Source organism: Aegilops tauschii, chromosome 6, assembly GCF_002575655.3.
Source record: "Aegilops tauschii subsp. strangulata cultivar AL8/78 chromosome 6, Aet v6.0, whole genome shotgun sequence".
In the NCBI taxonomy this organism is placed as follows: domain Eukaryota; kingdom Viridiplantae; phylum Streptophyta; class Magnoliopsida; order Poales; family Poaceae; genus Aegilops; species Aegilops tauschii.
The window spans coordinates 485,272,604-485,333,551 of NC_053040.3; the positions used below are offsets into that span (position 1 = coordinate 485,272,604).

The 60,948-nt window shown below is 47.4% G+C and overlaps 4 protein-coding genes and 1 long non-coding RNA gene across 5 annotated transcripts in view; 2 read left to right on the top strand and 3 right to left on the bottom strand.

The window, feature by feature from the left end:
- LOC141025449 (uncharacterized) overlaps positions 1 to 3,208 on the bottom strand; it is a 3,784-nt gene extending 576 nt beyond the window's left edge. The window contains exons 1-2 of the long non-coding RNA XR_012186912.1: positions 2,502 to 3,208; positions 1,229 to 1,309 (exon numbers count right to left, since the gene is read on the bottom strand). This is a non-coding gene — a long non-coding RNA (uncharacterized lncRNA). The remainder of the gene's footprint in view (positions 1 to 1,228; positions 1,310 to 2,501) is intronic.
- A 13,597-nt stretch (positions 3,209 to 16,805) lies between these two features.
- LOC109733949 (uncharacterized) lies at positions 16,806 to 20,415 on the bottom strand. Its single transcript, XM_020293164.4, has 4 exons — positions 20,095 to 20,415; positions 18,207 to 18,324; positions 17,400 to 18,111; positions 16,806 to 17,267 (listed from the first exon to the last, which is right to left on the bottom strand). Exons 1-4 carry the CDS (start codon positions 20,146 to 20,148, stop codon positions 16,988 to 16,990), a joined length of 1,164 nt encoding a protein of 387 aa, XP_020148753.1. The 5' UTR covers positions 20,149 to 20,415; the 3' UTR covers positions 16,806 to 16,987.
- A 9,744-nt stretch (positions 20,416 to 30,159) lies between these two features.
- On the bottom strand, positions 30,160 to 34,511 carry LOC109733948 (pentatricopeptide repeat-containing protein At2g27610). Its single transcript, XM_020293163.4, has 4 exons — positions 31,593 to 34,511; positions 31,214 to 31,306; positions 30,580 to 31,018; positions 30,160 to 30,493 (listed from the first exon to the last, which is right to left on the bottom strand). The coding sequence occupies exon 1, from the start codon at positions 34,379 to 34,381 to the stop codon at positions 31,760 to 31,762; it is 2,622 nt and encodes an 873-aa protein (XP_020148752.1). The 5' UTR covers positions 34,382 to 34,511; the 3' UTR covers positions 30,160 to 30,493; positions 30,580 to 31,018; positions 31,214 to 31,306; positions 31,593 to 31,759.
- A 30-nt stretch (positions 34,512 to 34,541) lies between these two features.
- LOC109733947 (thioredoxin-like 3-2, chloroplastic) lies at positions 34,542 to 36,901 on the top strand. Its single transcript, XM_020293162.4, has 5 exons — positions 34,542 to 34,902; positions 35,629 to 35,703; positions 35,795 to 35,861; positions 36,345 to 36,362; positions 36,446 to 36,901. Exons 1-5 carry the CDS (start codon positions 34,577 to 34,579, stop codon positions 36,542 to 36,544), a joined length of 585 nt encoding a protein of 194 aa, XP_020148751.1. The 5' UTR covers positions 34,542 to 34,576; the 3' UTR covers positions 36,545 to 36,901.
- A 17,706-nt stretch (positions 36,902 to 54,607) lies between these two features.
- LOC109758198 (pumilio homolog 1) lies at positions 54,608 to 60,631 on the top strand. The gene is made up of 11 exons (XM_020317050.4): positions 54,608 to 54,916; positions 55,369 to 56,075; positions 56,272 to 57,202; positions 57,315 to 57,873; positions 57,954 to 58,095; positions 58,207 to 58,314; positions 58,404 to 58,622; positions 58,709 to 58,819; positions 59,258 to 59,452; positions 59,784 to 59,958; positions 60,120 to 60,631. Exons 2-11 carry the CDS (start codon positions 55,446 to 55,448, stop codon positions 60,158 to 60,160), a joined length of 3,111 nt encoding a protein of 1,036 aa, XP_020172639.1. The 5' UTR covers positions 54,608 to 54,916; positions 55,369 to 55,445; the 3' UTR covers positions 60,161 to 60,631.
- Positions 60,632 to 60,948: the final 317 nt, after the last annotated feature.

Genomic DNA, 60,948 nt, shown 5'->3' on the forward strand with positions numbered 1-60,948 from the left:
CAGAGATCCTTCCTCGACTCCCTGCGAGAAAGCAATCTCGGAGCCACATATCTCAAGTATCCATTTGTAGTTATGTTAGATCAGGATACAAGTCTGAACGTTCGTTACCGTGGACACGGCTATTAATAGATAATCTTCCCTGCAGGGGTGCACCACATTTCCCAACACGCTTGATTACTCTGGCCGGACACACTTTTCTGGGTCAATGCCCGGCCTCGGAAGATCAACACGTCGCAGCCCTACCTAGGCTCAACAGAGAGGTCCCCGATGGTCTACATCCTAAGCACTCCGGGGTCTGGGCCCATCGCCCGTTGCACTCCGGATCGTTGCGCGCAGGGCGATCCAGGCCACCTCCACTGGGGCGCCGCCCAGGCCATGCCGTAATGCTGAGCTGGACGTCTGACAAAGCTTCGGCTTGTACTGCGACGTCGAGACCCATAACTATTCTCGCATGGTGGTTAGTGCGTAAAGGCCAGAGGCCAACTCAGAACAAATACCCAAACCATAGTGTATTATTAGCTTGCGGAGACGAGCAGAGACTCATGATCGATGTGACCCCGTCGCCCCGTCTCGTGGACTTACGACAAGGGCCTAGAATGCCCGGCCGTGCCACGTAATTATCTTGCGGGTGCTCTCCGGGCCCGCCCGACTTTCACAAAGTTCTCAACTAAAGTCAAGGTAACCGTGTGTCCAAACATCAAGGGGAAAACCCGAGGAATCACCCTCCGTGGATTCCACTCGATGTAATCGTCAAGGTGAACGTAAGAGGAACCACCCTCGAGGTTCACACTTGAGGGGTTGCACGACAAAGTCGTATCGGGAGTGATAAAGGAGAAATCACCCTCGATGACCACGACCGAATAGCTACACTGTAGAGTCATCACCAGGAGTGCGTTACGAGGTATCACCCTCGGCACTCGATAGTAGCTCTGCAGAGTCGAGCAACAAAGGGGGGTGTGATGTGATGTGAGGTGTCGGGCTCTGATCGTCGATCACGTTGCTCGAGTCGTCGATGATGAAGCAGGGGCAACAAGGACAAGGTGGGGGTCACTGATGGATCACTAACCAACCTATACTAAGCAGTTTAGAATAAGCAGGTAAGGTACAACAGCAGGTACAAAAACAAGCTATGCATCAGAATAGGAGCAATCAATTACAGTAGCAAAATCTAATGCAAGCATGAGAGAATGGAATGAGCGATATCAGGATGATCAAAGGGGGGGCTTGCCTGGAAGCTCCGCTGAAAGGGAAGAAGAGTCGTCGGTGACGTAGTCGATCACAGTGGCAGCATCAGCAGCGGTCTCGGGGTCTACCGGAGAGAAGGGGGAGAAACAATAAATACAAAGCACATAGATGCATGACATAACAATAAGCGGTGCTAGAGGTGTTCTAACGCAGTGCTACAAGATACTAGCGAAGGGGAAAAACATCCGGGAAAGTTTTCCCGAGGTTACGCATTTTCGGACAGACGAACCGGAGGGGAAAAGTTTGATGTTCGCTATGCTAGGGACATGTGGCAGACGAACGGACTGCATATTCGGATTCGTCTCGTCGTTCTGAGCAACTTTCATGTATAAAACTTTTTCATCCGGATTATTTTCTATTAATTTTCAAAGATTTTCACATTATTCTGGAATTATTTTAATTCAAAAATAATGAGTAAATGCTAGGTGCACCCAGATCTGTGTACACATAAGTGTACCAGAGGGTGGCATGTGGGCCCGGGGGTTCGGTTGACTGTTGACCAGGTCAATGCTTGACCAGTCAACAGGGTCAGTGGACCCACATGTAAGTGTAACATGTGTTAAAATTATTTAGTTAAATTTACAGAGTGGGGGGCCACATGTAATAGACTCAAAGTGGGGTGGTTAGTACTACTAAAGAGGGATTAGTCCCTAATTGATTTTGGGCCGGCCGTGAGGCTCTGCACACACACGCACACATAGCACACGCCACACTCGGCCAAGGGCCAAGGCCATGGCCAACTGCAAGCAGCAACGCAGTGGCAAGATGCAGGAGAGCAGAGAGCAACGGCAGCGCATAGCAGCAACAACAATAGCAAGCCGAGCAGCTCCAGCGGCACACAACAGCAGGCGCGACAGTAGCAGAACGCAGCAACAGCAGCTGAGCGGCGGCGGCAGTCACGGGCGCGCGACCAGGCACGGGCTCGCAGGGGCGGGGCGCGCTGGAGGACGCGGCCGACACAGTCGGGGCCCCAGCAGCCGCAGGCGCGAGCGGGGCGACCGGGGGCGCACGGCCAAGGAACGGACAAGGCGCGCGGCTGTAGGCGAGCAGCTCGCGGCGCGCGCGGCACAAGGGCGCGGGCGGAACACGGGCGACGAGCGGGACGGCAGCAGGAGGGCGCAGACGGGCGCAGGTGACCAGGGTGACCGAGAGCTCGATCGAAGCTCGAGCGGCGCGGGACGGCGAGGCTACGACAGGAGCTAACCTACGGGGCACGGGAAGAAACAAGGGGACGTCAAGGAGGATCCGAGGCTCACAGCGCAGCTCGGGGAGGGCTCGACGAGGCCGGGGACGGTCGGTGACGAGCGGATCGATGCGGTGGATGACGGCGGCCGAAGTTGAAGAAGAAGCTCGATCCCGACGGCACGGTCGAGTCCGGCTGGATCCAATGGACGAAGGTGAAGAAGCGAACGACGGCGGAGTTTCTCGACACGACCGCAGGGCACCGGGGCGATGATGGTCGCGACAATGGTGGCGGCGTTCGCGGTCACCGCACGAGTTTAGGAGCTCGTTTTTTAGCAGATGAGGGGGGGCACGGTGAGGGAATGAGAGGGGATCGATCGAGAGCAGGCTAGGGTTTTCGGTGGACGCATTTATAGGCGGCCAGGGAGCGTCGATGGTCGCCACGCACGCCATGGCCGTGGATGTGTGCCACCACCCGCTGTCTCTTGTACAGAGGAGGGGGGGTGTCAGGTGGAGGGGGGCTGGGCCGTAGGTCATCTACTTCCTCTTTCTCTTTTCTCTTTTCTTTACATTTCTACCACTGTTTTCTATTTAGTTGCTATAGCAAATGAATTTAGTTGAGCTTGAAATTTGGCACGAAATTCAAGCGCAATACCTTGGAGCGGCACATAAAGTTTTGAGTCATTTGGAATTATTTGTTTATTTTGAAATGGTTACATTTGTTGGAGTTCGACCACTTTATATTTTACTAGATATTAATCGGGGAGCCAAATGATGTTGGATTCAACATGACAAATGATCAGGAGAAATTATACTAAAATTCGAACATTTTAGTTTTACAGTTTGAAGAAATAATAATTCAACTTGTTATTTGAATTTTGAATTGACTCCGATTATCATCAAGTGGCAAATTGGCTTAGTAAAATACGATGACATGGCACAGTAGGGTGAGGTTACTGTCGCTTAATTATCCGGGCATTACAAATCTCCTCCACTACAAGAAATCTCGTCCTGAGATTTTAGGAGGTAGAAGGAAAGAAAAGCGAGGTATCCATCACGAAGACGATCCTCGCGTTCCCAAGTGGCTTCATCTTCAGAAGGATTTGACCATTGAACTTTAAGCAATTTGATAGCCCTCTGACGGTTGTGACGTTCAACTTGATTGAGAACGCGGACCGAACAGATACTTCATACTTCGATGTAGCATTTTCAATTCCCACAAAAGGAGAAGCGTTTCACGTATTCAAGGAATAAATACGTGCTTCGGCATTACGAACAAGAAGAGCATCATAGCTTTACTATCTCACTCGAAGGATGTAGTAGATGGACGGGTTTAGTGGCGCAAATGCTAGAAGCGGTATTTTTTTTCAATCCCATGCCTAGAATGAGGTCAATATTAGATGACTTCAAAACAATGGGGGAAACATGGAATTCCAGCCCTTCAATTTCAACAGGGACGTTGAGACTAACCATGGTGGTTTGACATTGGCCCGTAAAATGCAGCTTCGAATTCCGGCTAAGTGATGGCGGTTCCAACAGGTAAGGAACGCATGTGGCTATCCCACCATTGAGCAGTGGGACCTTTCAGGTAATAAGCCGCGAAGGTGACATAGTTGGCAGGGGCTACATCAGCAGACTCCAACTCAAAAGTGATGTCATGGAGATAGTCATCAGCATCAAGGGGATGAGCTGAGCTGCGATAGATGACAGGGTTGAGACGTGCAAAGTCATGCAATGTCACATGGCTGGTTGCTGATTCATAATGGGACGCGGAAAACTGAGCCATGACTCCTTCCATGAATTGGCGATTCAGCTCAACTGCTGTATCATTCCGGCCATGAATTCGGGTAATGGTGGATTATCGCCACCAAGGTCACGACTAGCGGGTCTAACCATCCTGTTTAAATGCAACGGGGGGTACTTTAGCCAAGGTGGAGCAAGTGTATGGAGTCATTCATGATGTAATCAGAACAATGAGAAAAGGCACAATATGTACAAAGCAGTAGTCATTGAAGACATACAGATACATATACGGAGCCAATTTCACGTTGTTGGTTTGAGTTCGGACAAGAGAAACAACCTAGACATACTAGGCGGCACGCATGCACGCGATGGAGGGATGCAACAACGGGATATAGCGAAGGCTACATCAACGTCGGAGAAAAACTGCATGCAGCAAGGGATTTGCAAGTGACGACACAGGGTGCCCTCGATAAGAGGATCTTGTGGTCAGTGAATATTGTGAAGCAAAACTTGACCCTCAATTTGAGAAAGGGGTAATACAAATCTCCGGGTGGATGTGATCACGAGAACCTAGTGTTAGATTTAGCAAAATCATTTAACCCGAAAGGAAGAGAGATCAGAGTCCCAGAGTATAGACGAGGAATAAAAGATCCTAATACCACCCAATGGCGACGTGGGCCCGTAAGTCACACAGCCATGTTAGTAAATCAGTTTTTCAAAGACTAGACTCAAACTTAGACCAAGGAGTTGGAAGGGGGGTTCCTACAGGCAGTCAGCTCTGAAACCAACTTGTGGCGCCCCCGATTCGACCGTATATGTATCTGTATGTCTTCATGACTACTGCTTTGTACATATTGTGCCTTTGCTCATTGTTCTAATTACATCATGAATGACTCCATACATTCGAAATATTTTGTGAATCAGTGCCGAAGAGCTCAAAACAAAATAAATCCCCAAATGCAAGAACCCTAACCCCAACCCTAACTAAACAGAGGAGAGGGGGAACTTACAAAGTACTCAGTTTCCATGAAATCGTCGCCCATGCTGATGATGTCGCCACTATCTCTTTGCCATCCCTTCATGACGGCATGGTCACAGGCAACGAGTACGGTGGTGGCAGTTTAGTATTAAAGGAGAGTGAGCGAGCGAGTGAGGAGAGAGAGAGAGAGAGAGAGCTCGTTTTGACCCGGTCGAAACGCACGGCTGGCGTGTGGTGCCAAACTGGAGCGGGGGTTATTTCCGAAAAATGTGACGGTGGTAGGAACCAGATCCCTACCAGGGCGTGGTCTCAGGTTGTAGGGGTGGAAGGAGAGATGGCGTGGAGGAAGGCGTGGTCGCCGGTGCTGGGGCGCCGTTTTTGCGTGCGCGCGCGCGCGCGCGCGCGCGCGAGAGAGAGAGAGAGAGAGAGAGAGAGAGAGAGAGAGAGAGAGAGAGAGAGAGGGGGGGAGAGGGAGAGAGAGAGAGCGGCGGCTAGGGTTAGGTCTCCCGGCTCCCTAAGGAAGCCGAGCAAATATGATTGCTTCTTGCTTAATCCCGAAACGGGTCCTTACACGAGTTTATATAATCCTCCTAATAAGATAATTGGGCTAAGCCCCTAATAACGATAAGATAAACTGGGCCACAACTAACTGGGCTAAGCCCCTAATATGCCGGTCATAACATCTCTCCCTGCCTACACAAACAGCTCGTCCTCGAGCTGGAAGGGGGCAGATCAACGGTCGCCAAACACCTCCGCGTCAACTGGGGCGGGCTGGTCGCCGAGCCCGGCAGCGGCTGGGTCCTCATCAATGTAGCCTACAACCTCCAGGTAGAAGAGTTTGGGCGGACGTGGCCTGGTACGTAGGGCTCGTCGAAGTTGAAGCACAACCCTTGGCGGCGAAGCTCGAGTTGCTCAGCCGGGGTGAGCTGGCGGAACGGGCGTGCCGTAGCCGCGGCGAGGGGCACCACGGAAGCCTGGGCAGGCCGACCCTATGCGGGAACTTCCGGCCAGGGGGGCGGCCCAGCGGCCCGGGGCAGTGGCGCCTGCTGGATGGCCACCGCGTGACGCTCGAACGCGCGGGCGTAGTACATGGCCGTCTGGAGGTCCCGTGGCCCGCGCATCTCCACGTCCACGCGAATGTGGTCCGGTGGGCCACCGACGAAGAGATCAGCCCGCTGACGAGCCGAAATGCCGGGGGCATGGCACGCCAGTGCCTGGAAGCGGTCGGCGAAGTCTTGCATCGAGGTGAGGAACGGAAGACGCCCAAGCTCCGCCAGACGGCTCCCGCGTATAGGCGGACCGAAGCGCAAGAGGCGCAATTCGCGGAAGCGCTCCCATGGTGGCATGCCGCCCTCATCCTGTTCGAGGGCGTAGTACCATGTCTGCGCGGCTCCTCAGAGATGATACGAGGTGATCCAGGTGCGGTCGGACGTGAGCGTGCGCTGTCCCCTAGAAAATTGGTCGCATTGGTTGAGCCAATTCAGGGGGTCGACGGTGCCGTCGTAGGTCGCGAACTCCAGCTTGGATAATCTCGGCGGCGTTTGGATGTGGACGACGGGCGGGTGCGCCTCGTCAGCACGGTGCAGCAGGGATGACGGGGCCGAGTAGGCGGGCATCAGGGTGCCGCCCTGGAACAGGGGCCCGTCGACGCTAGCGAAGGGCTCGGTGTAGTCCGAGGACCCGCCAAACTGCATGGCCGGGTGGGTCGCCGGTGGAGGCAGCACGTGCGGCCCGACTGAGGCCGTCGTGTAGACCGGCGCAAGGGACCCAGCGAGCCAGGCCGGTAACGGAGACGACGACGGGGGAAACCGGACCTGGTGGATGGGCACCCCCGTGTTGGGTAACGTAGCAATAATTCAAAATTTTCCTATGTGTCACCAAGATCAATCTAGGAGATGCTAGCAATGAGAGAGAGGGAGTGCATCTTCATACCCTTGAAGATCGCTAAGCGGAAGCGTTACAAGAACGCGGTTGATGGAGTCGTACTCGCGGCGATTCAAATCGCGGAAGATCCGATCTAGCGCCGAACGGACGGCGCCTCCGCGTTCAACACACGTATAGACCGGGGACGTCTCCTCCTTCTTGATCCAGCAAGGGGAGAGGAGAAGTTGAGGGAGAACTCCAGCAGCACGACGACATGGTGGCAATGGAGCTCGTGGTTCTCCGGCAGAGCTTCGCTAAGCACTACGGAGGAGGAGGAGTTGTATGAGGAGGGAGGGCTGCGCCAGGGAAGAGGTGCGGCTGCCCTCCCACCCCTCCACTATATATAGGGGCAAGGGGAGAGGGGGAGGCGTCCTAGGGTTTCCCCTAGGGGGCGGCGGCCAAGCAGATTGGATCTCCCTAGGGAAAATCCTAGGGAGACTTGCCCCCCAAGCCAAGCAGGTGGAGGCTTGCCTACCAAGCCAGGTGGAGGCGCCCCACCTCCCCAAGTTACGTGGGAAAGGGTGTGGGGGGCGCACCACCCCTTAGTGGGCTGGTTTGCCCCTTTCCCTTTGGCCCATGAGACCCTCCAACACTTGTCGGGGCTCCCGAAACACCTTTCGGTCATGCTGGCCATAGCTTGGTACCCCCGGAACAATTCCGGACTCCAATACCCTTCGTCCAATATACCGATCTTCACCTCTGGACCATTCCGGAGCTCCTCGTCATGTCTGGGATCTCATCCGGGACTCCGAACAACCTTCGGTAACCACATACTATTTCCCATAACAACTCTAGCGTCACCGAACCTTAAGTGTGTAGACCCTACGGGTTCGGGAACCATGCAGACATGACCGAGACACCTCTCCGGCCAATAACCAATAGCGGGATCTGGATACCCATATTGGCTCCCACATGTTCCACGATGATCTCATCGGATGACCACGATGTCGGGGATTCAATCAATCTCGTATTCAATTCCCTTTGTCTATCGGTATGTTACTTGCCCGAGATTCGATCGTCGGTATCCCTATACCTTGTTCAATCTCGTTACCGGCAAGTCTCTTTACTCATTCCGTAACGCATGATCCCGTGGCTAACTCATTAGTCACATTGAGCTCATTATGATGATGCATTACCGAGTGGGCCCAGAGATACCTCTCCGTCATACGGAGTGACAAATCCCAGTCTCGATTCGTGCCAACCCAACAGACACTTTCGGAGATACCTGTAGTGCACCTTTATAGCCACCCAGTTACGTTGTGACGTTTGGTACACCCAAAGCATTCCTACGGTACCGGGAGTTGCACAATCTCATGGTCTAAGGAAACGATACTTGACATTAGAAAATCTCTTAGCAAACGAACTACACGATCTTGTGCTATGCTTAGGATTGGGTCTTGTCCATCACATAATTCTCCTAATGATGTGATCCCGTTATCAATGACATCCAATGTCCATGGTCAGGAAACCATAACCATCTATTGATCAACGAGCTAGTCAACTAGAGGCTTACTAGGGACATGTTGTGGTCTTTGTATTCACACATGTATTACGGTTTCCAGTTAATACAATTATAGCATGAACAATAGACAATTATCATGAACAAGGAAATACAATAATAACCATTTTATTATTGCCTCTAGGGCATATTTCCAACAGTCTCCCACTTGCACTAGAGTCAATAATCTAGTTCACATCACTATGTGATTGTAATGAATCCAACACCCATGGGGTTTGTTCATATCTCGCTTGTGAGAGAGGTTATTAGTCAACGGGTCTGAACCTTTCAGATCCGTTTGTGCTTTACAAATCTCTATGTCATCTTATAGATGCAGCTACCACGCCCTACTTGGAGCTATTCCAAATAACTGCTCTACTATACGAATCCAGTTTACTACTCAGAGTCATCCGGATTAGTGTCAAAGTTTGCATCGACGTAACCCTTTACGACGAACTCTTTTGCCACCTCCATAATCGAGAAAATTCCTTAGTCCACTAGTTACTAAGGATAAGTTTGACCGCTTTCATGTGATCCATTCCTGGATCACTCTTGTACCCCTTGACTGACTCATGGCAAGGCACACTTCAGGTGCGGCACACAGCATAGCATACTGTAGAGCCTACGTCTAAAGCATAGGGGACGACCTTCGTCCTTTCTCTCCCTTCTGCCGTGGTCATGTTTTGAGTCTTACTCAATACTCACACCTTGTAACACAGCCAAGAACTCCTTCTTTGCTGATCTATTTTGAACTCCTTCAAAATCTTGTCACGGTATGTATTCATTTGAAAGTACTATTAAGCGTTTTTGATCTATCCTTATAGATCTTGATGCTCAATGTTCAAGTAGCTTAATCCAGGTTTTCCATTGAAAAACACTTTTCAAATAACCCTGTATGCTTTCCAGAAATTCTACATCATTTCTGATCAACAATATGTTAACAACATATACTCATCAAAAATTCTATAGTGCTCCCACTCACTTCTTTGGAAATACAAGTTTCTCATAAACTTTGTATAAACCCAAACTCTTTGATCATCTCATCAAAGCGTACATTCCAACTCCGAGATGCTTACTCCAATCCTTAGAAGGATTGCTGGAGCTTTGCATACTTGTTAGCATCTTTCAGGATTGACAAAACCTTCTGGTTGTATCACATACAACCTTTCCTCAAGAAAATCGTCGAGGAAACAATGTTTTGACATCCTATCTGCAAGATTTCATAAATAATGCAGTAACTGCTAATATAATTCCAACAGACTCTTAGCATCACTACGAGTGAGAAAGTCTCATCGCAGTCAACTCCTTGAACTTGCCGGAAAACATCTTAACGACAAGTCGAGCTTTCTTAATGGTGACACTTGCCATCATTGTCCGTCTTCCTTTTAGAATCCATCTGCACCCAACAGCCTTACGACCATCAAGTAGTTCTTCCAAAGTCTATAATTTGTTTTTTATACATGGATCCTCTCTCGGATTTTATGGCCTCGAGCCATTCGTCGGAATCTGGGCCCACCATCGTTTCTCCATAGCTCGTAGGTTCATTGTTGTCTAGCAACATGACTTCCAAGACAGGATTACGTACCACTCTGAAGTAGTACGCATCCTTGTCGTCCTACGAGGTTTGGTAGTGACTTGATCCGAAGTTTCATGATCACTATCATAAGCTTCCACTTCAATTGGTGTAGGTGCCACAGGAACAACTTCTTGTGCCCTGCTACACACTAGTTGAAGTGACGGTTCAATAACCTCATCAAGTCTCCACCATCCTCCCACTCAATTCTTTCGAGAGAAACTTTTCCTCGAGAAAGGACCCGTTTCTAGAAACAATCACTTTTGCTTCCAAATCTGAAATAGGAGGTATACCCAACTGTTTTGGGTATTCTATGAAGATGCATTTATCCGCTTTGGGTTCGAGCTTACCAGCCTGAAACTTTTCCACATAAGCGTCGCAGCCCCAAACTTTTAAGAAACGACAGCTTAGGTTTCTCTAACCATAGTTCATACGGTGTCGTCTCAACGGAATTGTGTGGTGCCCTATTTAAAGTGAATGTGGTTGTCTCTAATGCCTAACCCATAAACGATAGTGGTAATTCGACAAGAGACATCATGGTATGCACCAGATCCAATAGGGTGCAGTTATGATGTTCGGACACACCATCACACTATGGTGTTCCAGGCGGTATTAGTTGTGAAACAATTTCCACAATGTCTTAATTGTGTGCCAAACTCGTAACTCAGATATCTCTATGATCATATCATAGACATTTTATCCTCTTGTCACGACGATCTTCAACTTCACTCTGAAATTACTTGAACCTTTCAATAATTCATACTTGTGTTTCATCAAGTAAATATTCTTAGCATCTACTCAAATCATCTGTGAAGTAAGAACATAACGATATCCACTGCGTGCCTCAGCACTCATTGGACTGCACACATCAAATGTATTACTTCCAACAAGTTGCTCTCTTGTTTCATCTTACTGAAAACGAGGCCTTTCAGTCATCTTGCCCATGTGGTATGATTTGCATGTCTCAAGTGATTCAAAATCAAGCGATTCCAAACGATCCATCTGTATGGAGTTTCTTCATGCATATCTACCAATAGACATGGTTCGCATGTCTCAATCTTTTCAAAAATGAGTGAGTCCAAAGATCCATCAACATGGAGCTTCTTCATGCGTTTTATACCAATATGACTCAAATGGCAGTGCCACAAGTATGTGGTACTATCATTACTATTTTATATCTTTTGGCATGAACATGTGTATCACTACGATCGAGATTCAATAAACCATTCATTTTAGGTGCAAGACCATTGAAGGTATTATTCAAATAAACAGAGTAACCATTATTCTCCTTAAATGAATAACCGTATTGCGATAAACATAATCCAATCATGTCTATGCTCAACGCAAACACCAAATAACAATTATTTAGGTTTAACACCAATCTCGATGGTAGAGGGAGCATGCAATGCTTCATCACATCAACCTTGGAAACACTTCCAACACATATCGTCATCTCACCTTTAGCTAGTCTCCGTTTATTCCGTAGCCTTTTATTTCGAGTTACCAACACTTAGCAACCGAACCGGTGTCTAATACCCTGGTGCTACTAGGAGTACTAGTAAAGTACACATTAATATAATGTATATCCAATATACTTTTGTCGACCTTGCCTACCTTCTCATCTACCAAGTATCTAGGGTAGTTCTGCTTCAGTGACCGTTCCCCTCCTTACAGAAGCACTTAGTCTCAGGTTTGGGTTCAACCTTGGGTTTCTTCACTAGAGCAGCAACTGATTTGCCGTTTCATGAAGTATCCCTTCTTTCCCTTGCCCTTCTTGAAACTAGTGGTTTTACTAACCATCAACAATTGATGCTCCTACTTGATTTCTACTTTCGCGGTGTCAAACATCGCGAGTTGCTCAAGGATCATCATGTCTATCCCTGATATGTTATAGTTCATCACGAAGCTCTAATAGCTTGGTGGCAGTGACTATGGAGAAATATCACTATCTCATCTGGAAGATTAACTCCCACTCGATTCAAGCGATTGTAGTACTCAGACAATCTGAGCACATGCTCAACGATTGAGCTTTTCTCCCTTAGTTTGCAGGCTTAAGAAACTTGTCAGAGGTCTCATACCTCTTGACGTGGGCACTAGTCTGAAATCCCAATTTCAGTCTTTGGAACATCTCATATGTTCTGCGACGTTTCAAAAACGTCTTTGGTGCCACAATTTTAAACCGTTAGCATTACGCACTGAACTATCACGTAGTCATCAAAACGTGTATGTCAGGTTTCGCAACATCTACAGACAACGCTCGAGGTTCATCACACCGAGCAGTGCATTAAGGACATAAGCCTTCTGCGCAGCAATGAGGATAATCCTCAGTTTATGGACCCAGTCCGCATAATTTCTACTATCAACTTTCAACTAAATTTTCTCTAGGAACATATCTTAATAGAACTAAAGCGTAAGCTACGACATAATTTGCAAAGACCTTTTGACTATGTTCATGATAATTAAGTTCATCTGATTATTTAATGAACTCCCACTCAGATAGACATCCCTCTAGTCATCTAAGTGATACATGATCCGAGTCAACTAGGCCGTGTCCGATCATCACGTGAGACGGACTAGTCATCATCGGTGAACATCTCCATGTTGATCGTATCTACTATACGACTCATGTTCGACCTTTCGGTCTCTTGTGTTCCGAGGCCATGTCTGTACATGCTAGGCTCGTCAAGTCAACCTAAGTGTTTCGCATGTGTAAATCTGGCTTACACCCGTTGTATGCGTACGTTAGAATCTATCACACCCGATCATCACGTGGTGCTTCGAAACAACGAACCTTCGCAACGATGCACAGTTAGGGGGAACGCATCTCTTGAAATTTTAGTGAGGGATCATCTTATTTATGCTACCGTCGTTCTAAGCAAATAAGATGTAAACATGACAAACATCACATGCAGATCATAAAGTGACATGATATGGCCAATATCATCTCGCGCCTTTTGATCTCCATCTTCGAGGCGCGGCATGATCACCTTCGTCACCGGCATGACACCATGATCTCCATCATCGTGTCTTCATGAAGTTGTCTCGCCAACTATTACTGTACTACTATGGCTAACGGTTAGCAATAAAGTAAAGTAATTACATGGCGTTTTTCATTGACACGCAGGTCATACAATAAATTAAGACAACTCCTATGGCTCCTGCCGGTTGTCATCCTCATTGACATGCAAGTCGTGATTCCTATTACAAGAACATGATCAATCTCATACATCACATATATATAATTCATCACATCCTTTTGGCCGTATCACATCACATAGCATACCCTGCAAAAACAAGTTAGACGTCCTCTAATTGTTGTTGCATGTTTTACGTGGCTGCTATGGGTTTCTAGCAAGAACGTTTCTTACCTACGCAAAAACCACAACGGTGATATTCCAATTTCTATTTACCCTTCATAAGGACCCTCTTCATCGAATCCGATCCGACTAAAGTGGGAGAGACAGACACCCGCTAGCCACCTTATGCATCAAGTGCATGTCAGTCGGTGGAACCTGTCTCACGTAAGAGTACGTGTAAGGTCGGTCCGGGCCGCTTCATCCCACAATGCCGCCGAATCAAGATAAGACTAGTAACGGCAAGCAAATTGAACAAATCATCGCCCACAACTACTTTGTGTTCTACTCGTGCATAGAATCTACGCATAGACCTAGCTCATGATGCCACTGTTGGATAACGTAGCAATAATTCAAAATTTTCCTACGTGTCACCAAGATCAATCTAGGAGATGCTAGCAACGAGAGAGAGGGAGTGCATCTTCATACCCTTAAAGATCGCTAAGCGGAAGCGTTACAAGAACGCGGTTGATGGAGTCGTACTCGCGGCGATTCAAATCGCGGAAGATCCGATCTAGCGCCGAACGGACGGCGCCTCCGCGTTCAACACACGTACAGACCCGGGGACGTCTCCTCCTTCTTGATCCAGCAAGGGGAGAGGAGAAGTTGAGGGAGAACTCCAGCAGCACGACGGCGTGGTGGCAATGGAGCTCGTGGTTCTCCGGTCGAGCTTCGCTAAGCACTACGGAGGAGGAGGAGGAGGTGTTGTATGAGGAGGGAGGGCTGCGCTAGGGAAGAGGTGCGGCTGCCCTCCCACCCCTCCACTATATATAGGGGCAAGGGGAGAGGGGGAGGCGCCCTAGGGTTTCCCCTAGGGGGCGGCGGCCAAGCAGATTGGATCTCCCTAGGGAAAATCCTAGGGAGACTTGCCCCCCCAAGCCAAGCAGGTGGAGGCACCCCACCTCCCCAAGTTACAAGGGAAAGGGTGTGGGGGGCGCACCACCCCTTAGTGGGCTGGTTTGCCCCTTCCCCTTTGGCCCATGAGGCCCTCCAACACTTGCCGGGGCTCCCGAAACACCTTTCGGTCATGCTGGCCATAGCCTGGTACCCCCGGAACAATTCCGGACTCCAATACCCTTCGTCCAATATACCGATCTTCACCTCCGGACCATTCTGGAGCTCCTCGTCATGTCCGGGATCTCATCCGGGACTCCGAACAACCTTCGGTAACCACATACTATTTCCCATAACAACTCTAGCGTCACCGAACCTTAAGTGTGTAGACCCTACGGGTTCGGGAACCATGCAGACATGACCGAGACACCTCTCCGGCCAATAACCAATAGCGGGATCTGGATACCATATTGGCTCCCACATGTTCCACGATGATCTCATCGGATGAACCACGATGTCGGGGATTCAATCAATCCCGTATTCAATTCCCTTTGTCTATCGGTATGTTACTTGCCCGAGATTCGATCGTCGGTATCCCTATACCTTGTTCAATCCCGTTACCGGCAAGTCTCTTTACTCGTTCCGTAACGCATGATCCCGTGGCTAACTCATTAGTCACATTGAGCTCATTATGATGATGCATTACCGAGTGGGCCCAGAGATACCTCTCCGTCATACGGAGTGACAAATCCCAGTCTCGATTCGTGCCAACCCAACAGACACTTTCGGAGATACCTGTAGTGCACCTTTATAGCCACCCAGTTACATTGTGACGTTTGGTACACCCAAAGCATTCCTACGGTATCCGGGAGTTGCACAATCTCATGGTCTAAGGAAACGATACTTGACATTAGAAAAGCTCTTAGCAAACGAACTACACGATCTTGTGCTATGCTTAGGATTGGGTCTTGTTCATCACATCATTCTCCTAATGATGTGATCCCGTTATCAATGACATCCAATGTCCATGGTCAGGAAACCATAACCATCTATTGATCAACGAGCTAGTCAACTAGAGGCTTACTAGGGACATGTTGTAGTCTATGTATTCACACATGTATTACGGTTTCCAGTTAATACAATTATAGCATGAACAATAGACAATTATCATGAACAAGGAAATACAATAATAACCATTTTATTATTGCCTCTAGGGCATATTTCCAACACCCCGGGCCCGTCATCGGGATGCCCAGGGCCGCGATCGCCGGTGGTGGCGGCTGCAGCTGTTGCCCTGCTGCACGGTGGAGGCGCCGGGGTTCGTCGCTGGTGGCGGCTGCCACGGCAGCTGCCCATGGCAGCGGCGACGGGGGTCGCCGAGGACGGCGGCTGCTGCGGCGGTTGCGAAGGGCACAGGCGGCTGCAGCCCATAGGATCTCGTGAGGAACATGTAGATGCTCGTGACCGCCTGGGTGAGATCCCGGATGGCAGCGTCATCTCCTCCGGGGTGAAGACGATGGGGACGGGCGCGGCGGAGGTGACCGGCACCGGCAAGAGCGGGGCGTTAGTCGTGGTGGCCATCGGGGCGATTGTCGCGGTCGGCGGCGGAAGGGTCGGGGTGGGCGGCGACGAGGACATGATCGCACTGAAGCTATCTGATACCGAATTGGTAGGAACCGGATCCCTATCAGGGTGTGGTCTTAGGTTGTAGGGGTGGAAGGAGGGATGGCGTGGAGGAAGGCGTGGTCGCCGGCGCAGGGGCGCCGTCGTTGCGTGCGAGAGAGAGAGAGAGAGAGAGAGAGAGAGAGCGCGCAGCGGTGGCTAGGGTTAGGTCTCTCGACTCCCTAAGAAAGCCGAGCAAATATGATTGCTTCTTGCTTAATCCCAAAACGGGTCCTTGCACGAGTTTATATAATCCTCCTAATAAGATAATTGGGCTAAGCCCCTAATAACGATAAGATAAACTGGGCCACAACTAACTGGGCTAAACCCCTAATATGCCGGTCATAACAGATGGGGTTTTCCGCAAAAGAGCGGCAGCACTAGGGTGCTCTACCGTCGAGGGGACCGTAAGAGTACCGTAGAGTGTTGTGTATTCTCATGTATAAGGATCGTATTGGAGCGTTTCTCGACTTATGGACCAAATCGTTGTGCGCCAGAGACTTGGAGGACCAGACGTGTAATTTCCTCGTCCAACTGCATCTAGTTTCCAGACCTGCAGCTCCGGCCGAGTTCAGCTAACTGACAGCCATCCACAAGTTTCAGTACTCCTAGTACTATCCTCTCAAAAAAAAGTACTCCTAGTACTATATCTGTTTGGTTTTCACTACTTACTTGCACAAACGAAATAAAGCAACCCGCGGACGGAGAGGATAGTACTTTATAAAAACGAAAAAAGTACTCCTTTTGCAATTATATAAAAACAGAGAAATTATGTCGCTTCCATAAACTACAACACTGGCACCCGCAAGTGAGGCTTAAACCATGACATATAGATGAAAGGATATACGACTATACGGACAGCCGTTTGGTTTGAGCCGCAAAACCAAACCAAAGAAAGAATCATTTGTGTTATACAAAAGGCAGTGAGTTACTGTGCTTTCCATGTCATCTAGGCAACAAATATACAACTGTACACTAGCTAGAGCTGCTGACACCTAGTTCTTCCTCACATGAAAAGGAAAAAGATCCTGAACATCTAGATGAGAGAGCGCTCCCAGGAAGTGGAGGCTTGTCTCCATTGAAATCATCAAGTGAGTGAACTGGAAATACAAAACATGGCCCAAATCTCGCCTTGTTAACCTCATCCCATGATCTGCAATCGGGTCAGCCGCATCCTCCAGGGCATGCGATGGACCATTCCGGTGGAAGCGCAGAGGTACGATCCGGGGGTCTGTTGTCTCAGGAATAAGTGTTGCGTCCGGGTCATATCCTCCCCTATGAAGTAGGCAAAAGGTGTGTTATCATTACAATATAGTGACAAATCACAATTTAGTGTAAATAGCGACAAGCATCAATAAACAGTAATAATATAATCAAGATTCTGCCCAAATAAACAATGAGGCATACCTTCTGTAGTAGAATGCAAGGTATGTATTATGTTGACACTGGATGTGCCAGTCCTCAGGATACCGCAGACCACTGATAACATAATGAAATGCTTCCGGATCCATGTTCCTCAAGATGTCCATTATGTAGGCATACATGGCAACGTACATAAAACATCTATTGGGCAGTGGCAGAGTACACATATGGTACCTCGTCATAAAGAATGAATCACCTTGCCGATAGCCCTTAATGTGCTGAATCAAGTGTGTGAATTCCGGGTTAGCTCTGCTATTTTTGTCATATATGTAGCTTGCTCTTGCTACAACGCGATCAAGCATCTCTGCGAGAGCCGTCAGATTGCTCTTCGTGCCCTTGGCAGAACTGTCCTTGAGGTTATTGGCAATGAGCTTCGGAATGTTGAAGTATTCGGTGAATGTGATATTCCTCTCATGCAGGATCTCGAAGCAAGAACCTGATTGGATAATATCGAGTACCATGTTGATTACGCGAAACAGACCCTGCTGGGCGGGCGGAATAAACCGCGCGGGAGGATCAACCACCGGTTGATTTTGACCTGGCGGCGGTTCGTTGGTCATGATGTCGTTGCCGAGGCTTCTCATGAAAGCGAGGAAAGGAGTGTTTGCCTCCCCTGGTTGGAGAAGGTAATAGCAGTTCCTCTGTGCAGCATTTCTAGCAGCAGCCGTCTTCTTCTTCCTGGTCATCTCCTGGGTACCTAAGAAATAACATCATAGTTAAGTGATGACTCCAAAAGAATATAAGAATATATGACAAAGAGAACTTGGTCTATTTTACAGGTAGAGTACACACCTGCATGATAAACCAGGAGACAAGTCAGTCTTGTTTGCTCTGAATGATAAATGGAGGGGAAATGGGCATTTGGCTTCATACCCTTCCCTTCTGGGGCTGGCAGCGCCAAGCCAGGAAACTGTAACCAAAAAAATACGGAACATTTTATGAACTAGTACAACAGGGGGAAATCCATAGCATGAAGTAGGATTTAAATGTAAGCTGCAAAGCTATGAAACCCAATTTCTATGTAGCCACGAGATAGTACCAAACTAGAGGCTAAAACCACATTCTCCGACTAAATGAGCTATGAAACTACCATACTTTTAAACACTGTTTGTCAGCGTGATGATATCCACCTACTGTAATGATTACAACCACATACTAGGGGCTTCATCAGAAGAAACACCTTTCATTTTTTACTAACATAATCATGATACTTTACTAGAAGCAATACTACTTTAATTTACACCAGTTTTTAACAGTGGTTGTGTGTTTGAGCCTTTCTCCAGAAATAAAAATAGACTGCTTGAATGCTTTATTATCAGTGCCACCGACCAAGTTTTTTTTTCTCCTAACCTTATAATCCAGTATTTCATATGCCAGCTGATGCATTGATTGATAGTCTTCACAAGAAAAAAAATGGCACATGCCCTTTCAGGAAAACCAACAGAAGATTTACCGGTGAACCCTCACTTTTAAGGCAAGTTCATTGGATGACTACCATATCTTTAGGTAACCTTTGGTTGCTCTGATGAAGTTGGATGGGAGATGGCCATCCAACTTTTAGAAGCCATGAGTTTTTCCTCGATTGGATGGACTGGATAGGTCTATATCTCATTAAATATAATATAGCTCGAACAATCAGGGCAAATACAAGTGGTAAAAAAACTTGAGTGAGCTGAGCCATTTCTTGCCTCCACTTGTTCAGCTTAAAGAGGACACATGTCTTTCTCTTAAAATGTCTCATTTGGGCATTCCTTGAACAACACCTTTTTGAATCATAAAAATGGTCTTGGCAAATACTAGGTACAATATTCAACACTTTTCTACCTTCCATAAGCTCTTCACATGCACATACCTCTAGTTCGTGTAACATCTATAATTGATGACTTCCAATGAATTTTACACTGCATAATTTATTAATTTAGAATTTTCTTTACATGCCACGGCCCACGGGTAACACCTATATGTCATAGGGTAGACCACTCCTGATTGTATTAAGTCACTATATGTCATTACACTTATACTGCTCCCTCCGATCCAAAATAAGTGTCGTGGTTTTAGTTCAAATTGGTGTACCATTTTTGAGATAAAGGGTATTTTTGGACCTACTATGCTATCATCTCTTTATATTCTTATCAGCTTCTGGAAGTAATGTCTGGAATTGGACCCTATTGCAATCAGTTTGTCCACCTGCTCTATTTTGTATGCAGAGACAAACCAAACTGTAATGTTGGAGATGCTATGAGCACTCCAGGTCCAGCAACCTGCACTGTATCTAAATAGAAGAAAACTAAAATGGTTAAGATATCTGCAAGTTTTGGGGAAGTCCGCCAAAAGAATAGAGATCTAATTCAAACAACATTCTTCATTGAGTCAACTTCGTCGTCATGTTTCAGTGCTGTGGGAGAGAGCAGAAATTTAACAACAATGCAATTTTGCAGAAGCAAGTCTGGTAAGCTGAACGCAGGCAAACCACTTTAATCTAGTTTAGGAGGTCGTGTAAATAGCCTGCAAAGACTTGTTTCCATTTGTGAGGGACGTGTGGGTTGATTCTAGAGTTTTCCGGCGCAGTTGGCAGCGGGGAAAAGACCCAGGGTGGCTGCAGGATCCTCGCTCGGGGCAGGCAGGGATTCTTTCCGGTGGCGGGTATTGGAAAAGATCCACAAGGAAGGAAGATGGTTACCTTGTAGGGGAGGGCGCACCAAGGCGGCGAACCCTGGCGTGCCGCTCCCCGCATCGCCGGGAAGAAATCCGGCGGCGGGGCGCCCGGGAAGTCGAACGGCGCGCCGCCGACGACCCGAGCGCCCCCGTCGGCCCCCCTCTCGGCGAGGTCGACTTCCCCTCGGGCGCCGCTGCCGGGGAAGGATCCGCCCGCCCGGGATGAAGAAGAGGGCGAGTCAGATATTCACCTGCTGTTCTTGCTCCTGGTCTTCTCCGGCTCCGGATCCGGCGGTTCCGGCTCCTGCGGCGGCGGCGGCGGCGAGGGGGAAACTGGGGTGGAGCGGGCGACCGTTAGGCCGGAAAATCCTATTTGACGAGCGTTCGCACAGGAGATCCCCGAGCGCGAGGATTGGGCCGGCCCACTCCCCACAGCGAGGCAGCCGGTCTTGCGAAGGTTCCCTGAACCGGTTTTTTGTTTCTATACCGGTTTAGCGGTTTTCTTATGTGTTTTTTCCTTTTCTTTTTTCATTTTACTGTTTCATTTTTTTATTTTTTATTTTAATTTCTTTGTTTTATTTTTAAATTTATTTTTCAAGTTCATATTTTCTTGTTTGTCTTTTTTAAAAATTGCAAATTTAAAAAAGGTTTGACATATTCTAAAAAAATTCAGTTTTACAAAATTATTTCAAAAATTTGCATTTTTATTGATGTTTTCAAAAATTGTTCGTGTTTCTCAAAAAGTTCAGAATTTTGAAATATGTTCATGTTTTCCAAAAGTTTGAAGTTTCGAAACTTTGTTCATGTTTTCCAAATATTGTTTGTGTTTCAAAATTTGTTCACATTTTCAAAAATGTTCGGAAAATGTTTGTAATTTCAAATATTATTCATGTTATCAAAAATATTCGTAATTGTTTTGCTCTCATTTTTCAAAGTTTGCTCACGTGTTCAAAAATTCCAAAAATTGTTCACGTTAAACAGAATTGTTCGCATTTTCCAATGTATTCAGAATTTTGAAATTTGTTCACATTTTCAAAAAAGGTCAAAGTATAAAAAATAGTCATGTTTCTATAAAATTGTTCGAAATTTTAAATTTTGTTCATATTTTCTTGAAAGTTTAGAGTTTCAAATTTTGTTCATGATTTCAAAATTGTTCTCATTTTTAAAAATTTCAAAATGTGTTCAAATTTTTGCTCACAATGTTGAAAAATGTTCGCATTTCAAAAAGTATTCAGTTTTTTTAAAAGGCATTTGAAATTTCAAAAATATTTCAAATCTATGGTTGTTCCTTGTTCTTAATGAACCGCGCTACTCATTAGTCACAAGTGCTTGGTTGGTGCATTGATATGCCTGTGCGTCTGAGAGCATCTCCAACAGATGCGCTAAATAAGCTGCGCGCGGCATAAAACGGCTATATAGCGCGTGCGATCGAAAGTAGCGCTCCAGCAGCCCCACTATAATCCCGCGCGCGGTAAACAAGATTCAGCACGCTGGGGAAAACTGCATCGGGCACTGGGTATTTGGTGCGCCAGCTCCAGTGCTCTGGACATCGAACAATTGGGCGCGAGTGAGCAACTGCAGCCCTGAATTCTCCGGCCGCGCCCGCCTTCGCCCCGCCCCGCCCCGTGCCGCCGCCGACGAAATTTCTCCGATGGACGGCGGCGCCAACATCCCCCCAACCCCTCCCTACACACGCGCCCCTCCGCCGCCGCCGCCACAAACCCTTGCGCAGGGTTGACCTCCGGCTTCGCCGCCGGCGCCGCACCGGCTCCAAGCACCGGTCTCACGCGAACGAACTCACAGGGTGGCGTCGCGTCGCAGCCCGCCGCGAAGCCACGGAGCTCCGTCCGCGCGCAACCGATGGTGATGATGGCGACGGTGGCCCAAAAGAAGAGGAAAGTCGACGACGCTTCTAGATGCGTGAAGAAGAATCCAGCAGCGCCTCCGGCCGCGCCTCCGCCTGTTGGGGAACGTAGTAATTTCAAAAAAAAATTACGCACACGCAAGATCATGGTGATGCATAGCAACAAGAGGGGAGAGTGTCGTCCATGTATCCTCGTAGACCGTAAGTGGAAGCGTTATGACAACGCAGTTGATTTAGTCATACGTCTTCACGATTGACCGATCCAAGTACCGAACGTACGGCACCTCCGCGACCTGCACATGTTCAGCTCGGTGACGTCCCACGAACTCACGATCCAGTAGAGCTTCGAGGGAGAGTTCCGTCAGCACGACGACGTGATGACGGTGTTGATGAAGCTACCGACGCAGGGCTTCGCCTAAGCACCGCTACGATATGACCGAGGTGGATTATGGTGGAGGGGGGCACCGCACACGGCTAAAAGATCAATGATCAACTTGTGTGTCCATGGGGTGCCCCCCTCCCCCGTATATAAAGGAGTGGAGGAGGGGGGAGGGCCGGCCCTCCTATGGCGCCCCCTGGAGGAGTCCTATTCCCACTGGGAGTAGGATTCCCCCCCCCTTCCAAGTAGTAGGAGTAGGAGAGAAGGAAAGGGAAGAGAGAAGAGAAGGAAGGAGGGGGCGCCGCCCCTCCCCCTAGTCCAATTCGGACTAGGCCTTGGCGGGCGCACGGCCTGCCTCTCTCTCTCTCCCTTAAAGCCCAATAAGGCCCATATACTCCCCGGCGAATTCCCGTAACTCTCCGGTACTCCGATAAATACCCGAATCACTCGTAACCTTTCCGATGTCCGAATATAGTCATCCAATATATCGATCTTTACGTCTCGACCATTTCGAGACTCCTCGTCATGTCCCCAATCTCATCTGGGACTCCTAACTACCTTCGGTACATCAAAACACATAACTCATAATATAAATCGTCACCGAACGTTAAGCGTGCGGACCATACAGGTTCGAGAACTATGTAGACATATCCGAGACACGTCTTCAGTCAATAACTAATAGCGGAACCTGGATGCTCATATTGGCTCCTACGTATTCTACGAAGATCTTTATCGGTCAAACCGCATAACAACATACGTTGTTCTCTTTGTCATCGGTATGTTACTTGCCCGAGATTCGATCGTCGGTATCTCAATACCTAGCTCAATCTCGTTACCGGCAAGTCTCTTTACTCGTTCCGTAATACATCATTCCGCAACTAACTCATTAGTCACATTGCTTGCAAGGCTTATAGTGATGTGCATTATCGAGAGGGCCCAGAGATACCTCTCCAACAATCGGAGTGACAAATCCTAATCTCGATCTATGCCAACTCAACAAGTACCATCGGAGACACCTGTAGAGCACCTTTATAATCACCCAGTTACGTTGTGACGTTTTGTAGCACACAAAGTGTTCCTCCGGTAATCGGGAGTTGCATAATCTCATAGTCATAGGAACATGTATAAGTCATGAAGAAAGCAATAGTAGTAAACTAAAACGATCAAGTGCTAAGCTAACGGAATGGGTCAAGTCAATTACATCATTCTCCTAATGATGTGATCTTGTTAATCAAATGACAACTCATGTCTATGGTTAGGAAACACAACCATCTTTGATTCAACAAGCTAGTCAAGTAGAGGCATACTAGTGACATTATGTTTGTCTATGTATTCACACATATACTAAGTTTCCGGTTAATACAATTCTAGCATGAATAATAAACATTTATCATGATATAAGAAAATATAAATAACAACTTTATTATTGTCTCTAGGGCATATTTCCTTCACCGCCGCCCGAAGCGTCGGATAGCTCGCAATTTGTTGCGCCAGCGGCCAATGCGCACATGGTGTTTGATGAAATGCCACAAGGTATGATATTTTCCTTTTTTGTTGTTGTTAGATAAATGTATACATATGGATAGCTTGATTAGTTTTCTTTATCATACTTTGTAGTTTCAATGATGACACATATACGTCAACTATGGGTGTTGGCTCCAACAATTCCCATTGATGTCAAACCAATGAAGTGCATCAAGATGATCATGAATATGAATTGGATGAGGGGGTGAGGGTATGGTCGATGCACCGAAAGGAAGGGCGTGCAACTACACCGTGGAGGAAGACATCTTGCTATGCAAGGAATGGTTGAATGTGTTTATGGATGCCACCGTTGGGACGGACCAAACTAGGGATACATATTGGTTTAGGATGAAGGAGTACTTTGATGCACACAACAAGAGTGGAATTGAGCGTACCGACAGAAAGACGAGGAGGAGGAGGAGGAGGAGATGATGAGATAAAGAATGCTATGGAGGCTATTATGAAGGCAAGAAAGAAGCAAATGAGGAGAGAACGGTGGCAAGGAGCCAAGAGTCGGCGGCCGAGGAGAGGAGGGTGGCGGGCGAGGAGAGGAAGATGGCATTGGAGGAGAAGAAATTGGCCATGAAGGAGCAAGCTAGATTATTGGAATATGAGAAGTAATTTTTCTTCATGGACACATCTAACTTCGATGATAGGCAAAAGGAGTACATCAACCTTTGTCGTGATCAAGTCTTGGTCCAAAAAAGATTGATGGGCATGCATGGGAGGCATTGGAGCTACCATGGGAGGCTTGGGAGGCATGGGAGACTTGGGAGGCATGGGAGCCACCATGGGAGGCATGGGTGCTACCATGGGATGCATGGGAACAAAGCATGGGAGCCATGGGCGCCATGGGCGGCATGGTAGACATGGGAGCACCTATGGGAGGCATGGGTGGCTTGGAAGCTACCATGGGAGACATGGGAGGCATGAGTATTGGGTCTCTCATGGGGGGCATGGGAGCACCTCCGGGTGACATGGGTGGATGCATGGCTTTCGGTGTGCCTCACATGTCTTCGCACGATGCCTTTGGAGATAGTGTAAACACCGTCCGAGTTTCCAATGACGATGGGGCGCTTGAAGATGAAGAAGAAAAGAAAGAATCGTCTTCGTAAGAGAAGGAAGAAGCTGGGGCATGATTGTTGATGTTCCATTCATTTGTGTGAACTTTATTTGTCATGAACTTGCTTGTGGTTAGGTGATTTTGAACTATGCCATGAATTTGAACCATGATATGTTGCTCAACTCATGATTTTGCTATTCCGTTTAATGTTTGAGATCATCTTGTTTCATATTGTCAATTTGGTATGTGTTGTTTCATATTTGCCAAGCGCTGGCTGGGCGCGCACTGGATTTTACTGCGTCTGGTGAGGCGCTACAGCGGCGTGCTAAATTTTTGCAGTTTTGGAAAAGCAATTACCCTCCCGCGCGCAAAAACACTATTTCGGCGCTGTAAAAAAAATTTAGCACTGCGCTACCGCGCGCCTATTGGAGATGCTCTGAGAGCATAAGGTCTTGTGTTCGACTCCCAGCAAGGGCGCTAATTTTTTGAATTTTACATACCACGGTCCTACTATTGGGGCTGCCCATGTGCTCATTTATTTGTACGTCGGCTGCTATTTGCCCCAAAATGCTGCAAATAGGAGCTCCCGGTTCTGAGCCCTCGAGGGTGGACTCGAGGATTTGGAGGAGACGACGCTGCCGCCGCCCGCTCAACGTGTCGCTGCCCGACTCCTCCTCAAGATGCCGCTGCCCGACGCCTCGATGCCGGCGTACCTCCTCCGGCATACTGGACTTCTCCCTGGCGGCAAATCCTCGCCTTGCCTCCCCTCCTTTTCCCTCATCGTCTAGTTTTCTTCCATCCACCCGGTCACTGCTGCCACCTTGTCCTCCCCGGCAAGCTCACCAAGCACGCCGTCTCCGAGGGCACCAAGGCCGTCACCAAGTTCACTTCGTCTTAGATTGCCGCTGCCTGAGTCTGTTTAGTCTGGTTCGGTCTGTTCGTGATGCTTTTAGTGATGGATGGAAGTTGCTGAATGATTCCAGAACTGAATTTCCGATGCTTTTTGGTAAAGTGAGACTTTGAAAGCGATGATTCATTTATGCTGTGATGTAATTATCACTATAATCTCTACCATGTGATTGTGCCACAAGGGTGTACTTCCAAATTAGGTGCAGCACCCACCAGATTATTCAATGGCCCCCGTTTAATTGTGTGTTGTCACTGAGCATTGTCGTTGTTATGATCATTAACCTGGTTTGCCAATGCTCTGTTGGCTCGTTGGTGGTAACTGAATTTGTGTTGCTCTTGCAAACTGAGATTTGAAAAGCAAGAATACAGCTTCGCCGCCTCTAAGGTTTAGTTACTTTGGTGGTTGTTGACTCTAGTTATTTGCAAGTCATTGAAGTACTGGTGCTGGATGGAAGTTGTCCAATTATCGCCTGGCTCTTTTTTTTTGAAACGAAGGCAAAAGAATTGCCTCATCGATTAATTAAGAAGAAGAGAATTGCCCAGTTAATTTATGAAAAAGCGGGCGAAAACTGATACAAACAAACTCACTCAACACGAAGCACCACGACCACGTAGACGGCCGCCAAGTGCTCCCAACACTCAACAAGCACAACCCTCAACACTTCTACAATGCACTGGAACCCCGGGCGAGAAAACCGGCAATGATGACTCAAAATACCAAGGCCACGTCGATAACACGACAACCGAGCACAATGCATCATGACATCACGGACGCCTTCCCTTTCACATAATCAACCATAGGAACCTCCAGCTGCTCACTTGACAAAGGTGAATCTTGTCCCTCGCCCGAGGTCGTCGGTGTGTCCACCTTCATATGCTCCACTGACAAACTCAGACATAGCTCCCTAAACTCGGGCATGACCTGCAGCACCGGAGCCACAAGCACGGCAATGGACTCGCCCTTAGTGGAAGACAACATAGGATGGGAGGTAGGCATCAAGGATGAATTGTCTCCGACACGAGGGGATAAGGAGCCATATAACTCCACACCCCCCCCCCCCCCATCCTCCGCGGAGCAAACACCGGCCGCACAAGGAGAGTGCGACGTCAGAGAGGTCTGCAACATAGCCGGCGCAAGGGAGTCTACTCAGAGCAGCCTCCGCTCGTTCTAAAAAGCTCCCAACACGTGCCAGACAACCTTGCAGCAACGCAGTCTGATCAGTCAAAGCGGACTGCAACATCAGCTCCGACGAGGTTGGTGAGCCAACGCTACCATAGACAACAGACGCCCAAGACCCACGATAAAGCGCCTTCGACGGGAGTGCGGATGTCATCGGACCCTCACATGAAGCAAGAGCAGGACGATGCACGACATCGAGCTGCGACAAGAGCGGCACATCAATGCATGGCAGTGAGCTTAGAGGACGCCATGGGTTGCAACATCCACGCGCACGATGACCGTTCTCCAAACAATGCGAACACCGCAATGGCTCTTTGCAAACAGCCGCGCGATGACCATGAGCGTAACATTTGTAACATCTACCGCGAAGCCAAGCGGGGATGGGACGAGGAGCCATTGTCGAGGAAGGCGACGAATTCGGACGACGTGGGTCACGCCGCGGTAGCACCTCCTGCCAACCCTCATTTGTGTCTGCGTCATGCCCCACGCACATCCCTCCTGGCTCTTTGGTTCTAAGAACTGAATTTGTGGTTCTTCTTCTAAACCGAGACTTCAAAAGTAATGAAATTATTTCTGCTGTGATGTATAGTTGTTAGTTGTTCTAATCTCTGCCATACAGTTGTGCTCCTTATAGTAGTAGTAATAATAATGTACAGTAAGATTTTAGGCCCATGATTCATTTTGTTGATTTTCTACTGCAGTTTGATGGTTACTAGATGGTTCTCCTAATCTCTGCAAAATGATTGTGCTGTTGTTGTAACATAAATGTAAATTTTGCAGTTTCTTGATGTACTGACATTAGATTGGTGCAAAACCGAGTGTCATGGGCACTGATTGTTGTTATTGTTCCCTAGTGTCATGGGCTGGGGGTGTTATTTTGGTTCTAGGTTAATTTATGGCAACATTGGTTCTCCACTCTCAGATTATACATCGACAGTTTACAAACATTGGTACTGACATGACTTGGAGATGTACCGGCTACAGATTGCCGTATGGATGGAAAGTTGTATTATATCAATTTGTCAAGTTTTTACTGAATTTTGTTTCCAGGGCTTTTAACGCATTCTAAGAATTTTAGAAGTCCTGTCGTATTCTAGTTAGTTTCAAATGTGCTTTGCTTCACTTTGGAAGATGTCAGTTGTTTGAATTTTAACTCTGCGATCTGCTCGAGATTTTTTTTTGTTTTGTTCTGAACCTTGTGCTTCTGCCTTTGACGATTTCGTTGAATTCACCATTGACGTAGGTCTTGGTTTAATTCCATCGTCATGTTGTACACGCGTACTACTTTTACTGTTGAATTATTTGATCAGATGTTTGGGTGCCAACTGATAACAGGAGATGTATACACTAAGGATGGAAAGTTTTATTTGACCAGATTGGGTAACTTCACGCTGAATTTTGTTTTCAGGGGCAAGAGCTCATTGCGAGCATTAACACCATTTACTCGTTCGAAAATTCAGAAAGTCAGCCCTATTCTAGTGATTTTGTACACAATCTAACCCAGTTCTGATGGTGACACTTTTATGGTCTGATGTGGGGTTATGGAACTTCGAAATATACCTGGTCGTTGCTATTTCATTTCATATAATTTCTTGTCATTATATCGGTTGATGAGATATTGATTTCAAGTCATGCAAAATTATGTTTCTGCTGGGAAAAACTGTTACTAAATTGTTCCCCTGTAGCAACTTTGTCTCATTTTTATTAAGTGACCTTTACAATTCAGTTGCAAGGATATAAGGGGAGTTTGTTACATTATAAAGATTGCATTTTTAAATGTTCCACACCATATTATTTCAATATAACAAACCCTGCCTGCCAAACAAAATTTTTAAACAAAAAGGATTGTGGATGGAGGGGTTTTGAGGGGATCGGTTGGACCCCCCCCCCCCCCCCCCCCCCCGGACAACCTCCCCAATCCACTTCTACCAAACAAAGCCTTAGTAAGGGGTTGGGCTGTTCGCTTATGTGCCAATCCGGAGAATTTTTCTAGACCTTCCAATTGCCATCCAACGGCTAAGCCCCACAGCCCGTTTTTCCCTTTTCTTCTGATGAGACGCGGTGCGGTTTTACCCCCTTTTTTTAGTACACCTGTCTATAAGAGCTGCATTAATGCACAAAGCTTGCCATGGTTTTTTAAACTCAATATAATCACAAATGCTTGTATACACGTAAATGCAATCACCTCTATGAATGCGCACATGCACATATCCGAGATAATGAGCCGGCACAACTTTTAAGATTGATGAATTCGCCACATAAGCCTCGTTTGTCGACGGGGATGTCTTTTCTCACTTAACGAACATCGCCGAAAAGATTGAAATAAATCGGCCATCAGATTGCATAGGTTTTTTTTGTGGGAACGGGTTGCATAGTTATTTCTACAGAAAAAAAAGTGTAGAAGCTTAGTTTCCTGCCATACCGGGATAATTTAATTATGATGTGTGTTAATTTCAGTTCAATATCGACTCGGTGTAGTTCCTTGTGTAGATCGGTTTAGTCCATCGGGGAATCGCGACAAGGGCTAGGACAATTTCTAATAATTGATGCGGATGGAATTTCCAGCATCCCCTGCAACCTCCTTTTTGAAGACGGGGGCAAAATCTTGCCTCATTTCTTGGCTAAGAAGAATGGTGCTCATTTAATCAGTGAAAGACTAGGCGAAAACTGACAAACACCCATAGCGAACGATTGTCATAGAACAAGACAATCTCGAGGGCACGCACCACCGATCTAGCACACGACATATACACTAGACACGCCACGTTGAAGAACACCATCGAGATTGGACACAAGCGTCACGACCATCGGTCCTCCTCAAGCAAGCGACTCCGACTTCACCGCATATGACCATCGACAAAACCATCCCCGCAACAGTTGCATGATGTCACACTAAGATCTGCCAAACAATCGGCCACACGTGCTGACGACAAGGCAACTCCGATTCTGAAGGCGAGCTACAAAGGAGACAGATGCAGGGTCGTCGCCGCGAAGAATCGTCAAGCTGGATGACCCGTCGCCGGTCATCGCCCGGACCTTGCCGCCGCAACTCCAACTTCATGATAACAAATAGACTACGACGACATGCCGAAAAACCGACTACACTGCGCTGAAGGTTTTTTTTTTTTTTGCGGGAAACGACATAGGCCATCTAAATGGGATGCAATCGAGTGAAGGTGAAAACTCCGGAGTTCACTCGAGAACAAAGAGACTGCTGAGAACAAGAAATGGAGGCCGGTGTACGGAGTATGGTTTGGTTACAGACCGATAAGATGTCTCTTCAGACATGGTCTGCTACCATCACCAAGACTTTGCAACGGAAGATATAACAGAGAAAATGACATAAGTGGCTACAGGAAATGAGAAGGGCCGTGTGAAAGCAAAAAAAATTGGGGAGATTCAGCCTCCGCGAAACCTGACCGCCATTCCCCTTTGTTGCATTGGACATATTCTTCTGGGAAGATGAGAACCAAGTGCCGTGACCATGGTTGCTATCCCCTACAGCCTGAGCATGCAGAGCTTAATTATTACTTTACAATACAAAAAAATAGCAGGGCGCAGAAAGTAGGCGAAAGACGAAGCAAGCTGTACCTCCACAGATCGGTCTCCACCATCCTCCAGGCATTTTAAATCCGGTTGCGGTCGAAGTTCTGCTCGTCTGAATACAGATTTCATGCCATTGACATGCGCAATGCCATGTCCCATGTACGTACGTACCAGACTGGAATTCAGTATGGTTTGCATAATCAAAGTGTACTTCTTTTAATCTATATATCTGGATGGATGAGAACAAAAGGTTTGTGTTTGGATTCCTAGTCATACACCACCACTTTACCCTTGTTACTCATGATCAAAGTGCAAGCGCATTCACAAAAAATGGTCTCTAACCAAACAGCTGTGAAAACATGGCTCACACAAAATTTGAATTGCCAATGGTGGCCTGTCCCACATGCCATAGATGTAAGAGGGGATCATTACTTCACAAAAAGTTTGGTCACCCACCTGTTCTGGCAAAAAGTAGGCAACAATCCTGCAAAAATAAACAAATCCACAGGCCATGTCAAACGCTGGCAGTTAGAACCAATCCCAAATGGTGGTCAAATTGCTTTGAGTATCACGAAAACTGGCATGGTCTGCTGGGATTTGCAAATAAAGAATGGTATAAGTTGATATGCATACTCATGTTGAACACAAGGAAACAAAAAAATAGGATTTCTTTACTTACCAGGCCAATAAATGACGAGTCCATAACAGAGCCAAAAAACAGATATGCACCAGGATGAACAAGATCATATACTACATTGGGTGCTGCACTCGCCTAAAGAAAAGGATGACAAGTGGGGTTCAGTCCAAATGCAACAATGGATTATTATTAATTTTTTGAAAAATTGTGGTGTTCTTCCATTTAGATAGTCAATGGCTCAGTATAGGCTTGAAGGTTTAGATGCCCAAAGCTGGTAAAAACACAAACACGTATGTTTAGCTTCCTTGTTGTGTTTTCTATCAACTAAACAGTCAGTGTAAGATCCACGCTCCATATGACTCATGTTGCTCTTACAAAAACAAGTAGAGGAAACTGTATGACGGCTCATGTATACTCTTACCTGCAAACAGGCAAGAACCACTACCTATAAGCTTCTACCTTTGTATAGCTGATATTGGGGCTTCAGACAACACATACTCATGAACTCCAGAGCCTACTTGCAGGTCACATTGTTGTGGATGGCATTGCCAGTCTGCTATATCCACTGTCAGTTTGTTCTGCTCTACATCACCAGAAATCACCACAAGAGCAGGCACCAGATTTGAAGTGGTGGAACCTGCTGCAGTCTCGCATGATGATCTCCCTGTCCTCAACCGCCGACACCATCTTCATCACCACATGGCAGTCCCCACAGACCCGCAGGTTTTTGACAATCTGAAGGGGCGTCCCTGGTGGCGTAGCTATCAGACCGAAGGCAAGAGCCAGCCGCTCACTGTGCGTGACCAGCATGGCTTCCTTCTGCTCTTGTTCCATGTCATGGAGCACAAAGCTCGTGTTCGGGCAGTAACCCTCCTGCTTCAACCTGGCTGTCATCGCCTTCAGCTTTGTGTATATCTGGTCGGACAGACGGTGCGATTTATCGGAGGCTATAAAGGAATGGACCTTGTTCTTGATCTGAATCCAGCTGGATCCAGCTTCCTTCTTCACCTTTTTAGAATCCATGAGCTTCCTCACTTCATCCCTCTCTTTCCACTTCCCTGCGGACGCATAGATGTTGGAGAGCAGCACGTATGTAGCCGAATCGAGCGGCTCAAGCGATAGCAGCTTCTCTGCGGCCAGCTTCCCAAGCTCAACATTCTTGTGAACTCTGCATGCGCCTAGCAGTGTGCGCCATACCATTGCACCCGCTGGGAACGGCATGCCTCCGATAAGGTCCATTGTTTCATCCAACTTGCCTGCGCGGCTGTAGAGATCCACCATGCACGCATAATGCTCCATGGTGGGACTGATCTTGTGGTCTCTAACCATGGAATCGAAGTATCGCTGGCCTTCTTGTACAAGTCCAGCATGAGTGCATCCTATGATAACCGCAAGGAATGTGACACCATCCATCTCGACGCCCGCAGCTTCCATCTGACGGAATGTATCAAGGGCCTCCTTGCTGTAACCGTGCTGCGCATACCCTGATATCATCGAGTTCCATGACACCAAGTCTCTCTCTGTCTGCCTCTCAAAGACACTTCGAGCACTGTCAATGCTCCCTTTTCTTGCATACATGCTGACAAGTGCGCTGCCCACGCAGATAGCGTCCTGGTATCTGTATTTGATCGAAACAGCGTGGAACTGCCTACCCTGGTCAACGCCAGCGGTGGGACTAGCACATGCATCGATGACACTAGAGATAGTGAACTCATTTGGCTTCATGCCTTGCATGGACATCTCCATGAACACATTTGTGGCACCATCGCAGTCGCCAGCTTGGGAATAGCACGACAACATTGCAGACCATGCAACAACGTCCTTCTGGTCAATGGTTTCAAATATAGAGAGGGCTTCTTCAGTGCTTCCAAGCTTTGAGTATGAGGCAAGAAGTGCAGTTCCGACAGATGGTGCATGCTGGTAGTTGGTTTTGATGATCTGCGCATGAATCTGGGGAGGCAAGACTGGCAGTGATGTTGTGAGCATCGTCGAGTAGGTGAACTCATTTGGCTTGACATTGTCTTCTCTCATTCTGCTAAAGAGTGAGGCAGCAAGAGGAATGTCACCGTTCTGAATGCACCCGCCTATCATAGCAGTCCATGAAACGACACTCTGCGATCCTGACATCAACAAGAATATGTTGAAAGCATCATCCAGTTCGCCGCACTTGCTGTAGGCATCCATAATGGCTGTCATGACATTGCCATCTGAACTGAACCCATGTTTTAGCACACAGCTGTGGAGCTGCCGTGCCAGGGCCAACTGTTTGAGGTTTGCACATAGCTTGATCACCGTCGAGTAGGTCGACTGTGACAGCTTCGCCATGCTTGCTCGCGAGTCATGGAACAGCTCCAGGGCCTCCACCTCACACCCGTTCAACAGAAGGCCTGCCATCAACGTGTTCCACGACACCATGTCCCTGGTCTCCATCCCACAGAACACAGCCTTGGCTTCTTCAACCAGTCCGCACTTCGCGTACATGTTCATCAGGGAATTACACACGAAAACTGTCGAGCGGCATCCGAACTTCACCGACTGAGCATGCACGCGCCGCCCAAGGTCGAGCGCGCCCTGGCCCGCCACCGCGGAGAGGACGCTCGTGAACGTGAACGGGTTCGGCCATATCCCCTCGGCGCGCATCCTGAAGAAGAGCGCCATGGCGTCCGAGTGCGCGCCGCCCTGGGCGTAACCGGTGAGCAACGACGTCCACGTGCCGACGTTCCTCTGCGGCATCCCCTCGAACACCAGCCTGGCATCCTCCACGCCGCCGCACTTCGTGTACACGTCGACGAGGGCCGTGCCGACGCCGACGTCGGCCCGGTCGAGCCCGCACTTGACGCACAGGCAATGCAGCTGCTCCCCGGCGGCCCTGCAGCAGCCCGGCATCGCCCCGCACGCCTTGAGCGCGCAGGACAGCATGGCGCCGTCGACGCGTTCGCCGCCGTGGCGCCGCGCGGCCGAGAAATGGCCCAGCGCCTCCCGCCCCATCCCGCGCCGCGCGCATTCGACGAGGGCGTCCCGGCTGGAGCCGGAGCTTCCCCCCGCCGCGGCGTCCCGGTCGGGACTTCCGTCGAACGCCCGGCGGGCGCTCCGGGTGTTGGGGCGATCGACGTCATGCTCCTCCACCCGGGCCGACGAGGCGCGCGTGGCCAGCCGCTGGCGGCACGCGAAGGCCCGGGGGAGCGCCGGGAGCGCCGTCCTCAGCGCCATGCTACCTCGCTTAGTCGCCGGAGCACATGGCGGCGAGCCGGCGACGCGCGTGGCGGTGGGGAGTGGGAGTGGGAGTGAGGAGAGTCGGGGCTGGACCAGACCAGTCGGTTTGACTTCGGCTCCCGGCGCCTGGGTCGATATGGGTTGGGTGCGACCGGACCCGGGCCCGGCCCAGACCGGACGAGCCCAAACAGAATGGCCACCACCTCCGCCTACGCAGTGGCGGCCGGCGGCGGGGAGGCGTCGCCGTGCCGGGGCGCCCTTCTCAGGCCACGGCCTCCCCCGCACCGCCTCGCGTTCCTCTCCCGGGCGCCCGCTCGTCGGGCCTCGATCTCGCTGCCGCCGGGGCCTCGCCGGGCGGGTCTGACAGCGGCGACCGCGGAGGGGAGGGCGGGGACGGGGATGGAGGACGAGGAGGAGGGGCCGGCGTGGGTGGAGCTGGAGCCGATCAGCGGCGAGGAGCAGCTGGACCGGGCCCTCGCCGAGGCCCAGCAGCGCGGCGTCCCCATCGTCGTGTTCTGGTAAAGGTTTCCTCTGAATTTTAACTAGCTCCCGATTAGGACAGGATGAAATGGGTTATCATGAATCATGCTCCAGCTAACTTGGATTAGGCTTCAATGCTTCACGGTCATGTGGCCTTATGGGGGTAGAAATCTCGCATCTTGGATGAAAAGGGGCTCATCTAGTTACCCTGTCTAGGGCTCTTGGTAGCTCTTGGTCAGCTCTGAGTGGTGATTGGAGAGCTCACCTTCAGTTTTACCCCACAAAGCGCGTTGTCGTGTGCGATCCTTCTAGCGGCTTGTTTCAGTACCGGCGTCTAAACTCTGCCAAATCTTGGTGGTTGTGTGATGTATACTTGGAAGACTCGTTTTCCCGAAACGCAACAATAAGCAGCTCACCCTGCACATTCCATTTTGCTGTTGTTGTAGCCAGTAGTTAGGTTCAGTGTTTCTTCTCCTGGTTCACATCTTAGGCGGATCCGCAGGTCGCTTACATGTATTATGTTTACCACCTAAATACAGTATCATTGCTACAAGATGTTTCCTCATATATATACTCTTGTAGAAAAGTACTTCAATAGTAATGTGCAGTTTATCACATTTTTACATCAGTTTTGACAGTAGGTTCCGTAAATGGATTGGCAGCTGTATTTCAAGTAGTTGTCTGACATAGTGATAACTGTCAAATTATCCCACGGTGTCTTACAGTCTGGGTTGAGGATAAATACCAGCATTTGCAATATGTAGGACGGCGAGTTGGTGCAGGAAATGCATATATCTGAAGCCTAAGCTGGAAAAGTTGGCAGCAGAATACTATCCGAGGTTAGAGCTTTGGTTGCCATGTTGACAAAGTACTGCACCTCTGGAGTTGTTATCGACAAACTGATGATCTCTGTCATGATTTGCTCTGCAGAATCCGGTTTTACTGTGTCGACGTCAACGCTGTTCCACAGAAGCTCGTGAATCGTGCAGGAGTAACGGTAAGTATCCGCCATGTATTGAGTTGGTTCTGCGGTGCTTGTCGCTCATTAACGAACAATAGCAGAACCTTTTCTTGGCACTCAAGCGTGCTTTCTTGTTAGCAAACAGTCCAAACCCGTTTTCATTTTTGTATCTTTTGTTGGAACTTCTCGGCGTTCTTTCTTGGTCTCTGTTCCCTATTTTGGAGGAAATGGTTCCTCTGTGTTGCCACTGGAAACTTTGCTTTCAGTTGCCGGCTTCCTGCAACTTGTACCTACTACCCAAGCGTTTCTTTCTTAGCCGTATGCACATATCCTGTAGCTTTGGTAACAACAAAGCGTACCAAGGATGGCCCCATCATGCGTTTGGCTTCATCGTTATCTTGTCCTGCAACAATTAAATACAGATTGGCCTATATTGGGATCTCAAGTGGATATATTTATCTAACCGCTAATGCCTTCTTTTGTCCAATCTATGTGATCCTTTATGCGGGACTCGAGCAGAAGATGCCTTCCATACAGGTACAAGTAAAGCTTGTTTCTTTCTTTATGGTCTCCATCTCGGCGTTGTGTATCCTGAGGCCGCTGTTTCTTGTCCTGTAAAGATGTGGAGCGACTCCCGGAAGCAGGCCGAGGTGATCGGCGGGCACGAGTCGTGGATGGTGATCGAGGACGTCCGGAGGATGGTCGAGCAGGAGGAATGAATGATCCAACGCGGCGATGGTTCCCGTGACAATACCGGCCTTTCACCGTGGGAAAATGGAGAAAACAAGATAAGAGGCGGAATGGAGAAAACAAGATCGAGATTGAGCTATGTATGTCCAGTTTTGTATAATCATTCATCGCGCACGGACGCCTAGGGTTCTTGGAGAAGGGGGGCTTCTCTTGCTGGGGTCCTCTCTAGGATTTAGAGGATTGGAGGGGCATGCCCTTGATGTATCTATCTATTTTGAGTTTCTGGGATCAGAAGGTTTTCCGTTAGTCATCATGTAGCAATAAAATATCCAGTCAATGACCTTGCAGGGAATTAGAATACATGCTGGGTGCTTTGGTGCCAATTATTCCGTGGTGTCCACTTTGAACTAGTTGCACAGATGGATAAACAGAATATAATTGCAAGGCTTTTATTTGTTAGAAAGAAATAGAGTTACTGTTTTTTTTTCAGGATTAGCATACAATTATGTCTCCCTCTTGGCCTGAATCAGTCAAAACACAAGAGTGTGCTTGCTAATTAGAGATGGGTAGGATGAGTATTTTAATTTGCAAGTGGTGGAAGCAGCAGCAGGCTCCCTTGTACTACTACTGAGCTCAATTAGTCCAGCCATGGATGCTTTAATAGGAGTATTTAGGTTAGCTGCCCATGGATATATGTTCATACGTACTTTTCTAAAAAAAAAAATATTTCCATACTATATTCTCTCCAACCACAAACAGTAGCTGGATGTTTTCTTTGCCTATAGTATTTCTTAATTAATATGATTGCAACCTCAGCACCTTCTTGTGTCTGGCAATTTTTTTATTAAATGAAATTACCCACTACCTTTCTTTACACCCTGTAATTCAGGATGGATGGCAACAGACCCCAGAAGGACTGTCTGTCTGTTGGTTTCACTTTTCTTTGACTATATATATATATATATATATATATACTGGTACTGGTTTATATTGGCGCCGTTTATATTTATCAAAATCAATTTTTTACATCTATTCATATCAAATCAATTTATGTACTAGGTTAAACATTTAAAAAAAATCAGAAGGCCAATGATTTTTCTTCATCGGGTCCACGTGTAAGGTTTCAGATGGACGGCGGCGCCCACCTGTCAGTCGCAGCCCCAACAGAAAGGATAGGGACAGGCCAGGGCGCCCGATGCGCAGTCAGCCCACGAGATATCCGTTTCGAGCATGAGATTTCTGACGAGGAGCAGTTCGTTACGAGCACGCTGTGAGATTCGTGCGGGGTTCCCATCGGACGGCGCACGCGGCCCGCAGAGGCGGCCAGATGGGTCCCCTGGTCGGGAACACGCACAAAAGTCACACGTCGCCCTCGCTGCCTCATTGACCTCCCTTCCACGCGGCAGCCGCTTTTACAAAATTTCCACACGTCCGAGTGTGATTTATGTCTTTTGGTTGCAGCATAGCAATTTTGGAGGACAACGATTTTTTCGTGCTACTTTTGACAAAAAAGCAACAAGAGGAGCAAAGCAGTTCTCTCTCTTTCTTCTTCTCTTTTCTCCGGTGAGTGTGAGTAAGAGTTGATTTCAACATTCCTGCAATTCTCTTCCTCTGTGCCCCTATATGCATAGCGATACCCGTGGTTTTTGTTCATGTAGTATTCAAAATGATATTCTCAAAAAAATAATCAAAATGATACTATGATTTTGCTTTGTTTGTAGCCAAAAATTGTCTAGTCAATATTTTGGCAAGTTAACATTCGACAAATTGTGTCGCGCACTTATAAGCTAAGGAAGGTTGCAGGAATGAATTATGCAAAACATGGTTCCATATACCTTCGGTTTTTGTGGTATGGATGCTTTAAACTTGGACTTAACTAAGATCACTGAATAAATGTAACACTTCCATCTCAATAAAATAACATTTGGCAATGCTTAAATTTGCCTACAATTGCAACCTTTACAGAGATTGGCAAAGCAGTTTGGTAGGCAACCAATTGATAGCCAATGTTTTTGGCTTTGTCAACACGTGGTAAAGTGCGAGTGAATGCTTAGGAGGACTATGGTATCCCAGCCAACCAAAACAAGTCCTAGACTTGACATGGTGCTCGTATTTTTCTAGATTTACTCTAGGTCTTCCGGCGATGTGCATTCAGTGAGAGGCGACACTCCGTCGACTACGAAGGCGTCTGTGGCGACTTCGTCAATATCAAAATGATGTGTCGACTCAGTCTCTCAGAGGTGCTCATAGGGGTAAGGTGTGTGTGCGTGCGTTTGCCGCGCAAGATCTTTGGTTTTCCCCTGGAATAGATGAAAAAAGTGGATCGCTTCTTATATACTCGCTCATAAAGATTATTCTCTATCTATAGTTCAGGGCCTACTAGAAGTAGAAGTTAGCTCTAGTGCAATCCTTACCGACAAAAAAAGATTGTAGTCATGTTGATAATAGTCGAGTGACATTACTTCGTCGGTCGTAACTAAGGAATCTGTTAGAAATGTTTTGAAATGAATATTGTTCTCTCTTTGATCAAGGATTGATATATGAAAAGAAGTGGAGTTTGAAAGAGGGAACGGTTTAGTGTATGCTCGAGTATGTCGACTTTGATCGTAGTGTGTTAAACAAAACACACAGTAAAGCCAGAATTTAGCATCAAACCAATCATTATTTAAATAAATGAAAAAGAAAGATACAGGTGGACATCCATGCATCGCTCCTGTGCAAGCGACATGGGCGGACGCCCCCAACCCTAGCCGCCGCCACCGAAAATTTGCTCGTCATTGGCCTCCCCTATTCTGGTTCCCTCTCGCGGCGCTTTAAGGCACCTGGCGACCGTAGTGTTGTGCTTCATGCGCTTGCCCGCTCTTTGTTGTAGCTCTCGCGACAGTCTGCCCCATTGACCTCCCCTATCTTGCTTCCCTCCTGCGACGCTCTGAAGCATCCCAACGGCAACAGCACCGTGGCGTTCGTGCGCCGGTGAGCGTCCAGGTAGCGGGGGCGTGCCATTCATGATCGGCTCAGCGCAGGGACATAGGGGGTGCTCTAGGTTGCGTCCTAGTGGTATCGTGGTCCCGTGTTGTGGTTGGTTGGTCGGGATAGTGACTGTTGCAAGGAGCTGGTAGTGGGGTGCTTCATGCACGCGTGCCCGCTCTATGTCGTACCTCTCGTGACAGTCTGCCCCCCTGGGCTCCCCTATTTTGGTTCCCTCTTGCAGCGCTCCGAAGCACCCAACGGTCGTAGGAGTGTGGTGTTCATGCGCCGGTGAGCGTCCATGTAGCACGGTCGTGCCATTCACGCTCAGCTCGGTGCAGGTTCATAGGGGGTGCTCTAGGTTGCGTCCTATAAGTGTCGTGGTCCTATGTTGTGGTTGGTTGGCGGGGATAGTGACTGCTGCAAGGAGCTGGTAGTGGGGCACTTTCATGTGTGCGTACCCGCTCTCTGTCGTGGCTCTCGTGAAAGTCTGCCCTTTGGCCTCCCCTGTTTTGCTTCCCTCCTGCAGCGCTCCGAAGCACCCAACGGCTGCGGTGCGGTGGCATTCGTGCACCGGTGAGCATCCAGGGTAGCGCGTGTAGGGTAACGCAGCAGAAAACAAAAATTTTCCGACCTACGCACCAGCCCAGGACCACTATGAAGACTGCATACAGGGTTTGATCTTTTTCGTTACCGACTCGTAGCGCAGCAGAAGTAGAGTCGATGACGATCGGCGGTGCAGATCCCACAGCTAGGATTTACAACCTCCCAACCGCGAGGATGTATACCCTCATCCGCCATACAGACAGCCCTCCGGGAGGCGATCGAACAGTCCCCTGGACGGTGTCGCGGACAGCCCTTCGGGAGGACCTTCGAAACTCGAACGGTCACTCGGACAGCCCTCCGGGAGGACCCACAGAACTCGGACCGTCACTTGGACAGCCCTTCGGGAGGCACTCTCGAACAGCCCCTCAGGGCACTAAGATCGAAACTACGACCTCTCTACAGAGTTGCACACATACGGTGTCAGCTATCCGGCAGGGCTTCGCCGTCCAGAACTAGTTCCTGCCGGAACCCAGACAGCCTTTCGGCTCTATGAAACTATTTCGCTGGGAGGGAGAGAAGAAGCCAGATCATTGCAATGGCATTTATGTGAGAAAGAGTGAGTGTGGAGGGCTGCCCCTCCACCTCTATTTATAGGAAATCCCAAGGGGTAGGGTAGTTTCACACAAAAAACCAAAATGCACATGAATGAAGTCCTTCCACAAGGACCTAGGAGTGAAACCAATGAACAAGAGGGTCCCCAAGGGGGGATACCCCATGTGGCCGGCCACACCCCCATGAGGGGCCCAAAAATGGCTCCTATCCATCCATGTCATCCCCAAGATCTTTTGGAGCAAAGCCCCAAAAGGTGGTTTTCCATAAAGTAACCATAAAGCTGATTTTCACTATTCACGACGACATTTTTCAGCGTCTGTTCGAACTGAAAATATTTGTGTGGGCTTAGAACATTTCCAGTACCCACCAAAATTATTTTCAATGCGTTCCGAAACAATTTCGGTTTAGTGATTTTCATCTGCGAAAAGCATCTGAAGTGGTTCCGGCAGCTCCGGAGCATATCCGGTTATTATCCCGGAAAATTCCAGAAAGCTTCCAGAATGATTCTGGCACCCTCCAAGAATTATCAGGCATGTGCCGAAACCAATTTTAATTTATGGTATCCCCTGAAACAACTTTTCAGTTTCACCGGAACTCATCCGGTGACCTCTCTCTGCGGAACTTTTCCGCTGTCCGAAACTTTTTCAGTGATTTTCTCTCAGACTCCCTGTCTAGTATTCAGCAGACAGATGACCCTTAAGCGTGTGACCCTATAGGTTCGGTGAAGTATAGACATGACCTGGAACCCCTTCCGATCAATGATCAACATCGGAGCCGTGGACACCCATATTGACCCCTATACCCACACGAATGAATATTCGAGTGAACCTCCAGTTGCGGTGAGCTATTCCTGTTGCTTCACGATATATCACAAACACCTGAGGTGAGATTTATTGCATCCCCGTGGGCCAACACTTTGTCCACTATGCAAGTTACCTCGTTACCGGTTTTGTTCTCTTTTCTCGTTTCGTGTTCCGGCATCCCCGTGATCAAATCACAAAGTGTCTGGCCAGACAATGATGGACACCGTAACACCGAGAGGGTCCGAGTATATCTCTCCATCGTCGGAGGAGCAAATCCCAATCTCGAGCTATCAAGTTACTTAACATACTTTCCCATGAACCCGTAAGCCGCCGTAATAGCCATACAGTTACAGATGACGTTTAACAAACCCCAAAGTTCATGAAGCAAGCATGAAGAAACTCGATACTCTCATGGTCTAATGAATTATGCAAACATTAACTATCTTTGTGTTATAAACCATTAACTTGTGACGAATGTATCTCATAGCATAACATCAATTCGGGTCGATTCAACACAAATGTCCTTCCTGACATTGTGCCCTCAAAGTTGCTTGGCATAGACATTCCCATGATTGGGAAAACATAATCATCATGCAACACTTGAGCTAGTCTTAGAGGCACGACTAGGAGTACATTTTACCGTTTATTATTCCACACGTGCATATGGGTTCTCCCCTGAGCCTTTATGGATATACGGGCTCGGGAACCACAGCAGTTATAGCATGGAACATAAACATAATTATGAACAGGGAGATAATCAATAACATTTATTATTGCCACTAGGGCATATCTCCTACAGCGCGGTCGTGCCATTCACAATTGGCTCGGTGCACGTTCATATGGGGTGCTCTAGGTTGCGTCCTAGTGGTGTCATGGTCCTATGTTGTGGTTGGTTGGCCGAGATGGTGACTGTTGCGAGGAGCTGGTGGTGGTGTGGGGTGGAGGTTGTCCCGGACTCAGTCCGGATTTGCTTGTCCACGCCATGGATGGGCTGGATCCACTTGGATCTAGCCTATGTTGGCTCGCCAGCGGTTGGGTTGTGGGTGGTGGCGGGGCTTCCATGGCCTTATGTGTTGGGGTGGTGCAGGTGAGTAGTCTACCTAGTTCAAAAAACGGCGATTTGGATGTGTGTGCTCAACTCGGTGAAAGTTGTGCTCTGACCAAAGCCAATGACAATGATGCCATGGGTGCCGTGAACCTTTTTAAGGCGTCGTTGTATGTTGTTTTCGCCACCCACTTTATGACTTTGGGGGAACCCTGGTTCCAGGTTCACCAGAAACAAATGATGGCGTTGCAATCTGCGTCACAACCCTTCATGAAGGCATCGTCTAGATATCAACTCGGTTGTCATGTTGGGTAGCTATTCGCTATGAGGATGTCGACAGTGGTGGTGCAACCGACTTGGGGTCAACGGTGGTGTGCTCTTCTTCATGTGTTACTCTTCGGATGCCCATCGTGTGTTATATTGTCCTCTTGTTGTGCGTGCTCAAGACCCTCCCACGATTGTTGTAGTGTTGTGACGAGCTTTGGATTTGGTGTTGTCTTGGTTCACCTTAGCCTAGGGACAGAGAATTGATGCCTCCCAAACGTGTTAATTGATCTGTCTTCCTGTGGCGGAGCTTCCAGTCAAAGTTTGTGTTCAATGCCACTCATTGATTGTGGATGCTCCTGTCTTGCCTCGTGTCCTCGGGGGTTTGGTATGCATGCTGGTGCGATGCGTTAGATTATTTGCAAAGTTTTGGCATTATGATCCCTCGATGACACCCCACATCTACTATTAGTGTTTCTCGTGGTGATGGTCTTTCTGTCTGCTAGCTTTTTCGATAAAGGGTGTCTTTTATTAACTGATAATGAAGCATCAAGGGGATACATACATAATGAGTACACACAATCTCTGCACAATTGGGATGCACACAACCAACACCAATGCACACACCCACAAAAGATCACACTAGCAAAGAGCAACGTCATAGACTACCAAAGCTATGCCTTGGCGGAGGGAGACAAAAAAAACCTAAAGCGATCAAAATAACTATCAACGGTATACAACATGGACCACTCGCACCAACTATCCCTTGACAACACAAGGACCATGTGAAAGGTGTTGGGGAACGTAGCGGAAATTCAAAATTTTCTACGCATCACCAAGATCAATCTATGGAGTAATCTAGCAACGAGGGGAAGGGGAGTGCATCTACATACCCTTGTAGATCGCGATGCGGAAGCGTTGCAAGAACGCGGATGAAGGAGTCGTACTCGTAGCGATTCAGATCGCGGTTGATTCCGATCTAAGCGCCGAACCACGGCGCCTCCGCGTTCAACACACGTGCAGCCCGGTGACGTCTCCCACGCCTTGATCCAGCAAGGAGAGAGGGAGAGGTTGGGGAAGACTCCGTCCAGCAGTAGCACGACGGCGTGGTGGTGATGGAGGAGCGTGGCAATCCTGCAGGGCTTCGCCAAGCACCGCGGGAGAGGAGGAGGGAGAGGGGTAGGGCTGCGCCAAGAGAGAGATGTTCTCATGTCTCTGGCAGCCCCAAAACCCCCACTATATATAGGGGAGGGGAAGGGGCTGCGCCCCCATCTAGGGTTCCCCCCCCCCAAGGGGTGCGGCCAGCCCTAGATGGGAGTTGGAGGGGCGGCCAAGGGGGAGAGAGGGGGGCGCACCACTAGGTGGGCCTTAGGCCCATCGAGCCTAGGGTTTCCCCCCTTTCCCCTTCCCTGCGCCTTGGGCCCCTTGTGGGAGGCGCACCAGCCCACCTAGGGGCTGGTCCCTTCCCACACTTGGCCCACGCAGCCCTCTGGGGCCGGTGGCCCCACCTGGTGGACCCCCGGGACCCTCCCGGTGGTCCCGGTACGTTACCGATAGCACCCGAAACTTTTCCGGTGACCAAAACAGGACTTCCCATATATAAATCTTTACCTCCGGACCATTCCGGAACTCCTCGTGATGTCCGGGATCTCATCCGGGACTCCGAACAACATTCGGTAACCATGTATATCTATTCCCTATAACCCTAGCATCATCGAACCTTAAGTGTGTAGACCCTACGGGTTCGGGAACCATGCAGACATGACCGAGACGTTCTCCGGCCAATAACCAACAGCGGGATCTGGATACCCATGTTGGCTCCCACATGTTCCACGATGATCTCATCGGATGAACCACGATGTCGGGGATTCAATCAATCCCGTATACAATTCCCTTTGTCTACCGGTATGGTACTTGCCCGAGATTCGATCGTCGGTATCCCGATACCTTGTTCAATCTCGTTACCGGCAAGTCTCTTTACTCGTTCCGTAACACATCATCCCGTGATCAACTCCTTGGTCACATTGTGCACATTATGATGATGTCCTACCGAGTGGGCCCAGAGATACCTCTCCGTTTACACGGAGTGACGAATCGCAGTCTCGATTCGTGCCAACCCAACAGACACTTTCGGAGATACCTGTAGTGCACCTTTATAGCCACCCAGTTACGTTGTGACGTTTGGTACACCCAAAGCATTCCTACGGTACCCGGGAGTTGCACAATCTCATGGTCTAAGGAAATGGTACTTGACATTAGAAAAGCTTTTAGCAAACGAACTACACGATCTTGTGCTAGGCTTAGGATTGGGTCTCGTCCATCACATCATTCTCCTAATGATGTGATCCCGTTATCAACGACATCCAATGTCCATGGTCAGGAAACCGTAACCATCTATTGATCAACGAGCTAGTCAACTAGAGGCTTACTAGGGACATGGTGTTGTCTATGTATCCACACATGTATCTGAGTTTCCTATCAATACAATTCTAGCATGGATAATAAACGATTATCATGAACAAGGAAATATAATAATAACCAATTTATTATTGCCTCTAGGGCATATTTCCAACAGTCTCCCACTTGCACTAGAGTCAATAATCTAGTTCACATCACCATGTGATTAACACTCACAGGTCACATCACCATGTGACCAACATCCAAAGAGTTTACTAGAGTCAACAATCTAGTTCACATCACTATGTGATTAACACTCAATGAGTTCTGGTTTGATCATGTTATGCTTGTGAGAGAGGTTATTAGTCAACGGGTCTGAACCTTTCAGATCCGTGTGTGCTTTACGAATATCTATGTCATCTTATGGATGCTACCACACGCTACTTGGAGCCATTTCAAATAACTGCTCTACTATACGAATCCGGTTTACTACTCAGAGTCATCCGGATTAGTGTCAAAGTTCGCATCGACGTAACCCTTTACGACGAACTCCTTTTCACCTCCATAATCGAGAAAATTCCTTAGTCCACTAGATACTAAGGATAAGTTCGACCGTTGTCATGTGATCCATTCCCGGATCACTATTGTACCCCTTGACCAACTCATGGCAAGGCACACTTCATGTGCGGTACACAGCATAGCATATTGTAGAGCCTACGCCTAAAGCATAGGGGACGACCTTCGCCCTTTCTCTCTCTTCTGCTGTGGTCACGTCTTGAGTCTTACTCAATACTCACACCTTGTAACACAGCCAAGAACTCCTTCTTTGCTGATCTATTTTGAACTCTTTCAAAATCATGTCAAGGTGTGCGTTCTTTGAAAGTATCATCAGGCGTCTTGATCTATCTCTATAGATCTTGATGCCCAATATGTAAGCAGCTTTATCCAGGTCTTCCTTTGAAAAACTCCTTTCAAACAACCCTTTATGCTTTCCAGAAATTTTACATCATTTCGGATCAACAATATGTCATTCACATATACTTATCAGAAATGTTGTAGCGCTCCCACTCACTTTATTGTAAATACAAGTTTCTAACAAACTTTGTATAAACCCAAAAACTTTGATCACTACATCAAAGCGTATATTCTGACTCCGAGATGCTTGCTCTAGTCCATGGAAGGATTGCTGGAGCTAGCATACCTTTTAGCATCCTTAGGATCGACAAAACCTTTCTGATTGTATCACATACAACCTTTCCTTACGAAAACTGGTAAGGAAACTTGTTTTTGACATCCATCTGCCAGATTTCATAAATGCAGCTAATGCTAACATGATTCCGACTGACTTAAGCATCGCTACGGATGAGAAAATCTCATCGTAGTCAACTCCTTGAACTTGTGAAAATACTCTTTGCCACAAGTCGAGCTTCATAGACGGTAACATTACCGTCCATGTCCGTCTTCTTCTTAAAGATCCATTTATCTCAATGGCTTGCCGATCATCGGGCAAGTTCACCAAAGTCCATGCTTTGTTCTGATACATGGATCCTATCTCGGATTTCATGGCTTCTAACCATTTGTCGGAATATGGGCCCACCATCCCTTCTCCATAGCTCGTAGGTTCAGTATTGTCTAACAACATGATATCTAAGACAGGATCACGTACCACTCTGAAGTAGCACGCATCCTCGTCGTCCTACGAGGTTTGGTAGTGACTTGATCCGAAGTTTCATGATCACTATCATAAGCTTCCACTTCAATTGGTGTAGGTGCCACAGGAACAACTTCCTGTGCCCTGCTACACACCAGTTGAAGTCATGGTTCAATAACCTCATCAAGTCTCCACCATCCTCCCACTCAATTCTTTCGAGAGAAACTTTTCCTCGAGAAAGGACTCGTTTCTAGAAGCAATTACTTTTGCTTCCAGATCTGAAATAGGAGGTATACCCAACTGTTTTGGGTATTCTATGAAGATGCATTTATCCGCTTTGGGTTCGACCTTATCAGCCTGAAACTTTTTCACATAAGCATCGCAGCCCCAAACTTTTAAGAAACGACAACTTATGTTTCTCTAAACGGTGTCGTCTCAACGGAATTGCGTGGTGCCCCTTTTAAAGTGAATGCGTTATCTCTAATGCCTAACCCATAAACGATAGTGGTAATTCGATAAGAGACATCATGGTATGCACCATATCCAATAGGGTGCAGTTATGATGTTCGGACACACCATCACACTGTGGTGTTCCAGGCAGTATTAATTGTGAAACACTTTCCACAATGTCTTAATTGTGTGCCAAACTCGTAACTCAGATACTCATCTCTATGATCATATCACAGAAATTTTATCCTCTTGTCACGACGATCTTCAACTTCACTCTGAAATTACTTGAACCTTTCAATAATTCAGACTTGTGTTTCATCAAGTAAATACACTCAGCATCTACTCAAATCATCTGTCAAGTAAGAACATAACGATATCCACTGCATGCCTCAGCACTCATTGGACTGCATACATCAAAATGTATTACTTCCAACAAGTTGCTCTCTTGTTCTATCTTACTGAAAACGAGGCCTTTCAGTCATCTTGCCCATGTGGTATGATTTGCATGTCTCAAGTGATTCAAAATCAAGTGAGTCGAAACGATCCATCTGCATGGAGTTTCTTCATGCATATATACCAATAGACATGGTTTGCATGTCTCAATCTTTTCAAAACGAGTGAGTCCAAAGATCCATCTACATGGAGCTTCTTCATGCGTTCTATACCAATATGACTCAAATGGCAGTGCCACAAGTATGTGGTACTATCATTACTATTTTATATCTTTTGGCACGAACATGTGTATCACTGCGATCGAGATTAATTTTAGGTGCAAGACCATTGAAGGTATTATTCAAATAAACAGAGTAACCATTATTCTCCTTAAACGAATAACCGTATTGCGATAAACATAATCCAATCATGTTTATGCTCAACGCAAACACCAAATAACAATTATCTAGGTTTAACACCAATCTCGATGGTAGAGGGAGCATGCGATGCTTGATCACATCAACCTTGGAAACACTTCCAACACATATCGTCATCTCACCTTTAGCTAGTCTCCGTTTATTCCGCAGCTTTTATTTCGAGTTACTAACACTTAGCAACCGAACCGGTATCTAATACCCTGGTGCTGCTAGGAGTACTAGTAAAGTACACATTCATATAATGTATATCCAATATACTTCTGTCGACCTTGCCTGCCTTCTCATCTACCAAGTATCTAGGGTAGTTCTGCTTCAGTGACCGTTCCCCTCATTACAGAAGCACTTAGTCTCGGGTTTGGGTTCAACCTTGGGATTCTCCACTAGAGCAGCAAATGATTTGCTGTTTCATGAAGTATCCCTTTTGCCCTTGCCCTTCTAGAAACTAGTGGTTTTACTAACCATCAACAATTGATGCTCCTTCTTGATTTCTACTTTCGCGGTGTCAAACATCGCGAGTTGCTCAAGGATCATCATGTCTATCCCTGATATGTTATAGTTCACCACGAAGCTCTAATAGCTTGGTGGCAGTGACTATGGAGAACCATCACTATCTCATCTGGAAGATTAACTCCCACTCGATTCAAGCGATTGTGGTACTCAGACAATCTGAGCACATGCTCAACGATTGAGCTTTTCTCCCTTAGTCTGCAGGCTTAAGAAACTTGTCAGAGGTCTCATACCTCTTGACGTGGGCACTGGTCTGAAATCCCAATTTCAGTCTTCGGAACATCTCATATGTTCTGCGACGTTTCAAAAACGTCTTTGGTGCCACAATTCTAAACCGTTAGCATTACGCACTGAACTATCACGTAGTCATCAAAACGTGTATGTCAGATGTTTCGCAACATCCACAGACGACGCTGAGGTTCAGCACACCGAGCGATGCATTAAGGGCATAAGCCTTCTGTGCAGCAATGAGGACAATCCTCAGTTCACGGACCTAGTCCGCATAATTGCTACTATCAACTTTCAACTAAATTTTCTCTAGGAACATATCTTAAACAGTAGAACTAAAGCGTAAGCTATGACATAATTTGCAAAGACCTTTTGACTATGTTCATGATAATTAAGTTCATCTGATTATTTAATGAACTCCCACTCAGATAGACATCCCTCTAGTCATCTAAGTGATACATGATCCGAGTCAAACTAGGCCGTGTCCGATCATCACGTGAGACGGACTAGTCATCATCGGTGAACATCTCCATGTTGATCGCATCTACTATACGACTCATGTTCGACCTTTCGATCTCTTGTGTTCCGAGGCCATGTCTGTACATGCTAGGCTCGTCAAGTCAACCTAAGTGTTTCGCATGTGTTCCGAGGCCATGTCTGTACATGCTAGGCTCGTCAACACCCGTTGTATTCGAACGTTAGAATCTATCACACCCGATCATCACGTGGTGCTTCGAAACAACGAACCTTCGCAACGGTGCACAGTTAGGGGGAACACGTCTCTTGAAATTTTAGTGAGGGATCATCTTATTTATGCTACCGTCGTTCGCAAATAAGATGTAAACATGATAAACATCACATGCAAATCATAAGGTGACGTGATATGGCCAATATCATCTTGCGCCTTTGATCTCCATCTTTGAGGCGCGGCATGATCACCTTCGTCACCGGCATGACACCATGATCTCCATCATCGTGTCTTTATGAAGTTGTCTCGCCAACTATTACTTCTACTACTATGGCTAACGGTTAGCAATAAAGTAAAGTAATTACATGGCGTTTTCATTGACACGCAGGTCATACAATAAATTAAGACAACTCCTATGGCTCCTGCCGGTTGTCATACTCATCGACATGCAAGTCGTGATTCCTATTACAAGAACATGATCAATCTCATACATCACATATATCATTCATCACATCCTTTTGGCCATATCACATCACATAGCATACCCTGCAAAAACAAGTTAGACGTCCTCTAATTATTGTTGCATGTTTTACGTGGCTGCTATGGGATTCTAGCAAGAACGTTTCTTACCTACGCAAAAGCCACAACGTGATATGCCAATTTCTATTTACCCTTCATAAGGACTCTTTTCATCGAATCCGATCCGACTAAAGTGGGAGAGACAGACACCCGCTAGCCACCTTATGCAACTAGTGCATGTCAGTCGGTGGAACCTGTCTCACGTAAGTGTACGTGTAAGGTCGGTCCGGGCCGCTTCATCCCACGATGCCGCCGAATCAAGATAAGACTAGTAACGGCAAGTAAATTGACAAAATCGACGCCCACAACTACTTTGTGTTCTACTCGTGCATAGAAACTACGCATAGACCTAGCTCTGATACCACTGTTGGGGAACGTAGCGGAAATTCAAAATTTTCTACGCATCACCAAGATCAATCTATGGAGTAATCTAGCAACGAGGGGAAGGGGAGTGCAGCTACATACCCTTGTAGATCGCGATGCGGAAGCGTTGCAAGAACGCGGATGAAGGAGTCGTACTCGTAGCGATTCAGATCGCGGTTGATTCCGATCTAAGCGCCGAACCACGGCGCCTCCGCGTTCAACACACGTGCAGCCCGGTGACGTCTCCCACGCCTTGATCCAGCAAGGAGAGAGGGAGAGGTTGGGGAAGACTCTGTCCAGCAGCAGCACGACGGCGTGGTGGTGATGGAGGAGCGTGGCAATCCTGCAGGGCTTCGCCAAGCACCGCGGGAGAGGAGGAGGGAGAGGGGTAGGGCTGCGCCAAGAGAGAGATGTTCTCATGTCTCTGGCAGCCCCAAAACCCCCACTATATATAGGGGAGGGGAAGGGGCTGCGCCCCCATCTAGGGTTCCCCCCAAGGGGTGCGGCCAGCCCTAGATGGGAGTTGGAGGGGCGGCCAAGGGGGGAGAGAGGGGGGCGCACCACTAGGTGGGCCTTAGGCCCATCTGAGCCTAGGGTTTCCCCCCTTTCCCCCTTCCCTGCGCCTTGGGCCCCTTGTGGGAGGCGCACCAGCCCACCTAGGGGCTGGTCCCTTCCCACACTTGGCCCACGCAGCCCTCTGGGGCCGGTGGCCCCACCTGGTGGACCCCCGGGACCCTCCCGGTGGTCCCGGTACGTTACCGATAGCACCCGAAACTTTTCCGGTGACCAAAACAGGACTTCCCATATATAAATCTTTACCTCCGGACCATTCCGGAACTCCTCGTGATGTCCGGGATCTCATCCGGGACTCCGAACAACATTCGGTAACCATGTATATCTATTCCCTATAACCCTAGCATCATCGAACCTTAAGTGTGTAGACCCTACGGGTTCGGGAACCATGCAGACATGACCGAGACGTTCTCCGGCCAATAACCAACAGCGGGATTTGGATACCCATGTTGGCTCCCACATGTTCCACGATGATCTCATCGGATGAACCACGATGTCGGGGATTCAATCAATCCCGTATACAATTCCCTTTGTCTACCGGTATGGTACTTGCCCGAGATTCGATCGTCGGTATCCCGATACCTTGTTCAATCTCGTTACCGGCAAGTCTCTTTACTCGTTCCGTAACACATCATCCCGTGATCAACTCCTTGGGCACATTGTTCACATTATGATGATGTCCTTCCAAGTGGGCCCAGAGATACCTCTCCGTTTACACGGAGTGACGAATCCCAGTCTCGATTCGTGCCAACCCAACAGACACTTTCGGAGATACCTGTAGTGCACCTTTATAGCCACCCAGTTACGTTGTGACGTTTGGTACACCCAAAGCATTCCTGCGGTATCCGGGAGTTGCACAATCTCATGGTCTAAGGAAATGATACTTGACATTAGAAAAGCTCTTAGCAAACGAACTACACGATCTTGTGCTAGGCTTAGGATTGGGTCTCGTCCATCACATCATTCTCCTAATGATGTGATCCCGTTATCAACGACATCCAATGTCCATGGTCAGGAAACCGTAACCATCTATTGATCAACGAGCTAGTCAACTAGAGGCTTACTAGGGACATGGTGTTGTCTATGTATCCACACATGTATCTGAGTTTCCTATCAATACAATTCTAGCATGGATAATAAACGATTATCATGAACAAGGAAATATAATAATAACCAATTTATTATTGCCTCTAGGGCATATTTCCAACAAAAGGTTCTTCATAAGCAATACCTCCATGAAGGAAACAACGCACAAGCACCTCTAGAAGGTTGTGCCTTCTCTTGGGTGTAAATTTCTTCTTATCTTCTTTAACCTTGTTACTTGTACGGTATATTGCCTTGTTTCCCTCATAAAAGGATCAACCTGTTCAGGTTATCGATCTGATTTCTTTATAAACTGGACCAGCCAAATACCAAGAGGGTAACTACTCTTGGCTTTTGACATCTTTGAGCAATATATTCAGGTGGGGGAACTCTCCCGCCGTGACTCCTCAAAAAAATCTAACTAAGCCACTTAAAGTGGACCCAAACCAATTATACAAAAGTAGGTTTATGAAAAAAATAACCTCTTGCGAACTGAGCGTAGCTCGGATGGTTAGGTTTCTTGTGGTGAAATCATCCCACTAGGGTTTAAGTTCTAGACTTGGCACTGGTGCTCACATTTTTCTAGATTTATTTTAGACTTTCCGGTGATGTTCGTTCAGCGGGAGGAGACGTCCCCATCGACTACGAAGGCACATGTGGTAACTTCGTCAATCTCCAGATGTTGTGTTGACTCGGTATCTTAGAGGTGCTCATGAGATAGGGTGTGTGTGTTGGCGCGCGCTCATTGGAGCAGTTGCGTAGCTAGCGCAACACCACGCCTCGGGCTAAGCTTAGTGCTACAGTGCATAGTGGCACTGTATCTCCCGTCAATGAACAATCTTACTGAAGGCCCCTGTTGCCCGGGGCCTGGCTGCACCACAACATAGGAGTGAATGTATGTGCATGTGTGTGATCATCTATGATTATATTATGTTCAAGAAAAAAATACTCCTTTTGAAGATAATTATTTTCGACCATGTGACAACGATGTGACTAACTTGTGACATTTGATACTTGGCTAGAGACATGTAAATGAATCGTGAAAAGGAGATATTGACTGAGCATTGTGCTCCTAAAGATAAAGGATAAAGCGAACACTTTTGAAGAATATTACAACCTTCCCTGTCACTTACATCTAGCCACCAATACGAATAGAAGCTAAAAGAACGAAAATGTGAAGGAATGCAATACCTAAATTTGAAGAAAGCATAAACCTATATCAACTCATAGAGTTAGAAGTAGTAATAGTAGTAGTCATCGGCATCATCTTGGAACAAACCAAAATATCTTTGAGAAATACAATACAAACTCATACACGAAGATGTATTGTCTTGATTCTTTTAGATTGACAAGGTGTACTCTTTTGCGTACATTCATTTTCTTATTAAGATGACCAAATATCTTACCATTAGCTCTCCATATAGTTTATAGATGGTATTAAAAAAGCAACTTCGGTCCCAAGGATATTATTTTAGTAACAAGATTGTATTTCTCAACCATCACATTTCTAGATGATAAACCTTACTCTTCCCGCAAAGAAATAATGCCCCAATGATAGCACATGTCAAAAAAACAATATTTATCCCGTGATTCTCTTTTCTGAAACAATGACATAGGAAGAAAAAAGGAAAATGGTGCATTCATGCACCAATGCCGCCAAAGATGATTTCTCCGATCCACTAGCTAGCTTTCCTCGGTCCTCCCCTTGAGAGGCCACCCAACAAAACTACGCAACACCCAACTCCCTCTCCCTTTCCGCCGGCCGAACCATCTAGGAATTCTCCTCCCTCCCCATTGCAGCCGCCACCGCTCTCCCCTCCGCGCTCCGCCTCCTCGCCCGCACCGCTCTACTAGTCTGTGTGGAGCGATGATCCACCTACCCTCCCGGCCTTGGATCGATTCATTCCGTCTGTTGGAGGTGACGAACCCTAACTGTAACCATTTGAAAATTGAGTGACCGACTTGTGACATTCTTATGATAGACAAAAACTCTAGTATTGTGCAATATTTGAGTGATAGAAGAAGAAGAAGAAGAAGAAGAAGAAGAAGAAGAAGTCATATCGGTCAAGAGAACAATACATACATAAATAATAAACCATAGAATGGAGTGTGATTGATTCTGATGTCACGAAGACGATGACATCACGTATGTGCTTGACTGGAGGACGACTTGTACTCTTTTGTGTGCACTTTTTAATACAACAATACATCCGCATCATAGTTTTCTAAGAGTGCTCCGTTTTTAACAGTTCTATTACTGAAACTAAACTTTCACCTCCCCGGCCATGATTTTATTTTCTTGACCACCAAGCCAGTTGCTAAAAACACCTAGCAATCATCTCAAAGATATTTTTTTTCTTCCGAAAGAAAGAACATAACAAGAAAAGAAAAAGGGAAGGAAAGAAAAGGGTGCATTGCATTGCATAGGACTAGTATACTAGCCAGGAGGAGGAAAGCTGCACCAAATCCGCCAAGGATGGTTTTTTCTTCTTCGGTCCACTAGCTTTGCCTTTGTCTTTGCCTTTGCCTAGCCTAGGAGAGGAGAGGAGAGGAGATCGACCAACAAAACCAACACAGCACCCAGCTCCCCCTCCCCTTTCCTCCCCCCCTCCCCTCTCCGCCCGCCCGCCGAACCCTCCAGGAATTCTCCCCTCGCCCGCTAGCCGCCGCCCCTCCCCCCACTCGTCCGCGCCGCTCCGCCGGACTGGCGTGGAGCGGGGATCCGTCCGTCCGCCGGGGCTCCGATTGATTCCCCCCGCCCGTCCGTCCGTCGGAGGTGACGAACCCTAACTCGACCTGCTTGGATTATTATTCTTCCCGGAGTTTGTTGATGTTTCTCTTGCTTCCTCCCCAATCCGTTCGTCGTTGCCGATTTGTTCGCTGCTTCGATGGAGTGGCCAGTGGGTTTGCTGATTTCTTGCCAGATAATCAGGGGTTCAGTTGCTTGAACCCTCGGCAGGTCCGCCCCTAAAAGGTGGGATTTTGTTGTTGTTGGGGTTCCTCTTGCTGCTGCTATCCGGGTAGAGAAATTGACGAAATCAGCTGGGAATTCAGCCGATTCCCTGTCGCTTGTGTTTGGTTTCTTGGCCCTGGCTCTGCTTCTCTGCTTCTGATCGTTTTCTCTGTAGTTCATCCAGTGCTTCTTCCCGAAGCTTCGTGTGTGTTCCTCTTTAATCTCGGTGTGAAATTCGGAGTTCTAATCACCGTTCCGGTGCTTGCTGGTTTCAGGTTTCGTGTGGGAACGAAGGCGGAAAGGAAGGAAGGAAACAGAGCCGGCCGGCTAAGTGACCAGGGCTGCGGCGGCGATGGCTCCGTCTCCGGCGGGCCCCACCTTCGAGGACCTCGAGCGCGACCTGCAGGCGGTGCTCATGGACCAGAACCACCACGGCGGCGGCGGCGGCGCCTCCGCCGAGGAGCTCAGCATGTACCGCAGCGGCAGCGCTCCCCCCACCGTCCAGGGCGCCCGCGCCGCCGTCGGCACGCTCTTCTCGGCCGCGCCCCCGGCCCATGTGGACAACAGCGGCCTCGGCGGCGCCGACATGCTATCCGAGGAGGAGATTCTGTCTCACCCGGCGTACCTGCAGTACTACTACAACAACGAGCACCTTAACCCGAGGCTGCCGGTGCCAATGGTGTCCAAGGAGGACTGGCGCGTGGCGCAGAGGTTCCAGGCTGCCTCCGGGGGCATCGGGGACTGGAGGAGGAGGCCCTCGGAGGCCACTGGCGGGAGCTCTCTGTTCTCGGTGCAGCCAGGAGCACGCGAAGGCAACGGAGTGGACTATCTCCTGAATGATAGGATGGGCAGAGGTGAAAGGAATGGGCTCGCACGCCAGCAGTCGTCGGAGTGGCTTGGGCAAGCCGCTGATGGGCTTATTGGGTTGTCTGATGTCAATGGCCTCGCCTCCCGCCGCAAGAGCTTTGCGGATGCCCTGCAGGTTGAAAATATTTTCTTATTGCATTTGCTGTGATCAATAGATTCTTTAACCTTCAGTAGAACTACATGATGGAAATAAATTGTCTTTGCACCTATACTGATAGGCTACTTCTACAATGCATCACTTTTTTGACTATTTTGTAGCATGTAAGTCTCGGTTTGTTTTGTTATCTAATTTACAGTGGTTTCCATGACAGGAAAATATTAGCCGTCCTGCTTCTAAAGCTGGTCATCTTTCACGCTCTAATAGCCGGAATGCTTTTGAGAGCCCAAATCTTTCGCGCTCTAATAGCCGGAATGCTTTTGAGGGCCCGAATCTTTCACGCTCTAATAGCCGAAATGCTTTTGAGAGCCCAAATCAAGTAAGGTCCTCTGAGTCATCAAAGGCACAACTTCAGAGTAGGTCAGAATCTATGAATGGCTTTCGGTCTGGAACGGCTTCACCCAGTCTTGTCAGGGTACAAAGTTTAGGTTCTTCAATGTCGCACACATTTGCTTCTGCAGTAGGCTCTTCGATCTCAAGAAGCACCACCCCTGACCCTCAGTTGATGCAGAGGGCTCCAAGCCCTTGCCTTCCTCCAGTTGGAGTTAGGATGGGAAAAGCTGATAAAATGGTTGAAGGCAGAAATGTCGCTTCTCGTAATCATGATGGTTCTGACACTGCAGCAGCTCTATCTGCTATGTCCAGTTTAAACCTCTCGGGGAACAACATGGCCAATTTAGAAAGTGATGTGCAAAATCATATTTACCAGAACTTTGGTGGCGATCAAAGAGATGCGCTCTTTAATGTTCCAAAGGAGCATAGACAGTTTTCTACACAGAACTTAGTTCATAATGCTGATGAAGAGCCGATAAATGCCCTGGAATATGCAGTCTTTCCAAATGGTAGCAGTCACTTGAGTAATCCAAATATGAGTAAACTGGCAGCTGAAAGCAACAGCAAGTTCCCTGCACAATCACAGCATGGTAATGGGCACAAGAAAGGATCTTTGCTGAGCCCGACTGGACCTGTGTATCTCTACCAAAACCTGAATGGTGATGGCTCAAACATTGATGTACCTGGACGACATGCAAAGGCTAATTCACGAAGTTCTGGCTCGTCCATGCTGAATAATCACCTGAATACTGGTACTCTCTCTCTCCCTCTCTCTCTCCCTCTCTCTCTCTCTCTCTCTCTCTCTCTCTCTCTGTGTGTGTGTGTGTGCTCCCATTGTTTCCTGACTTGTGTTTTCCTGTCCAGATGGTGAATATGCCAACCTTCTTTCAAATCAAAGGGGGACTGGTTATCAGGTCCAACCAATGGATGCAGTTTATGCCCCTTACTTGCAGGCAAACCCCAACTCTCCCCTTGGTGCAGCTGGAAGCATGAGTCCTTTCCGGGGAAGTAACTTTTCTGGTTCAGGCCACATGGATAATGCTGCATATCAAAAGGCTTATCTTGCATCATTACTTGCTCAGCAGAAGCTACAGTACGGAATGCCATACATGGGCAAATCTGGTGGTCTTAGCCCAACTCTTTATGGCAGTGAACAAGCATATGGCATGGACATGGCATATTTATCAAGTCCAACATCTAGCCATTTTATCCCATCTCCCCAGGGTCATGCCAGGCAAGGAGATAGGCTAACACGTATTCCATCCATGGCAAGGAGCACCACTGGAGGAGCTATGGGATCATGGAGTTCAGAGAATGGTCTGGTAGATAATGCTTATGAGTCTACTCTGCTGGAGGAATTCAAGACCAATAAGACCCGATCTTTTGAGCTGCTAGATATTGTAGGTCATGTGGTCGAGTTCAGGTATTACTTCCTGGATTTAAACTGAGTATAGTTGCTGTGTTTATCTTTATGTGGGATACTAATATGATTCCCCTCTGCAGCTCGGATCAGTATGGGAGTCGCTTTATACAGCAGAAACTTGAAACAGCTTCTACTGAAGAGAAGAACATGATTTTTCCAGAAATACTTCCCCAAGCACGAACGTTGATGACTGATGTTTTTGGAAACTATGTTATACAGAAGGTGAGCAACTATCTTATGCATTTGTATCGAACAAATTTGATTTACTTATTAACGGTTTTTTAGTTTATCTTATTATTTTAAGACCTCAGCTTAATTTGTTGTTCTTGGCAGTTCTTCGAGTATGGGACTGAACCACAACAGAAGCAATTGGCAAACCTACTCAAGGGTCATGTATATACGCTGAGTACACAAATGTATGGCTGCCGGGTTATTCAGAAGGTATGTATTGCTACAAACTAAACTTTTCCCTACCAAATCAGTTATGGACTAGCTGTTTACAGTCTTAGGGACATCATATTTTTCTGTAGGCTTTAGAAGTGGTTGGTGTGGAGCAACAAACACAAATGGCTTTGGAGCTTGACGGAAACACAATTATTCTGAAATTAGTTCGTGATCAGAATGGCAACCATGTAATCCAGAAGTGCATAGAATGCATCCCTCAAGAAAGGATACAGTTCATCGTTTCTGCTTTTTATGGACAAGTGGTTGAACTTTCCACCCATCCATATGGTTGCCGTGTTATTCAGGTGCTATATCAACCTATATCTGGTTTTAATGGATGCGTTTCATTCACAATTTACTAAATTTACCTACCTGTATTGACTACCACCAGAGAGTCTTGGAGCACTGTGATGATGAAAGCACGCAAAATGCCATGATGGAGGAGATCATGCAGTGTGTGGTTCCTTTGACACAAGACCAGTATGGCAATTATGTTATCCAGGTAGCTGCTTATTCATTTACTTGTTAAATATTTGTCGTTGAACAATTTCACTTGGGCCTAGTATATTAAATTAGTGGGAGGGATGGGTCATGTTGGATTTCTTCTACCAAGTTGGCAGTTACATATCATGTAAATGCTCTTTCTCTTGTTTTTATATCTCGTTAGAAGTAGTTTCTAATTACCGAATGTGCTTGTACTGTTTTGTTCATACTTTCTGCCCAGTACCACCAAGTGTTTTGATTTGTTTGGTGTGATCTATCATATGCCGATGTATGATATTATATATAGAGAGTTTTTTTCTTCTGTTTACCACTTTCTCGTACTTTTTTCCTTCTTTTTACCACTTTCTCGTATTACTGTATAGACTAGCGATTACCTAGTTGAAAGTTTCATGTATCCCACTTTACACAAAGGGCTTTTGGTTTCTTTGTTTTGTAGCATGTCTTGCAACACGGGAAACCAGAAGAACGTACTTCTATAATTAAGCAGCTTGCTGGGCAGATCGTGAAGATGAGCCAACAAAAATTTGCTTCCAACGTTGTTGAGAAGTGTCTGTCTTTTGGTTCTCCTGAGGAGCGCCAGATTCTAATTAATGAAATGCTTGGCACTACTGACGAGAATGAGCCATTACAGGTGTGTTTTCAACCAGCTGTTTAAGCATACTGGTTCTTTGTTGCAGAACATGCTCTGTGTAGAAATAAAATTGATATTTATTGACTACCTGAATATAGCTCTTATGTGCTATGGCTGCTGAATTTTGGTATAATTATTGGCACAAGCTATTTCTTGTTTTGTTTATGTCTTTGAGGAACTGAAGTTGTTCAGCATGCCATATGTGTGAAACTGTTTTCTGTTTCCTCATCTGCTGCTTCAAGGCGCAGATGTGGATACCACGTCTTTATTATTCTAAAGCTTGTATTTTCGGGCAATTTCAGTCTTCTGACGTCTAGCTTCTGCTTTCCAGGCAATGATGAAAGACCAGTTTGCAAACTATGTAGTGCAGAAGGTTTTGGAGACTTGCGACGACCACAACCGTGAGCTGATTCTTTCGCGTATCAAGGTCCACCTGAACGCACTGAAGAGATACACCTACGGGAAACATATTGTTGCCCGGGTGGAGAAGCTTATAGCCGCAGGAGGTACCAGTTTCCAAAGCCCCTTTTAGTCATCCTTACTGCAATTCATCCTTCTTCGTTTTTAAGATGCATGGTCATGGAGGCGTTTGCTTGTTGCTTCCTAATCTGCATATCTTTGCAAATCCTTCTTCCATTTGGATTTAATTTGTATTTCTCATTTGCAGAAAGGCGTATCGGGGTCTCGTCGCAGTCTTGCAGAGATTGAATGGTTAGTTTGACAGAATAACCCCTGTACAGACAGATAGCGAGGCTAGCCTTACCAGTAGTCGTTGTCCAGTGCCGTCGTCGGAGAAGTTGGAGCTCAAGAAAGCCTTTGATTGTAAATAAAGGAGGGGGCCTCTGGGAATAAAGAAAGAGAAAGAGAAGAGATTTTGCTTGTTCAAAAGGAGAGAAGTTGTATATTTGTACCGTTTTTCCCTCTTCGAGTAAGATACATATCTATATATGAATATATAAGAAAGGCAAAGCATGGAAGCAAATTAGCTGAAATATTTAGGGTTAGATGATGATGGGAAGCAAGGATACCTGTAGATCCTTTTGCCTTGGGTTTCATCGGTGTATAAGGTTTCCATCTCTTGTAAAGATTTCCTATTTTACTGATGTTTCGCAGAAATCAAATGTTTCAGTCTTTGTAAAGAAGGTTTCACAGAAATCAAATGAATGCCTGTCTATGAAATGAATGCATGCAGCTCTGGAAGTACCAATCTTTTTATTATGTTTCGTCTATGAAATGTCAGCATGCCGCTCTGGAAGTACCAATCTTTTTATTATGTTTTTTTTTCAAAACTGAGGCAAAAGGTTTGCCTCATATATTAATTAAGCAGAGAGGGGAGTTTGTTACAACAGTCACCCTTACACGGCATGAAAGATTACTCACAGAAAATAACAGACCCTAGTTTCTTTGCTCCGGCGGTGACCCAAAGATTTGCCTCGTTAGTGATCATAGTGAGCAAAAATGGCGGTGGGGCGCTCTTATGACGGAAGACCCGGGCA

Excerpts from the sequence above, each read along its gene's own strand:
- LOC109733949 (XM_020293164.4), bottom strand. The coding sequence starts at position 20,148 with ATGCGGGGAGCGGCACGCCAGGGTTCGCCGCCTTGGTGCGCCCTCCCC. Across the intron at positions 18,325-20,094 it reads GGTGCGCCCTCCCCTACAAG|TTTCCTGGCTTGGCGCTGCC; the intron begins GTAACCATCTTC and ends TTTTGGTTACAG. Across the intron at positions 18,112-18,206 it reads TCTCCTGGTTTATCATGCAG|GTACCCAGGAGATGACCAGG; the intron begins GTGTGTACTCTA and ends GTTATTTCTTAG.
- LOC109733948 (XM_020293163.4), bottom strand. The coding sequence starts at position 34,381 with ATGGCGCTGAGGACGGCGCTCCCGGCGCTCCCCCGGGCCTTCGCGTGC.
- LOC109733947 (XM_020293162.4), top strand. The coding sequence starts at position 34,577 with ATGGCCACCACCTCCGCCTACGCAGTGGCGGCCGGCGGCGGGGAGGCG. Across the intron at positions 34,903-35,628 it reads GTCCCCATCGTCGTGTTCTG|GACGGCGAGTTGGTGCAGGA; the intron begins GTAAAGGTTTCC and ends TGCAATATGTAG. Across the intron at positions 35,704-35,794 it reads GCAGCAGAATACTATCCGAG|AATCCGGTTTTACTGTGTCG; the intron begins GTTAGAGCTTTG and ends TTTGCTCTGCAG.
- LOC109758198 (XM_020317050.4), top strand. The coding sequence starts at position 55,446 with ATGGCTCCGTCTCCGGCGGGCCCCACCTTCGAGGACCTCGAGCGCGAC. Across the intron at positions 58,623-58,708 it reads ATGGTTGCCGTGTTATTCAG|AGAGTCTTGGAGCACTGTGA; the intron begins GTGCTATATCAA and ends GACTACCACCAG. Across the intron at positions 59,453-59,783 it reads ACGAGAATGAGCCATTACAG|GCAATGATGAAAGACCAGTT; the intron begins GTGTGTTTTCAA and ends TCTGCTTTCCAG.